Raw genomic sequence first — 72,089 nt, 5'->3', positions numbered from 1 at the left:
GCATTTGATTGTAATTGCTGAAGCTATGACTGTGTGAACCTACGTGTATGATGCATAGACTAGTAAGGGATAGACCATTTATTTACTAAACTGTAGAGAAGGAAAACAATAAAAGTGATATTGTATGTTGTCTACTCAGCACCAGTCTAGCTGTACTGTTTTGAGAAAATTATTTTTATTGTTTGAATTACTTATCTAATTACTTATCAACTGCACTTGTACTCAATCATGACTCAGATACTTTAACTTGACTCAGTAAAATGCAAATGTTTGTGTGGGTCTATTTATTCATTATTTTTTTTCTCCCCAAGGAGAGTGTGGACAAACTTTACATCAACAAGCTCTTGTCCATCTCCATTGATGGGCCAAATGTGAATCAAAAGTTATTTGAACTTCTTCAGCTGGATCATGCTGAACACTGTGGGGGTGCTCAGCTTGTGATACATTACATAATGCCTTCAAGACCAGCTTCTCCATGTGGCAGGTGGACAAGCTGTTAAAAGCAATGCACAAACTCTTCCTGAATGTTCCAGTGAGGAGGGAAGATTACATTACTGTCACAAAATCCACAGTGTCATTCTGTGTGGCCATTGGTGGCTGGAGAACCTGCCCGTCGCAGAGAGGGCTCTGGTGGTCTGGCCATCACTTCTGCTGTACATGGATGCTGTGAAAAGAAAGGAGCTGCCAAATCCTGGAACAGTATCTTTTGATAATAATAAAAAATTTGATAATACAATCGAAGCAACCCTGAAGGATCCGCTCATTTTAGCCAAGCTGCAGTTTTTCATGACTGTTGCCAGGACCTTCACTCCCTTTTTGAAGAAGTACCAGACAGATGAGCCAGTGATGCCTTACCTTGGCAAAGACTTGGCTGAATTGATCAAGGTAATGATTGATATGGGTAGCACACTACATAATGTCAGCAGAAAACTCAAGATAGGTTGGGGGTGCACAGTATTGGATTTTTGTCGTTATTTTTGTCGTTATTAATCCACATGAAAAATGTGGATACAAGGCACTTACATTTACTTTTGCAATTGTCTTCTGACAGAGTCTACTGACTTGCGAAAGAGGTCCCGCAAGGAATCAGTACTCAGCAGCTCACCAAGCTGGACCTAAGTAACACGCAGAACTTGCTCCCACTACAGCAGATTGACATCGGCTTGGGTGCTGAGGCAGCCCTCAAGGTACTGTGGTAATTTTCAAAGATAATTTCAGAGACTGGGGTCAGGATGCAAGCAGCGGGTATTGATTTGTTGTGCATGCTAACATGTCTTTTTATTGTATATCCATCTGTGCAGAATAGCAAAAGTTCAGAGCTCAGGGTCCTTGAATTTATAAGGGACTGCATACAGGGAATCTCAAACATTGTGAAAAAGGTGCAGTAGAAGAGCCCCCCTGAAATATCCTTCTGTTAGAGACGGAGTGTCTGGACCCCTCTGTCATGTTCAGAGAACCAGACAGGTGCAAGAAGCAGATGAAGGGTCTTGTTCAGACATTTTTGCAGGATACGCAGTTGGCAGGAGGTGTTTCTGCTGGTAGGAATAGCTTTGGAAGGAGCTTTGAAGCTTTTGTTAGAATGACACTCTTGAATATATTCTGAATATTTATTAGAGCTGTTAAGTGTAGTGCTGTAAACTTTCGCTCCACCATTTGTATCCCTTTTCTATTTTTCTAGTCAGGATATTTTTGAGCCTGATATCTTGCTTTTGGCATTCCCTCTTCTAATGGTCCTGCACCTGTTCTGTGTGCAGAGAAAGCGCACATACGATTACTAGGCAGAACGTAAGAAAAAAAGGAACACTGTCCAAGAGGTCTCTGCATGTCTTACTTACTCGAGACGCGGACAAGTTGGTAAAGGAAGTTGAGGGCTATGCTGGCAGTAAGATGGCGCAGCTGATTTCCAAGTCTAATGCTCTGAGGAGGGCTTGCAAGGACAAACAAACATAATTCAAAATGATAGAGGAGATTATTGCTGCCGAGGGAGAAGAGCTGAGACACATTTAAATTTGTGCACATGCACACACACACTTAAGCTGCATTTCATTTACAAAAAACCTGGTGCTGCGGCAAAACGCTGCAGGTTGGTGCAGTAGCGTGGGAGTCACTCTATGGTCTGTGGGTGTGATGTGTTGGGAACCCTCAGATTGACGAAAGACGGAGCTGTTATGTTGTTATGCTACAGGCATGATGGTCCTACTAGTGAATGTTTGTCCTCATCGCGAGATTGTTAGAAGTTACAGTAAACAACCAGGATGAGCAGATGATTACTGTGATTTAAGCTTGTGCGATTGGCCCCCGAATTGTGATGTTAGGCATTTCTAGGATGTCTTTCTCTGTTGATGTTACCATCAGATTTTGATGTAAAAAGTTTTACCCCCTCTCCTCCAGTTTGATCTGAGGGGAGGTATGTGAGGTTCAGTTGCTCTCTTAATGGCAGTAAATGTGGTTATTTTTTAAAGTAAATCTGGGACTGCATTTTTCCTTACTTTTTCGAAGTACTTCATGTAGGTCTTAAATTCAGTTCAAAATGGTCTTTAAAAAGTCTTAAAACGGCATAAATTGGACTTGTTCAAACTAACAGAAACCCTGTCCCAAATTATGAATTTTAGCAGCTCTCACCAGTTCGCTCCCATGCAGTCAGATACATAAAAGTAAAATTCATGAAAATCATACAACAGATTTAAGTGAGTGGGCTACATCAGGAAGAGGGCTAATTTTCTTCGTACCATGGTGGCAGTGGTGCAAGAGCAAGTCCTCATGTGGACGCAGGCTGCAGTTTGTTATGAGCTCCACTAGATGGCGTCCTCAATTCTTACTTATTCTTTACAAACCAGGTGGACAGGTTTAGTTCATATCAGCTGCTCAAACCTTCTCTAACAGGACATCATCTCACACTACAACCTCTCTCACATGTGATCTGATCTGAGAACAGCTGATGCTGTTTTTAATCACATGATTTTGTCGCCGCTAGAAACATCCGATGCATAAAACAATGAAAAACACATTTCTGATTAAGGCAGAATTTTTTTTTAATTTTACTTCTCATCATTTCAAAAACAAAGTGAGAGAATATATTATGTTTGTTTTGTCCATTGAAGGTTATTCAGCAATTTGTGCCAGTATGCAACACTTCTTATATAAAGAATGATCAGACCATAACTATTTAAGGAACAGAAAATGATTGATTGTTTTTTAATACTTGGTTTCTGATGATTTTACAGTTTATAGAAAAATAAAGTAAATCTTATCAGTCAGGGCGATAGAAATGCTTCATCAGAATCTGAAATTACAACAATGTACAATCCAAATATAATCAGTAAATATACAATCAAATGTTTGTTCTACTCTGTGTGATTGACACCAGAGATGACCAGAGGAGCAGAGTTTTCACCACCATCATTATTACATGGATTGAAGAATGGGTAGAGTTTCTGAGTGAAGCAGCAGCCAGTAAAGGAGTAGATAAGAGCTGCAGCATCAACGTCATAAAAGGAGACCAGACCCTCCTCATAATCCACAAACACCCCCACCTTCTCAGGCTGACACTCCAGAGTAAATATGACTGGAGGGCCAGCAAGAGCTCTGTACTCATTTTTATTCCTCAGCCATATCGTCCAGTAACCATTCTGAGGAGACAGTTTGATGTTTCCCTTCCTGTTGATCGACTCTCTGGCCACTCCTAAATCCCACTCAGTCTTTTCTTTAACCTGAACCTCATAATAAAATCTTCCTGAAGAAAAACTCTGCTTTGCTAAGACACAGGGACAGGGATCAAACCTCTCTGGGCTGTCTAGGAGTTTCTTCCTTACATCACCATGTTTAACTTGTTTTCCATCATCAGACAGGATGAGGTTGGGATGTGCTGTATCAGGATCGAGTGTCACATCCACTGCATACTGCTGGACCCTCTTCATCTCAGGCAGCTTCTTCATCTGTTTACTGAGCGTCTCCTCCAGCTGATTCACAGCTCTCACCACAGTCCCCTCATATGAAGATGGATGGACGCTGACTCCTGTCCAGTCCTTGGTGGGTGGAGCAGCATTCAGTGATGGGAAGCTTTGAAAGAGGTGGAGGTGGTCTTCAGACTGTGAGAGCTGCTCCACCTCAGAGCTTCTCTTATCCAGCTCAGAGATTTCCTGTTCCAGCTCTTTGATGAAGCCTTGCATCTCCACTTGTATGGAATTCATTTCTGGAAAACAATTAATACAAAGTCAAAGAAAAATTATTTCCAAAATGCTTTATTGTTTTTTATTGTGTCCACACATGTGATTTTTTAAAACAGCATATTACGAGACCACAGTGCTGCGATATCTCACACTGAATGTAAAACATGAATCCACAGAGCAGAAACTCTGGACATCAGATCAATGTAATGGAGTAAAAATGACAATATCTGGATAAATAGTAGGAAACATTGAAGGTTTCTAAAGATAAAGGTTGTGAGTTAAAGGAAGCTGCGAGTATGTGAGTTTTGTACATGAAGACCATATATAGTTTATTTCATCCAGGGTTGTATCGTCAGCTCAAAAACCTGTAAAACCAACAGAAAAGTTCATCCATGACATCAGAACGATATTTGTACCGTTTTAAATTCATTTTTCTCCCGTCTTCATTCAGTCCGCTGCAGCATCACACTGTGTAATTATACATTACCGTTGTTCCCAATTGTTTAAACACCATCCATCCATCTTCTTCCTCTTATCTGGGGCCGGGTCTCGGGGGCAGCTGTCTGAGCAGGGACACCCAGACTTCCCTCTCCCCGGACACTTCCTCCAGCTCTTCCGGGAGGATCCCAAGGCGTTCCTGACATAGTGACATAGTCACTCCAGCATGTCCTGGGTCTTCCTCGGGGTCTCCTCCCGGCGGGGCATGCCAGGAACACCTCCCGAGGGAGGCGTCCAGGGGACATCCGATACAGATGCCCGAGCCACCTCAGCTGGCTCCTCTGGATGTGGAGGAGCAGCGGCTCTACTCCGAGCTCCTCCCGGGTGACAGAGCTCCTCACTCTATCTCTAAGGGAGCGCCCCGCCACCCTGTGTAGGAAACTCATTTCAGCCGCTTGTATCCGGGATCTTATTCTTTCAGTCACGACCCAAAGTTCATGACCATAGGTGAGGGTAGGAATGTAGATTGACTAGTAAATCGGGAATTTCTTCACCACGACAGACCAATACAGGAGTCCCACGAGCCAACCAGGCTCGATAGGACTCCTTCTCAACCTTATGCTTGAACATGGTGTTCGGTATGGACAAATTGTGACGAGCACAGAAGTCCAGCAACAGAACACCGCTCGGGTTCAGATCGGGGAGGCCGTTCCTCCCAAACACACCCCTCCAGGTAACGCTGTCGCTGCCCGCGTGAGTGTTGAAGTCCCCCAGTAGAACGATGGAGTGCCCAGTTGGAGCACCTTCCAGTACCCCTCCCAGGGCCTCCAAGAAGGCCGGGTACTCTACACAGCTGTTCGGCTCATCAGCCGAAACAACAGTGAGAGGCCTATCCCTGACCAGAAGGCGCAGGGAAGCGACCCTCTCGTTCACCGGGGAAAACTCCAACACATGGCGGCTGAGCTGGGGGGCTATAAGCAAGCCCACACCAGCTTGCCGTCTCTCACCGCGGGCAACTCCAGAGTAGAAGAGAGTCAAGCCTCTCTCAAGGAGTTGTGTTCCAGAGCCCAGACTGTGCGTGGAGGCGAGCCCGACTACCTTTAGCCGGTACCGCTCAACCTCCCACACTAGCTCAGGCACTTCCCCCCCCAGGGGGTGACAATCCATGTCCCGGTGATGCCATTCCTGGCGACGTCAACTTCCTCGTTGTATTCTTTTTCATCAGGGGCTTTGGAACCGCTCTTATTCTGACCCGTCACCTAGGACCTGTTTGCCTTGGGAGACCCTACCAGTGGCATTAAGCCCCGGACAACAAAGCTCCTAGGATCATTCAGGTGCTCAAACCCCTCCACCACGTTAAGGTGGCGGTTCAAGGAGGGGCCGTTTAAACACATTTACTGAAACTGTAACTCAAGTGTTTTTTTGAGGGTTTAAACTTGAGTTACAGTTTGGTTTAAACACTTCTACTGAAACTGTAACTCAAGTTTAAACCCTCAAAAAGAAAAACTGAAAATAGTAAATGTTTTTCTTAAAACCCCACACAGATATTTGTATATCTCTTACAAAGCATACATTTAAAGACTGGTGTAATAAATCTAAAACACGACCATAAAAATGCTGTTTGGCTTCATTAGGCTGATTGACATATTCAGACGTATAAAATTGTGTAGAATGTGAAAGCGGACAGACGCTAACCTCCCTCCTGTCCGACAGGAAGTGTTAAAGGGGGTGGAGGTGATCTTCAGAGGCTGAAGGCTGTCCACAAGGGACAAATGAGGACAGGAGGCTTATCTGAGATCAGCTTATGGCTCATTCTGTATACTGTGATAGAGTACTGTTGTGTAAACTCTGCTGTGGTCTGACCATCAAAGATCTTCCGTTCCGTTTAAGCTTCAGGAAAAGCATTGACACAATACTTCTGTTTCATAAAATTATCTCCAGTAATGTGCCAGAACACCTTTTATACATTACAGAAAATAAAGTTTCTAATTTATGACTTAGACTGACTTTGTCAACATTACTACATTAGATAGTGGCAGATTATTTGCAAACACAGCATGAAGGAAATATCAAGTGTTTCTACTTACAGTGATACACAAGAATGAAAAACAGATTGGGTGTGAGCTTCAACACTTTGAACTATCATGTTTACAGTCTGAGGACAAAAAGACACAAAGACGAAATGTAGTTACATTTATTTAGAATATCTAATTGGATGAAATTTGACAATGATTGGTGGAATATTCATCATCATCATGAATGCTGTTGTTATGCTGCCACCACTCCATGTTGACTTTGAGACCATCGATAAATAATTGTTGAAATGACACAATGCTGACATTTTTTCTTTTCCAATACCTTCATGTGGACTTGTGCATATAAGAGAACATTTGGCCTCATGTAGTATTTTAGATAAAGATTATTGTTTCTCGTGGAATTAACTGATTTGGTTTTAACTCAGTCTTGAATAAATCTTCAGTCGGGTCTGTGCAGGTCAGTAAACTCACCAGTGTTTGCAGAGATTGTGCTGTTTAGTTGAGAAAAACCTGATGGATTCACTCGGCTACATCTACAATCCCACCAACACTCCAGTGTTCAGCTCACTGTTCAGTCTGTCGTTTCAGTTTTCTGCTGCTTTCCAAACTGTTCTCCACCAGAGGGCGACATCAGCTGTCATTTAATCTCTACTAACAGTTGTGTTATTTTCAGTTCACCTTCTCAAACAGAACAACAGCTTTACTTTACATTGAATTACCTTCTACACTTTGCATTATCTGACATTGGATGATTTGATGTTACAGCCCCGGTGCTGTGGGCATGTTTGTGCTTTGTTTTTGTGTTTCCACTCAGGTGTAGCCCTTGTTCTCACCTTCCTTCTTGCCTGTGTGTGCAGCTCCAAACCTGATCCTACTTACAACTTAGGCCTGGTGATAAAAAGTTCTGCTGGTGCCAGTGGGTTTGGCAGCCGTGATGTGCAGGAGCCAGACTGCAGTTTTCTTTTGACGAGAGCTATCTTTGTTAATTAGTGTTTTTCGTTTGCGTAAATAAACTATTTTTTTTATTTATTGCTACCTACTGTTTCTTTTCTCTCCTTAACGCGCGGTTTTATTTTTATCCCCTGGCCTTATAGGGATGGAACACTCAGTACATCGTCTATCAGGCTCATTGTCTATCCCTGACTCACACATTATGCAGGTGTTTGGTTTTCTAAAACAGATGAATCAGAGAAGAGTCGACCACCTGCTGCAGGTTTTGTTCTTCTTATAAGAAGCTGTTATGTGTTTGAGTCTCTGACTGGTTGAGGTTAATGCCATCAGGCAGGATGGTATGCAGCAGGAGACAAGTGGATGTCTTGTCTGTGATGTCCACATAAGCAGTATTACCTGAGAGAGTGTGCTTTAACACATCAATAATCAATCAGACACAAAAAAGTGTTCTTTTTTATTTTATTTATAAAGAAAATCAAAATTAAATTACTTTTTGTTCGTTTACAATCGTTATGTCAGGGTATAACTCCTCTTGTGTTTACAACGATCAGACACAAAAAAACGCTTCATATTTCTGAGAACATTGTTTTCTGATGATTCAACAGTGTTGAAGGCAGGTGATGCAGTCATTAGAATACACAAGACTACATTTGATAATATCAATCAATGTGATAAAACTGATGTGTTGTAGTAAAAAGCAATCTGATGCATCAAAGAAACACATTTGTAGAAAAAGAGGAAAAACCACATTGATCAGAATCTGAATCAATCTAAACACCAGTAAATGTACATTTATTACAATTAACGATGTGAACATTTCTGTTGAAAATCAAATGTTTGTTCTACTCAGTGTGACTTACAGCAGAGATGAACAGAGGAGCAGAGTTTTTAACATCATCATTAAGACATGGACTAAAGAATGGGTAGAGTTTCTGAGTGAAGCAGCAGCCAGTAAAGGAGTAGATAAGAGCTGCAGCATCAACGTCATAAAAGGAGACCAGACCCTCCTCATAATCCACAAACACCCCCACCTTCTCAGGCCGACACTTCAGAGAGAGACGGACTGCAGGGTCAGCACCAGCTATGTACTCATTTTTATTCCTCAAACATATCGTCCAGTAACCATTCTGAGGCCTCAGTGTGATGTTTCCCTTCCTGTTGATCGATTCTCTGGCCACTCCTAAATCCCACTTAGTCTTCTCCTTAACTTGAACCTCATAATAAAATCTTCCTGAAGAGAAACTCTGCTTTGATAAGACACAGGGACAGGGATCAAACCTCTCTGGGCTGTCTAGGAGATTTTTCTTTACATCACCATGTTTAACTTGTTTTCCATCATCAGACAGGATGAGGTTGGGATGTGCTGTATCAGGATTGAGTGTCACATCCACTGCATACTGCTGGACCCTCTTTAGCTCGGCCTCAAACAGCTTCTTCATCTGTTTACTGAGCGTCTCCTCCAGCTGATTCATAGCTCTCACCACAGTCCCCTCATATGAAGGTGGACGGACGCTGACTCCTGTCCAGTCCTTGGTGGGTGGAGCAGCGTCCAGTGATGGGGAGCTTTGGAAGACGACGAAGAGGTTGTCTTTAGAACTTGAGAGCTTCTTCACCTCAGAGCTTCTCTTCTCCAGCTCAGAGATTTCCTGTTCCAGCTCTTTGATGAAGCCTTCAGCCTGTTTCTCTGTCTCTCTCTGCTTCTCTTTGATGGTGTCGATGAGCTCGGCCTGGCTTCTCTCAACAGACTCCTTCAGAGCGCTGAAGACCTGAACACCAGCTGCTATCTCTCTGTCTGCATCTTTCTTACTGAGCTTCACTGAGCGCTTCATCTCCTGAATCTTCAGTCGTCTCTTCTGGATCATCTGCTGAATTTCAGCGTCTCTCTGCCCCAGCTCGGCCTTCTCAGTTCCAGTGCAGTCGTCACAGGGAACTTCTCCTGGTTTGGAAACTTGCTGCTCTGAGCTGCTGCTGCTGGCTTTCTGTTGAGCTGACTGTCTGAACCGAGTAGCCATCTCATGAAAGTAGATGAAAGTGTTGACCTGCAGTTCAGGTCTCGTGTAGAAAACCTCTTGACAGTTGGGACACTTGTACGGAACATTAACACTCCAGTGTTGAGTGATGCAGGTTTTACAGAAGTTGTGTCCACATGGTATGGTGACTGGATCAGTGAACACATCCAGACAGATGGAGCACAGAAACTGATCCTCAGTCAGCAGACAGCTGGCAGCAGACATGTCTACAGTCTGAGGATGGAAAGTGAGGAAAAGAAAACTGTAATTAGATATCTATTGACTATTACTAGTGAAATATAAGGAGAGTCATGATGAGCTCTGATAGGTAAAATGTGTCCTGGATACACCTCTGAGTGGAACTTCCTGTCTGAGTGAAGTTCAGGTTTTGTGTTACAGGTGATACCGGTTTCTGAAATGCAGTGAATGTTATCAGATGTACAAAGACACAGACCAGAACCAGTAAAGTTGAAATGACATGATTATACAAGGCTTCTTATTTAAGTGTTTAACAGCTGTATAGGTTGTAAAACAGCCATTTTGTGCCTTTTGGAGGCGATAAAATACACTGTTAGATAAAATGAGACACTGTGCTCTGAGCTAGGCTATTTAGCCTTTAGCAGACTAGTTTATCTGTGTTTGTCTGTGTTACGGTTGGATTGAGCTGCTGTGTTTTATAGTAAAGGTGTGTGGTATAACAACCTCAATTACTATCAGGTATCAAGCTTGATGTTTTAATATCAGGAGACAGATCAGTCCAAGTGGGTAAATTAGCTGAAGCTAAAGCTAGCTGTGACTGTGTCCTATCTAACTTTATCTTATCTTTATTTTAGTTCAGTCACCGTGGTTTGATTTTGACCTGTTTTGTAGTTCAGACAAAATGTTGAAATTGGTTGTGTACTCACCAGTGTTTCTCAGAGGTTCTGCTGTGTTGCTGAGAAAAGCCTTACTGAGTCAACTTAAGTTTTCCTTCCAGAGAAATGGAGAGACGAGTTACGACGGCTATTTTTCTGACGAATGTTTAGTTTCATTTACTGAGCGTGGTTTTGAAGCTTTTGTGTTTTTCCAGTGTTGCTCCGCCTCTTTCTGCTCTGCTGGTGAGGTTTTGTTGCCTTTCAGGTTCGACTTTATTACTGACATATTTTGGTGCAAGATCTAATCTGATACAACACACTGGAGGCTTTAAGGACAGGAGTCTTTTTACTTAATGACATTTTTATTTTATCTTGTATCAGTCAGTACCACTCCAACACACAACAGAACAAAGGAATCAGTCCAATACACAAAATAACATTCTTCATCTGTAAATCAGGTAGCTACAGCTCCCGCTTTATTTTCTTATCAAAGAAGAAAGCAATATGTGTAATTATTAGAATGTAATTAACAGTTTCTTTACAATGGAAGCACCATTTAAAAATAACAAGATAACTTTTTTTCAGAAGTCTTTATATGTGCACATTTTACCAGATATCTTAATATTTACACACTAATTTAAACAACAGTGTCACAGCACTGTCCACCATGCAGTGGTTTTTGAAAAGATTTGGAAGCTGCGCTTTAAACTCTACCAGCCTCCACATGATCTACAGAACACATTTCTCATCTTACAAAGGCAAAGTTACACTGATCAATAAATCATACACATATTTATCTTAATTCTGGAAAGAATCTGTGCCATTTCAACCGTTAGTGGAACATTACATCTTTTAATTCACTGCTTTGCTAAACACACAAACACAATAGCCTGTGTTCTCTCTCATGCTTTTAGGTCAAGATAAGGCCAATTAATACAGTCTTATTAAAGTTACGGTGTTAATTAGGAAGTGTCTCTTCCACAGTGTAATATTATGGATACTAATGTTGTCGCTGGTCCGGGTGGTGCTACGTCTCACTGCTTATACTGCTAACAAGGGCAAACTGATTAGATTGTCTCTGTCAGTTGAAAACCTTGCATCTCCACTTGTATGGAATTCAAAACGATTAATACAAAGTCAAACAAAAATTATTTCCAAAATGCTTCATCCCCCTTACTGTGTCCACACATGTGATTCTTGAAAACAGCATATTACGAGACCACAGTGCTGTGATCGTATCTCACACTGAATGTAAAACATGAATCCACAGAGCAGAAACTCTGGACATCAGATCAATGTAATGGAGTAAAACTGACACTATCTAGATGAATAGTAGGGAACATGGACAGTTTCTAAAGATAAAGGTTGTGGGTTAAAGAAAGCTGCAAGTATCTGAGTTTGTACATGAAGACCAACTATAGTTTATTTCTTCCCGGGTTGTATCGTCAGCTCAAAAACCTTTGAAACCAACTGAAAAGCTCATCCATGACATCAGACAGAGTATTTGTACCGTTTTGATTTAATTTTTCTCCCATCTTCATTCAGTCTGCCGCAGCATCAGACTGTGTACTTATTCATTACAGTTGTTCCCAGTTGTTATATGATTATCTCTTACAGAGCATACACAAGACTGTTGTGATAAATCAGGAAGACGACCATAAAAATGCTGTTATTGGTTTTGGCTTCATGAGGCTGATTGACATATTCAAATGTATAAAATTGTGTAGAATGTGAAAGCGGACAGACGCTGACCTCCCTCCTGTCTGACAGGAAGTGTTAAAGTGGGTGTAGGTGATCTTCAGAGGCTGAAGGCTGTCCACAAGGGACAAATGAGGACAGGAAACTCATCTTAGATCAGCTTATGGCTCATTCTGTATACTGTGATAGAGTACTGTTGTGTAAACTCTGCTGCGGTTCGACCATCAAAGATCTTCCATTCAGTTTGAGGAAAATCATTAACACAATACTTCTGTTTCATAAAATTATCTCCAGTAATGTGCCAGAACACTTTTTAACAAAACAGGAAAATAAAGTTTTGAGTTCATGACTTAGACTGACTTTTTCACAAGCCCCTAATAAAATCAAAAACACCAAGGATGTTCACGTCGCCCGGATTGGCATCACCGGGGCCCCACCCTGGAGCCAGGCCTGGGGTTGGGGCTCGCAGGCGAGCGCCTGGTGGCCGGGTCTTTGCCCACGGGACCCGGCCGGGCACAGCCTGAACGAGCGACGTGGGCCCGCCCTCCCGTGGGCTCACCACTCGCGGGAGGGTTCAGAAGGGGCCGGTGCAGTGGGATATGGGTGGCAGTCGTGGGCAGGGCCCCCGGCGACCCAATCCCCGGATGGTGACTCTAGCCATGGGGACATGGAATGTCACCTCGCTGGGGGGGAAAGAGCCTGAGCTGGTGCGGGAGGTTGAGCAGTACCGGCTAGAAATAGTCGGGCTCACCTCCACGCACAGTCTGGGCTCTGGAACCCAACTCCTTGAGAGAGGTTGGACTCTCTTCTATTCTGGAGTTGCCCGCGGTGAGAGGAATACTTCGAGGATCTCCTCAATCCCACTGACACGCCTTCCATAGAGGAAGCAGAGGCTGGGAACTCAGAGGTTGGCCCATTTATCACCCAAGCCGAAGTCACTGAGGTAGTCCGGAAGCTCCTCAGTGGCAAAGCACCGGGGGTGGATGAGATCCGCCCTGAGTACCTCAAGTCTCTGGTTGTTGTGGGGCTGTCTTGGCTGACACGTCTCTGCAGCATCGCGTGGCAGTCGGGGACAGTCGGGGACAGTGCCTCTGGACTGGCAGACCGGGGTGGTGGTCCCCCTATTCAAAAAGGAGGACCAGAGGGTGTGTTCCAACTATCGGGGGATCACACTCCTCAGCCTCCCTGGGAAAGTCTATTCCAGGGTACTGGAGAGGAGAATTCGGCCGATAGTCGAACCTCGGATCCAGGAGGAACAATGCGGTTTTCGTCCTGGCCGTGGAACACTGGACCAGCTCTATACCCTCCGCAGGGTGCTCGAGGGTTCATGGGAGTTTGCGAGATTTTTTGCAAACACAGCATGAAGGAAATATCAAGTGTTTCTACTTACAGTGATACACAAGAATGAAAAACAGATTGAGCGTGAGCTTAATCACATGTTTTGGTCGTCATTAGAAACATCAGCTGTTGATATCAATAACAAACTAAATAATGAATTAGACGCAATAAAATGTTCTTTTTCTATTTTATTTATACAGAAAATCTAAATCAAATGACCTTTTGTTGATTTACAAAGGTTTTGTCAGGATGCAGCTCTTCTTATATTTAAAACCAATCAGACACACAAAAAAAAACATGCTTCATGTTTCTGACAACATTGTTTTCTGATGATTCAATAGTGTTAAAGGCAGGTGATGCAGTTATTAGAATACATGAGACTACATTAGATAATATCAGTCACTGGTAAAACTGGTGTGTTGTAATAAAAATAATGTGACGCATCAAAGAAACACATTTGTAGAAAAAAAAGGAAAAAGCACATTGGTCAGAATCTGTCCGAATCACCAGTAAATGTTCATTTATAAGGTCGAGGTCAAATTTATTTCTATAGCACATTAAAAAACAACTAAAGTGCTTCCCAGGTTCAAGAATCCACAATACAAATAAATACACCGGACAAACAGGGGACACAAAACAACAGTATGTGGGGGCAAGATGTCCATGTCTAACTTGGATTAAAAACCAGTGAGAAAAGGTAGGTGTTGAACAATGTCTTGAAAGTTTTGGTGTGCAAGCAGTTTTTATTTGCAGTTTTTATTATTTGTTCTATAATTTAGCAGCAGCCACTGAAAATGCTTGGTCACCTCCATCTTCAGTTTGGCTCTTGGAGGGTTGAGAACCATCTGAGAGGAGGACCTCAGAGCTTTAACTGGCTTGAGTGAATGTCGATAAGCTCACATAGATATGAAGGTGCCAAGCCATTTAAAACTTTAAGAACAAACAATAAAATCTTAAAATCAACCTTGAAGGGGAGTGAAGCTAAAACTGGAGTGATGTGCTCATGATTTCTGGTCTTGGTTAAAAGCCAAGCAGCAGCATCTTGCACCAGCTGTAGTCTTTGAAGAGACGACTGATTCAGCCCCACATACAGAGAGTTGCCGTAATCAAGTCGTTACAATTGCATGTATGACAGTTTGAAAATCTTTCAGGGGCAGATGCGGCTTAACAAACTTAATTTGTTTGTCAAGCTTGAAAGCACCGTCAATAATCACGCCCAATGCTTTGGTAAATGGTCAGATGTTTGACCATAGAGGGCCAAACAGGATGTTCAGAACCAGCCAGGTTCTGATCACTCAAACAGTCAAATAAGGGCTGCAGGGAGTCTGAATCGTTTGGTTGTATTAGCAAGTAGATTTGCACATCGTCCACCAAGCAGGAGATGTTGTGTTTCTTAAAGATGGATCCCAAAGGGCAGCATATATAACGAGAACACTAAAGGACCCAAAAGAGACTCTGGGGGACACCCCACAGGAATCGGACCGACTGTGGAAAGAGGACTTAAATACAGATGCTTGTCCCCCACCTGTACCAGCAGTCCGATGGGAGCTGAGACAGTCACACTGAGTAGGAAGAGGCTCAGAGAATTGCGTGAACTCACCAGCATGTCAAGAAGTATTTGGCGATCATAGATGAGTACAACAGAGACATCTTGCCATTGAGAGAAATGGGCCGAAAACAAAGAGCAGATGAGACAGATAATGCGACAATAAATGATGCAAACACTTCTGTAGAAATACAAATGTTTGTTCTACTCTGTGTGATTGACAGGAGAGATGATCAGAGGAGCAGAGTTTTTACCTTTATAATTAACACATGGACAGAAGAATGGGTAGAGTTTCTGAGTGAGGTAGCAGCCAGTAAAGGAGTAGATAAGAGCTGCAGCATCAACGTCATAAAAGGAGACCAGACCCTCCTCATAATCCACAAACACCCCCACCTTCTCAGGCCGACACTCCAGAGAGAGACTGACTGAAGGGTCAGAAGCAGCTTTGTACTCATTTTTATTCCTTAAACATATCGTCCAGTAACCATCCTGAGGCGTCAGTGTGATCTGTCCCTTCCTGTTGATCGACTCTCTGGCCACTCCTAAATCCCAGTCAGTCTTCTCTTTAACCTGAACCTCAAAATAAAAACTTCCTGAAGAGAAACTCTGCTTTGATAAGACACAGACACAGCTATCAAATCTCTCTGGATTGTCTGGGAGTTTCTTCTTTACATCACCATGTTTAACTTGTTTTCCATCATCAGACAGGATGAGTTTGGGATGTGCTGTATCAGGATCGAGTGTCACATCCACTGCATACTGCTGGACCCTCTTCAGCTCGGCCTCAAGCAGCTTCTTCATCTGTATACTGAGCGTCTCCTCCAGCTGATTCACAGCTCTCACCACGGTCGGCACATATGAAGGTGGATGGACGCTGACTCCTGTCCAGTTCTTGGTGGGTGGAGCAGTGTTCAGTGATGGGAAGCTTTGGAGGAGGTGGAGGTGGTCTTCAGACTGTGAGAGCTGCTCCACCTCAGAGCTTCTCTTCTCCAGCTCAGAGATTTCCTGTTCCAGCTCTTTGATGAAGCCTTCAGCCTGTTTCTCTGTCTCTCTCTGCTTCTCTTTGATGGTGTCGATGAGCTCGGCCTGGCTTCTCTCAACAGACTCCTTCAGAGCGCTGAAGACCTGAACACCAGCTGCTATCTCTCTGTCTGCATCTTTCTTACTGAGCTCCACTGAGCGCTTCATCTCCTCAATCTTCAGTCGTCTCTTCTGGATCATCTGCTGAATTTCAGCGTCTGTCTTCCCCAGCTCGGCCTTCTTTCCTTCATATTCTTCTGTCAGAGGAACAACATCATGTGTCTTGTGGTCTAAAACAGTGCAGAGCATGCAGACACACGTCTGGTCGGTCTTACAGAACAGCTCCAGCAGTTTATCGTGCTTCGTACACATCCTGTCTTCCAGGTTCTCCACAGGGTCGATCAGCTGATGTCTTTTCAGGCCTGACTTTGTCAGATGAGGCTCCAGGTGAGTCTCACAGTAGGAGGCCAGACACACCAGGCAGGACTTCAGGGCCTTCAGTTGGGTTCCCATGCAGTCGTCACAGGGAACTTCTCCTGGTTTGGAAACTTGTTGCTCTGAGCTGCTGCTGCTGGCTTTCTGTTGAGCTGACTGTCTGAACTGAGCAGCCATCTCAGACATGAAAGTATTGACCTGCAGCTTTGGTCTGTGTTGAATGATGCAGGTTTTACAGAAGTTGTGTCCACATGGTGTGCTGACTGGCTCAGTGAACACATCCAGACAGATGGAGCACAGAAACTGATCTTCAGTCAGCAGACAGCTGGCAGCAGACATGTTTACAGTCTGAGGACAAGTGAGAAACGCAAAACTATTATTACATTTCTGTTCATTATTCATTTAAAAAATGGTACTATGTTTTGTGCAATGAGGAGATTCAAGCCTGAATTGTGTTCAAGTAGAACTCAGACATGCAGTTCAGATTTAGGTATTTCTATGTAGGTCAGAAACTTAGTGACAACACGGTGGCTCTTAATAAATATTGAATTTGGCTGCCTGCAGAAAATTGAATATTTCTGAGTATCACTCAAAAAGACAGAAACAGACATATCTGTGAGGCAACTGGGACCACTTCCTTTATTCTGCCTTATATCTTTAAAGAATCAGGGGTCTTGTTTTGGCTTGGCCTGCAGATCATTCCAGGAAAGAGACTGACTTGTATCTCACACATATGTCAACAGATTTATTGACCTGATTAATATCTCACGATGTTGCGATTACAGAGATTCCTAAATTCCTGGAATAATTCACACACTCAAACTCAAGCTTTTAATAACTCTTCATCTCAATAATCTTCTGATCTGACTGAACCACTTTGAGATCGACCAAGTACAAACGCTACCAAACTACCAAAAACGAGGACTGAAATTGAAATCGCCGACTTCTCATTGGGTGTTGGTCACGGCACCAAGAGACTTTTTTAGTGGATAGGTGTGAAACAGGTGAGCTGAATTTCATACATGTAGGTGAAACCTTGATGCTCTTTAGAGCCAGTTTGACATGCCAATGACCAACAACCACAACACATGTACATTTTGTGTGATGCTTTTGCAAAGTGTTATGCCTTTTTAAGCCCCCTCTGATTTACTTTGGCATACAAAGACAATTATTTTCAATGGTCAGTCATCAATAAACATAAATCTATGAGTAACTTTGATGGTAAATACAAAAGGAGATGAAGACGTATTAAAATGTGTTATTTTGCTGAGAGGAAGTAAAGCAATACGACTATTGACTCCTATTATGTCTATACTATTTCATAAAGTGTTTAACATTTATATATGATTTACTAACAACATTGATTTATCAAATGATATTTTTCATAAGGCTAGTTTACCTCTTCATGTAACTGTCAGTAATATACGCTGCTGACATGGAATAACAAAGACAGCAGGAAGTGTGGGAGATAAATATGATTCTCACTGGTCATTCTGTCCTCATACGATAGGAGGTAATACGTATCCTGTTTGTGACGCCAATTTGTTGTGGAATATCTGCTCGCTTGACCATTCAGGAGAGATGACAACTCAGAGACACCGATGACTTAAATTGAGGTAGTTTATACAAAGTTGATCAAGGAGGAACATAATAACATCACATCTGTCTGCACGAAATGTTGACATGATAACCATAACAAATCTTCCCAAATGCCTGAATGATATCTTACAGCTTCAGGAGGCAGTTTTTCCATGCATGGTTATCTGTTTAACAACATAGCAAGGGGTGATGCAGTTTCTTTCTCCAATATCCAGAGGACTAAGAGGTTAAATAGGTCAGAGACACTTAGTCTGTAAACAGACAGTGTAAAAACTTGCTTGCTGTTGGTAGCTGGATTATGCATATAGCCTCTACATTGGCATATCAGTCAAAATATGAGGACCAGGGAAGTGACTTTCAGCTTTTATTGCTTTATTCAGTCGATTGTATTACAGACTGATTTGATTTGAATAAATAAAAGAAGACAAGTGATTAATTAGCCAACATACAAAGGTAAATCGTCTCTCAGAAAATAAGTTAGAGAGTAATAGAATAGAATCCTATTTTTCTCCCATAGGAAGTACCGAGACAGTGAGTCTGACAGGAAAGAGTTTGAAGGTCGAGGCCACCTACCAAAGTGTATTTACAGCTATGACAGTTGTAAAACACCAGTTTTATTCCTCTACAGGCAATAAAAGCTGCCATGACTAATTTATCTTCCAACGCTTTTTTTCTTTAATATGTTTTGGCATTTAGCTACTCTCTTATGTATGTACAGTATGTGGTGTAACAACCTGAGTAACTGAGGCGCTGGAGCCTTAAAATTACAGAACACAAACAGGTAAGAACAAGGTGGTAAATTAGCTTAATCTACAGCTGATTGCATTCTTACTAACTGTAATGGGCCAGATCAGTCTCCCTGGTTCAGTTTTTACCTGGTTTGTACCTGTTGTTTTCATCTAAAATGACATAGTTCTATGGTTTAATATTATGGATGGTAAAACAGATGTAAAAAGTCTGTGTAGGTCAGTGAACTCACCAGTGTTTGCAGGGATTTGCTCAGTAGAAACTAGAGAGTCTGGACTGCAGCTCTGCTATCACTCTCGCCAACTGAACCTTTGATTTGAGGAAATGTGATGATGAAACTTTTCTTCTCTCGGTGTTGCTCCTCCTCCCAGTGCAGCTCTTTCACTGAGGATCTATTGGCTCATTGGGAAACAACTTAAAGTAGCTTTGCAGCAGCTCTTCTCTTCTCTGTGGGGGAAGGTTACAGCAGCCTGTTGAACAAATAATTACAAATAGACTAGCTAAGAAAAGAGGTCAGTGGAAGATATTGAAGGACAAACTGCGTCTTGTTCGACCAACATGCTACAATGCTCCCTCCGACGTTCGGCTCACTCTTTAGTCTGTAATTTCACTTTACTGCCATGTTACAAACTGTAACCATCTTTTCTTGATAAAAATACTAAAGAGAAACTGAGATGGAAAACGTTTGTCACTGGGCCACATTAAGAAGGTTCTGAAAAAAGAATCACAATGACTCAAAACTACATTGTTGATATTCCCTTTGAAATATCAACTGGAAACAGAGAGGCAATGCCAGTGCTGCACATTAATCTGGACATTACAAATTGGACATCTGTATGAGGAAGCAGCTAAAAAAGAGTGAATAGTTTTAAAAGTGTAAGAGGATGAAGGATGCTAAATCAGATGGAGGATCGGACACAAGAAAATGTTCTTTTTCTATTTTATCCATAGAGAAATTCAAAATCAAATGACTTTAAGATGAAGTTTAGTCAGGATGCAGCTCTTCTTATATTTACAATGATCAGAACCAAAACATGCTTCATATTTCCGAGAACATTGTTTTCTGATAATTCAACAGTGTTGAAGGCAGGTGATGCATTGATTAGAATACATGAGACTACATTATATAATAACCAATGTGGTAAAACTGGTGTATTGTTCTAGTAAAATGTAATGTGACACATCAAAGAAACACATTTGCAGAAAAAAAGGAAAAAGCACATTGGTCAGAATTGTTACACCAGTAACTGTACATTTATTACAATCAAAGATGTGAACATTTCTCTGGAATTTCAAATGTTTGTTCTACTCAGTGTGATTGACAGGAGAGATGATCAGAGGATCAGAGTTTTCACCACCATCATTAACACATGGACTGAAGAATGGGGAGAGTTTCTGAGTGAAGCAGCAGTCAGTAAAGGAGTAGATAAGAGCTGCAGCATCAACGTCACAAAAGGAGAGCAGACCTTCCTCATAATCCACCAACACCCCCACCTTCTCAGGCCGACACTTCAGAGAGAGACGGACTGAAAGGTCAGCAAGAGCATAGTACTTATTGTTATTCCATAAACCTATCTTCCAGTAACCATTCTGAGGAGTCGGTGTGATCTGTCCCTTCCTGTTGATCGATTCTCTGGCCACTCCTAAATCCCAGTCAGTCTTCTGTTTAACTTGACCCTCATAATAAAATCATCTGCTTTGATAAGACACAAACACAAGTATCAAAAATCTCTGGGTTGTCTGGGAGATTCTTCTTTACATCACCATGTTTAACTTGTTTTCCATCATCAGGCAGGATGAGTTTGGGATGTGCTGTTCCAGGATCGAGTGTCACATCCACTGCATACTGCTGGACCCTCTTCAGCTCAGCCTCAAGTTGCTTCTTCATCTGTTTACTGAGCTTCTCCATCAGCTGATTCACAGCTCTCACCACAATCTCCTCAGACTGTGAGAGCTGCTCCACCTCAGAGCTTCTCTTCTTCAGCTCAGAGATTTTCTCTTCCAGTTCTTTGATGAAGCCTTCAGCCTGTTTCTGTCTCTCTCTGCTTCTCTTTGATACATACACACACACACACACTTTTACATAGTACATGTTAGTTAGATTGTGTGTTTTCATCTTTGTGTTGAATAAAAGACTTTTGAACCTTCTTCCTGTCTATTTAACATTGCACAAGAATGACTGTTGCCAACCTCTACACTTTCAAGAACTCCAAAGTCCTTCAATCATTACTGGCTGTCATGGTAAATTTGGTGATCAATTTTAGATTGGATCATGCTATTTATCATAATTGATAATTATCCATGATAATCATTCATTATTATTGATTTAAACTAAAACTCCCTTTAATGTTGCATAAACATTACTTAGTTGTGCCTTGTGTAATGCGCAGCCCAGCGTCAATGGTGCCCCGTGTGAGGCACTGTACTGTTGGCACTCATTCATTAAAGTGGAATCAGTCACAGGTAGTTTATCTCCCAGAAGTTATTCTACCCAGGGCTCACAGTCTCTGATGCATGACATCTTCATCAGTGCCCCTCCCTGTGTAAGGGAGGGGTGCTCCACCTCGTCTCTGCACATTGATGAGAGTGGTAACAGCTGTACTGCCTCTCAGCTAGATGGATATGCAGCATGTGATGTCAATGTCCATAGAAATGCTAGCTTAGAGTGCCCCCGCCTTGAAGAGCTTAAGTTTATAGCTAGGGACATTGAACATTTTGAGCCAGACAACTGTGATCACCATTTGAGGATTACCTTAGTTTACTTGACCACAGTCTAATTGACTTGTCCCATGCAACCCAGAGGGAGAAAGTTAAACTTGTGTGGAAGACCAGCTCTAAAGCTGTATGCAAGTTCATATAATCACAACCTCCCAGTGTCCGAAATGACTACAGAGAGCTTTGTCAGGCATTGAGAGAATAATTATCTCCTACTGCTGATGAAGTCACAGCATTGGTTGCAGCAATCCAAGTTAAACATTCCCGTCGTAAGCATCCCAGAGATTATTATTTGCGTTTGAGGCATGCTTACTTTCAGGTCAAGAATGCACCAGGCTTAGAAGAGAACCCTACCTTCAAGTCTTTGTTTGTGAATAACCTTCACCCATGTGTAGGCACTCACATTGCAATTAGAATGAGTCAAGAAAACCTCCCACTGATTGAGATTGGGAAGATGACACAGGCGATTTGGGAAACTGTTGTCACTTCCATATCCATTGGTAACCCCCAATTTCCACTGGATACGTGTCCGCTGCGTTGCGGCTCGATCCGGTTTTGACACATAGACTAAAGTGAAACGTATCTGCTCCGCTGACGTGGCGGAGACACAACACAGCGGAGACGTATCCAGTAGAAATTAGGGGTAAGAACGAGGCATACACAACATTACAACATTACCACACTGTCAATAAGAACCATGATACAGTCATTTGGACTTTCACATTTGTGGCACCCTTCCGCAGAAAAACCTGCTTGAAAAACCAAATTGTAAGTTAACCAAAATATGTCTGTCTACCACTTTAAGTAATCAGCATTGAAATCTAATGAGTGAACACAAACACTCTTGCACACTCCAGAAATGACTATAGGTGCCAAGCTCTGCATCTCACCCCAACAAATTGACATCACTAACTTTCCTGTTCTCTTGTGTAACTTCTGTTCTTGCTGTTCTGTTCATGATTCTTGTTTAGCTCAGAAAGACAGTTAATACCCTGCTTGTTACTGAACTGCCCAGATGTTACCAATATTAATTAACTCACAGGTGAACTCCTTCAAACTATGGATTATACATTACCTCCAAACGGGGGATGTTGGGACTCACAGATGAAGTTGTTCACTGTGGATTTTCAAAATGGACTCTGAACTGAACTCAGTGTGCCAGAATTCACTATTCTTCACACATTGGTGTTAAATTCAGCTATGAGCTACTATTGGCCCATAGAACTTATCCTCACTGTCACGTTCTGGCCTAGGACCTGCCCTCCTTAGTCGGTGTCCTGGCTGGCCTGCGTGATCCACGTCAGGGTTTTTCCTCTGCCCTGCCTCCTGGTTGACTGACAAGTGAGGCATCCAATCACCAGTGCCTGCTGCTCTGCACCTGATTCTACTCTGCTCGTCAGCCTTGGCTTTAAAGCCACACCAGGACTGACAGGCTTCACCAGATTATCGCACCTGTTTCCAAAAGTCTTGCGCATGTATTGCTATTTCTTGGATCTTTCTACCTTCTGAACTAAGCCTGCTTTTGACTGTGATTTTTGCCTGACGATCTTGGATACCTTTGCTTTTTGCCAATCCGTTGCCAACCCTGTTTCTGTTCAACCATGTGAGTCTAGCCAAGACCATTGTTTCCTGTGTTCTCCCTATCTGCCCGTGTACCGATCTCCGTCTGTTTTTTGACTCCTGTATTTTTGCCTCAACTCTGGCTGGACCTCCGCTGTGCCCAACACTGCCTGCCCATTCATTGACCACTTTTGTCTGTCTGTTTGACACCGGATTTTTGCCTGAGCCCTGCCAGTACGTTTGCAAGGATTTTTTAGACTGTCTTGTTTGATTTGTTCCTCTGTGGCCTGTGCCTGGCCTGAACTGCCTTTATTATTTTGAATTGTTATAAAATATCCTAACTATCATTCTGCTCCCAAGTCTGCTTCTGGGTCCACAATCTTTTCCAGCCTCACCAGCCCTGACACCCACTGCAGCGCTAGAGATTCTGCCAGTATTTCAGATCAATTAGCAACAGTAGCTGCGATGAAAAGCTTGCCAGCTAACTTCACAATCTGAGGAACACCAAGCAAGTTAACACCAAGCTGCTATCCTTGAAAAGGAAAGGAGCAACCAGTTTCCTCCTCTGCTGACTTTCATCAGTCCTTGCACAGCAAGAACAGCATTGTTCAACATTAGAATCCCAACCTTCTCCTGCAACCACAGGCACCTTTTCTTCAAAGACTGTTCAAAGAACTGGGTTTACTGTAGATAGCATAGCATGACTGTGCACAGGACTTTAAACTCTGAAGTGATGCATATGTGTTCAATTTATGTGTTTGTCAAATGTTTGCTGTTACTGTGATCTCAGGTCAGGTTATTGGTAGTTTGCTTTCCTACTCGATGTTAGTCGAATGATACTTCACACAGACTCAGGGTCTCTGCATGCAACTAACCATCATCTATAACCTGGCATCAACTGAAACACCACAACAACCTGGGGTAATAATATTTTAAAGGTTTCTAATGTCTGTATTTCTTGGTTATGAGGTGATTCAAAACAGTAAAATGATATGAGCCACAAGTTTTATGCATTATAACTGTTTATTTTTGCTAAATCCTTGTTGGAAGGTGTTTCTCGTGCTGATGGTGTTTATACTGAATACGAGTTATAGTTCAGTTCAAGTAAACTGCACGGGAAAATGAATGCTCAATGACACTATAGTTGCTGTTAATAAATGAACGGGACTTCTCTGCAATTTAGTCACTTTCAATACATCCCACAGGGTTTCCGCTGGGTCTTAAAAAGTCTAAAATTTGAAAGTCTCAATTTTAGGCCTTAAAAAGTCTTAAATTACATTTAAATAAGTACGTTGATTTACTGCTTCCATCTTCACCTTTTTTTTCTTCGGGATTCACAGTTAGTTCTGTGTTGTACTTCTTTCTGAAGTATCAAGGAAGGTAAGTGGCATTTTGCCAATAGCCCAGTTGGAAATTATCTCTTCACACTCCACCAGTTCCAGAAAGACTTCGACTCCCCACCTGATAATGAATTTGAAGCACAGTGTACACTCTGTAAGAGAAACCTCAGATTGGGCACACTTGGTGTGAAAGCGCTGGAGTCACACTCAAAATCAGAAAAAGCACAAATTAACATCTTAAAGTTTTCAGCAAGGTCACGCGATCTCTTACTTTTGTTCGCCTTTGTCAGCAGTTCCTGGCCTGAGTTCATCTGGTTCTGCTCGACCCAAACTCTGTGCTGCCTCTGCCGCCTCAGAGTCAGGCGACATCCAAACTATCTTTGGCTCTACTCCAACATTGAAAGCGGAGGTGCTTTGGATTTTAAACACCATTGCTAAACATCAATCCTACCAAAGCAACGACGACATTAGCGAACCTTTCCAAGTTATGTTCACGGACTCAAACATACGCAAAACAATCAGCTGTGGAGAAGACAAGACTGCCTACATCACACGAGTTGGTCTTGCCGCGTTCATCAAGTGAGAGAACCTCTCCAAAGTAACTGGGCCATTCATGCTCATGTTTGACAAAAGCCTGAACAAAACAAATACAAGAAAGCATTTGGATCTGCACTTTCGCTTCTGGGATGGGGAGCAGGTACACTCCCGGTATCTGGGATCCCAGTTCATGGAGCATGCCACAGCACAGGATTTACTGCAACAAGTGAACGCAAATAAATCACTTAGCAAGCATGATGATGCATACTGCCCGAATGTCTACTCAGCACCAGTCTAGCTGTACTGTTTTGAGAAAATACTTTATTATTATTGTTTGAATTACTTATCTAATTACTTATCAACTGCACTTGTACTCAATCATGACTCAGATACTTTAACTTGACTCAGTAAAATGCAAATGTTTGTTTGGGTCTATTTATTCATTAATTCATTATTTTTTTGTCCCCAAGGAGACAAACTTTACATCAACAAGCTCTTGTCCATCTCCATTGATTGACCAAATTTGAATCAAAAGTTATTAGAACCTCTTCAGCTGGATCATGCTGAACACTGTGGGGGTGCTCAGCTTGTGATACATTACATAATGCCTTCAAGACCAGCTTCTCCATGTGGCAGGTGGACAAGCTGTTAAAAGCAATGCACAAACTCTTCCTGAATGTTCCAGTGAGGAGGGAAGATTACATTACTGTCACAAAATCCACAGTGTTCCCTCTGTCATTCTGTGGCCATTGGTGGCTGGAGAACCTGCCCGTCGCAGAGAGGGCTCTGGTGGTCTGGCCATCACTTCTGCTGTACATGGATGCTTTTAAAAGAAAGGAGCTGCCAAATCCTAGAACAGCATCTTTTGATACAATCGAAGCAGCCCTGAAGGATCCGCTCATTTTAGCCAAGCTGCAGCTTTTCATGACTGTTGCCAGGACCTTCACTCCCTTTTTGAAGAAGTACCAGACAGATGAGCCAGTGATGCCTTACCTTGGCAAAGACTTGGCTGAACTGATCAAGGTAATGATTGATATGGGTAGCACACTACATAATGTCAGCAGAAACTCACTATAGGTTAGGGGTGCACAGTATTGGATTTTTGCCGTTATTAATGAAATCCCTCAGCTTTTGTTTATGAATATTGATATCACTGCATGAAAAATGTGGATACAAGGCACTTACATATACTTTTGCAATTGTCTTCTGACAGAGTCTACTGAGACGCTTCATTAAGAAAGAGGTCCCGCAAGGAATCAGCACTCACCAGCACTCACCAGCTCACCAAGCTGGACCTAAGTAACACGCAGAACTTGCTCCCACTACAGCAGATTGACATCGGCTTGGGTGCAGATGCAGCCCTCAAGGTACTGTGGTAATTTTCAAAGATAATTTCAGAGACTGGGGTCAGGATGCAAGCAGCGGATATTGATTTGTTGTGCATGCTAACATCTCATTTTATTGTATATCCATCTGTGCAGAATAGCAAAAGTTCAGAGCTCAGGGTCCTTGAATTTGGAAGGGACTGCATACAGGGAATCTCAAACATTGTGAAAAAGGTGCAGTAGAAGAGCCCCCCTGAAATATCCTTCTGTTGGACACGAGACAGGTGCAAGAAGCAGATGAAGGGTCTTGTTCAGACATTTTTGCAGGATACACAGTTGGCAGGAGGTGTTTCTGCTGGTAGAAATAGCTTTGAACAAAAGTTACAATGCCACTCTTGAATATATTCTGAATATTTATTAGAGCTGTTAAGTGTAGTGCTGTAAACTTTCACTCCACCATTTGTATCCCTTTTCTATTTTTCTAGTCAGGATATTTTTGAGCCTGATATCTTGCTTTTGGCATTCCCTCTTCTAATGGTCCTGCACCTGTTCTGTGTGCAGAGAAAGCGCGCGTACCATTACTAGGCAGAACGTAAGAAAAAAAGGAACACTGTCCAAGAGGTCTCTGCATGTCTTACTTACTGGAGATGTAGACAAGTTGGTAAAGGAAGTTGAGGGCAAGGCTGGCAGTCAGATGGCCCAGCTGATTTCCAAGTCTAATGCTCTGAGGAGGGCTTGCAAGGACAAACAGAATTCAAAATGTTAGAGGAGGAGATTATTGCTGCCGAGGGAGAAGAGCTGAGACACTTTTAGATTTGTGCACATGCACACACACACTTAAGCTGCATTTCATTTCCAAAAAACCTGGTGCTGCGGCAAAACGCTGCAGGTTGGTCCAGTAGTGTGGGAGTCACTCTGTGGTCCGTGGGTGTGATGTGTTGGGAACCCTCAGATTGACGAAAGACGAAGCTGTTATGTTGTTATGCTACAGGCATGATGGTCCTACTAGTGAATGTTTGTCCTCATTGCGAGATTGTTAGAAGTTACAGTAAACAACCAGGATGAGCAGATGATTACTGTGATTTAAGCTTGTGCGATTGGCCCCCGAATTGTGATGTTAGGCATTTCTAGGATGTCTTTCTCTGTTGATGTTACCATCAGATTTTGATGTAAAAAGTTTTACCCCCTCTCCTCCAGTTTGATCTCAGGGGAGGTATGTGAGGTTCAGTTGCTCTCTTAATGGCAGTAAATGTGGTTATTATTTAAAGTAAATCTGGGACTGCATTTTTCCTTACTTACTTTACGTCATAAATTGGACTTGTTCAAACTAACAGAAACCCTGTCCCAAATCATGAATTTTAGCAGCTCTCACCAGTTCGCTCCCATGCAGTCAGATACATAAAAGTAAAATTCATGAAAATCATACAACAGATTTAAGTGAGAGGGCTACATCAGGAAGAGGGCAAATTTTCTGCGTACCACGGTGGCAGTGGTGCAAGAGCAGGTCCTCATGTGGACGCAGGCTGCAGTTTGTTATGAGCTCCACTAGATGGCGTCCTCAATTCCTACTTATTCTCTACAAACCAGGTGGACAGGTTTAGTTCATATCAGCTGCTCAAACCTAACAGGACATCATCTCACACTACAACCTCTCTCACATGTGATCTGATCTGAGAACAGCTGTTTTTAATCACATGATTTGGTCGCTGTTAGAAACATCCGCTGCATAAAACAATGAAAAACACATTTCTGATCAGGGCAGAAAAAATATTGATTTTACTTTTCATCATTTTAAAAACAAAGTGAGAGAAAATATTATGTTTGTTTTGTCCATTGAAGGTTATTCAGCAATTTGTGCCAGTATGCAACACTTCTTATATAAAGAATGATCAGACCATAACTATTTAAGGAACAGAAAATGCTGATTGTTTTTTAATACTTTGTTTCTGATGATTTTACAGTTTATAGAAAAATAAAGTAAATCTTATCAGTCAGAGCGATAGAAATGCTTCATCAGAATCTGAAATTACAACAATGTACAATCTAAATATAATCAGTAAATATACATTTATTACATTAAATGATGTGAATCTTTCTGTAGACAATACAAATGTTTGTTCTACTCAGTGTGATTGACAGGAGAGATGATCAGAGGAGCAGAGTCTTTAACATCATCATTAACACATGGACTAAAGTATGGGTAGAGTTTCTGAGTGAAGCAGCAGCCAGTAAAGGAGTAGATAAGAGCTGCAGCATCAACGTCATAAAAGGAGACCAGACCCTCCTCATAATCCACAAACACCCCCACCTTCTCAGGCCGACACTTCAGAGAGAGACTGACTGCAGGGCCAGCAGGAGCTTTGTACTCATTTTTATTCCTCAAACATATCGTCCAGTAACCATTCTGAGGAGACAGTGTGATGTCTCCCTTCCTGTTGATCGACTCTCTGGCCACTCCTAAATCCCACTTAGTCTTCTCTTTAACCTGAACCTCATAATAAAATCTTCCTGAGGAGAAACTCTGCTTTGCTAAGACACAGGGACAGGGATCAAACCTCTCTGGGTTGTCTGCAAGTTTCTTCCTTACATCACCATGTTTAACTTGTTTTCCATCATCAGACAGGATGAGTTTGGGCTGTGCTGTATCAGGATCGAGTGTCACATCCACTGCATACTGCTGAACCCTCTTCAGCTCGGCCTCAAACAGCTTCTTCATCTGTTTACTGAGCGTCTCCTCCAGCTGATTCACAGCTCTCACCACAGTCCCCTCATATGAAGGTGGACGGACGCTGACTCCTGTCCAGTCCTTGGTGGGTGGAGCAGCGTTCAGTGATGGGAAGCTTTGGAGGAGGTGGAGGTGGTCTTCAGACTGTGAGAGCTGCTCCACCTCAGAGCTTCTCTTCTCCAGCTCAGAGATTTCCTGTTCCAGCTCTTTGATGAAGCCTTCAGCCTGTTTCTCTGTCTCTCTCTGCTTCTCTTTGATGGTGTCGATGAGCTCAGCCTGGCTTCTCTCAACAGACTCCTTCAGAGCGCTGAAGACCTGAACACCAGCTGCTATCTGTCTGTCTGCATCTTTCTTACTGAGCTCCACTGAGCGCTTCATCTCCTCAATCTTCAGTCGTCTCTTCTGGATCATCTGCTGAATTTCAGCGTCTCTCTTCCCCAGCTCGGCCTTCCTTCCTTCATATCCTTCTTTCAGAGGAACAACAGAATGTCCCTGGTGTTCTAAAACAGTGCAGAGCATGCAGACATACATCTGGTCGGTCTTACAGAACAGCTCCAGCAGTTTATCGTGCTTCGTACACATCCTGCCTTCCAGGTTCTCCACAGGGTCGATCAGCTGATGTCTTTTTAGGCCTGACTTTGTCAGATGAGGCTCCAGGTGAGTCTCACAGTAGGAGGCCAGACACACCAGGCAGGACTTCAGGGCCTTCAGTTTGGTTCCAGTGCAGTCGTCACAGGGAACTTCTCCTGGTTTGGAAACTTGTTGCTCTGAGCTGCTGCTGCTGGCTTTCTGTTGAGCTGACTGTCTGAACTGAGCAGCCATCTCAGAGATGAACGTGTTGACCTGCAGCTCAGGTCTTGTGAAGAAAACCTTTTTACAGTTGGGACACTTGTACGGTGTGTTAATTTTCCAGTGTTTAGTGATGCAGGTTTTACAGAAGTTGTGTCCACATGGTGTGCTGACTGGATCAGTGAACACATCCAGACAGATGGAGCACAGAAACTGATCTTCAGTCAGCAGACAGCTGGCAGCAGACATGACTACACGCTGGGGACAACAAGTGAGAAGAAACAAAGCCGAATTACATTTCAATTAATTGTTTGTTTAAAAAAGATGTAACTATGGTTTGTGCAATAAGGAGATTCAACCAACTAATTATATTCATATATTGCTCCTCACTGAGGCCAGATTACAAAGAAAATAGTGCAACTCTCGTACGCGTTCAGACTCTTCATGTATTCAGTATCTGATTAACTAAGATGGCAGATGACACAGTCCGTTCCTGAACTATGCTGCAAGGGAAGTAGAGCTCAGATATGCAGTTCAGATTTAGGTATTCCTATGTAGGTCAGAAACTAAATGAAAACATGATGGCTCTTCACAAATATTGAATTTGGCTGCCTGCAGAAAGTTGAATATTTCTGAGAATATCAATCAAAAAGAGAGAACCAGATGTATCTGTGAGGCAACTGAGACCACTTCCTTTGTTCTGCCTTATATCTTTAAAGAATCAGGGGTCTTGTTTTAGCTTGGCCTGCTGATCAGTCCAGGACAGAGACTGACCTGCATCTCACACGTATCTTAACAGATTTATTGACCTGATGCAAACCTCCATGAATCTAGTGATAAGCCGGGCATAGGCCAGTTATGGAGTAAGTGACAACAGAGAAGTTTATTGTTCAGTTAAAGCTGTTGCTGCGCTCTGTAACTGTTATTAAAAGGTTTTTCCTTTTTGTAACTGAAAATGTCAGAGCAAAACCCTCCTCACAGACTGTCCTCAGTTATACTCCCAACTGACTGTGAGCATAAACGTTTAGATGCGTCACCTTTTAGATGAATATAGACTTATCATCTGTGAGCTTTAATGCAGTGGCTCCTTCTGTTTCAGTCCCAGTGTTGTAACTTGTAGCTTCATGTACCTCACACCAGCAATCTAACCTTTGGGTTGTTTAACATCCGTTCACTGACCAACAAGGGACCTTTGCTCTTTGATCTACTGAATGGTCGTAAGTTTGATTTCTTTTGCCTGACTGAGACATGGCAGCAGCCTAATGATTTTTCACATCTTAATCAAACTATTCCGCCTGGATTTGTCCACTCATCACAAGCCCATACCTCTTGTAGAGGGGGTGGCCTGGCGATACTATACAATCAATTATGGAAAGTTTCCTCCATCACAGTGTCTGTTTATCCCTCATTAGAGTCCATTGCTCTACAAATCAAGGGCCCAACTACTATTCTGGCCACTATCTATCGACCACCCAAGCTGAATAATGCCTTCCCATAGGAATTCTCTGCCTTCCTAACAACCCTATGCTCTGTGTCCCCAAACTTATAATTGCGAGGTGATTTTAATATCCACTGGGAAAGCATCAACAATGTTTTTACAAAGGACTTTACCTCATTCTGTAACCCCCCTAAATTGTTGTGCCTCAGATTTGCCCATCTCAAACCACAAGCTAATATCCTTTGATGTCATGCTAAGATTATCCAGGACTAGCATGCCTCACTCAATCTCTTTTCGAAACGTCAAAGATATTGACTGGTCAGCCCTCTCTAATGGAATTGATGATTTTCCCAGCAGAGACAATTTATCTACCACAGATGAACCAGTTTCCTACTACAATCTCGGACATCATCGACTGCTAAATACTCTAGCACCTCTGAAAACAAGGTCTGTTTCTTTGCACACTCTGCTCCTTGGTTTAAACCAGCGCCACACCAGCTCAAAACTAAAGGCTGTCGCCTGGAACGCCTTTATGTCAAAACCAGCCTAGCAGTGCAGAAAGAAATGCATCATAATCACATAAACCAATACAAGGATGCTATCTTTCTCACCAAAACTACATACTACTCAACCTTAATCAGGACAGCGAATGGGAAGACTAGAGCCCTATTCTCAACCATCAACAATATCCTGAAACCACCTGATGCTCTACCACCACACCCACTCACAGCTGCAAAGTGTGATAACTTCATGACCTTCTTCAATGCCAAAATTGAAAACATCCACCAGACACTGACTGCTTCAAATAACTCTATTTTGTCCTTGTCCTCTCTCATAACTGATATCATTTATTCCTCACTGACTTTTGGTGTTGTTCCATCATCACTAAAGATTGCTGCAATTTCTCCAACTATCAGGAAACCTGGTGCAGACCTGAATGATTTTAAAACTTTCGTCCCATCTCAAACTTGCCATTTATCTCCAAAATATTGCAAATATTGCAAAGTTTCAGGAGTTTTTGAGCCCCCTCTGTGATTTACTTTGGCACACAAAGACAAATATTTGCAACGGTCAGTCATCAAAAAACATAAATCTATGAGTAACTATGAAGACGTATTAAAATATGTGTTATTTTACTGAGCGGAAGTAAAAACAATACACCTGTGAACTCTATACACTATTATGTCTATACTATATATGTTTAATAACAACATTGGTTCATCAAACTTTCTCTTTCATATGGCTGGTTTACCTTTTCAAGTAAATGGCTGTAAATTATACAGTGCTGACATGGAATAACAAAGACAGCAGGTAGTGTGGGAGATAAATATGATTCTCACTGGTCATTCTGTCCTCATACGATAGGAGGTAATACGTATCCTGTTTGTGGATACAATCTGTTGTGCAATTTCGGCTCGCTTGACCATTCAGGAGAGATGGCAACTCAGAGACACCAATGACTTAAATTAAGGTAGTTTATACAAAGTTGATCAAGGAGGAACAAGATAATATCACATCTGTCTGCACGAAATGTTGACATGATAATTCTAACGAGTCTTTCCAAATGCCTGAATTATATCTTACAGCTTCAGGAGGCAGTTTTTCCATACATGGTTATCTGTTTAACAACATAGTAAGGGGGTGATGCAGATTCTCTTCCCTATAGCAAGAGGACTAAGAAGTAAAATAGGTCAGAGACACTAAGTCTGTAAACAGACAGCTAGCCTAACCTTGGCTTAGTTCATCAGACATCTGTTGTACGTACATGTAGCTATTGTAGCTTTGAATAACTAGGTTGTAGAGTATACACTCATGGAGTAATCTTCACTATCCTTATCCAGACTTTAACGTCTCTACAAGATACGCATGACCTCCTATTGTATGAGGATGGAATGAGCAGATAGAATCCTATTTTTCTCCCACAGGAAGAACAGAGACAGTGAGTCTGACAGGAAAGAGTTCGAAGGTCGAGATCACCTACCAAAGTGTATTTACAGCTATGACAGTTGTAAAACACCAGTTTTATTCCTCTACAGGCAATAAAAATTGTCGCCTAGTTTATGACTAGTTTATCTACCGAAGCTTTTTTCTTTAACATGTTTTGGCATTTAGCTACTTTCTTAAGTATGTATGTGGCGTAACAACCTCAGTGACTGAGACGTTGGAGCGTTAAAATTGCAGAAAACAAACAGGCCAGAAAGAGGCGGTGAATTAGCTTAAGCTACAGCTGACTGCATTCTTTCTAACTGTGATAGGCCAGATCAGTAACCGTGGTTCAGTTTTTACCTGGTTTGTACCTGTTTTAATCTAAAATGACGTATTTCTATGGTTTAATATTTTAGGTGGTAAAACAGATGTAAAAAGTCTGTGTAGGTCAGTGAACTCACCAGTGTTTGCAGGGATTAGCTCAATTGAAAACAGATAGACTCGTCTGGTCTGTAGCTCTGCTGTCACTCACACCAACTGAACCTTTGATTTGAGGAAATGTGATGATGAAACTTTTCTTCTCTCGGTGTTGCTCCTCCTCCCAGTGCAGCTCTTTCACTGAGGATCTATTGGCTCATTCGGAAACAACTTAAAGTAGCTTTGCAGCAGCTCTTCTCTTCTCTGTGGGGGAAGGTTACAGCATCCTGTTGAACAAATAATTACAAATAGACTAGATAAGAAAAGAGGTCAGTGGAAGATATCGATATCGAAGGACAAACTGCGTCTTGTTCGATCAACATGCTACAATGCTCCCTCCAACGTTCAGCTCACTCTTCAGTCTGTAATTTCACTTTACTGCCGCATTACAAACTGTAACCATCTTTTTTTGATAAAAATACTAAAGAAAAACTGAGATGGAAAACGTTTGTCACTGGGCCACATTAAGAAGGTTCTGAAACAAGAATCACAATGACTCAAAACTGCATTGTTGATATTCCCTTTGAAATATCAACTGGAAACAGAGAGGCAATGCCAGTGCTGCACCTTAATCTTGACATTACAATTGGACATCTGTATGAAGAAGCAGCTAAAAAAGTATGAATAATTTTAAAAGTGTAGAGGATGAAGGATGCTGAATCGGATGGAGGATCGGACACAAGAAAATGTTTTTTTTCTTTTTCTTCTCAAAATCAAATTACTTTAAGATGAAGTTTAGTCAGGATGCAGCTCTTCTTATATTTACAATGACCAGAACCAAAAAATGCTTCATAATTCTGAGAACATTGTTTTCTGATAATTCAACAGTGTTGAAGGCAGGTGATGCAGTGATTAGAATACACGAGACTGCATTACATAATAACCAATGTGGTAAAACTGGTGTATTGTCCTCGTGAAACGTAATGTGACGCATCAAAGAAACACATTTGTAGAAAACAAGTTAAAAGCATATTGATCAGAATCTGAGTCTATCTAAGCACCAGTAACTGTACATTTATTACAATCAAAGATGTGAACATTTCTCTGGAATTTCAAATGTTTGTTCTACTCAGTATGATTGACAGGACAGATGATCAGAGGAGTGTAAATTAAAAAATGTAAATTGGATCATGTTATTTATCATAATTGATAATTATCCCTCATAATCATTGATTATTATTGATTTAAACTAAAACTCCCTTTAATGTTGCATAAACATTACTTTGTTGTGCCTTGTGTATTGCAGGGCCCAACATCAATGGTGCCCCGTGTGAGGCACTGTATTGTTGGCACTCATTCATAAAAGTGCAATATTAATTTCAGCATAATTTGTACAGTCACAGGTAGTTTGTCCCCCAGAAGTTATTCTACCCACTGCTCCCAGTCTCTGATGCATGACACCTTCATCATTGTCCCTTCCTCTGAAAGGGCCCCCAGATCAGTCCCGGAGTGCTTCACCTCCTCTCTGCACCTTCATGAGAATGATAACAGCTGTACTGCCTCTCAGCTAGATGGATATGCAGCATGTGATGTCAATATCCATAGAAATGCTAGCTTAGAGTGCTCCCCCCTTGAAGAGCTTAAGTTTATAGCTAGGGACATTTAACATCGTGAGCCAGACAACTGTGATCACCATGTTGAGGATTACCTTACTTGACCACAGTATAATTGACTTGTCACATACAGCCCAGAGGGAGAAAGTTAAACTTGTGTGGAAGACCAGCTCTAAAGCTGTATGCAAGTTCATATAATCACAACCTCCCAGTGTCAGAAATGACTACAGAGAGCTTTGTCAGGCATTGAGAGAATAGTTCTCTTCTACTGCTGATAAAGTCACAGCAATGGCTGCAGCCATCCAAGTTAAACATTCCCGTCGTTAGCATCCCAGAGATTATCACTTTCATTTGAGGCATGCTTACTTTCAGGACAAGAATGCACCAGGCTTAGAAGAGAACCCTACCTTCAAGTCTTTGTTTGTGAATAACCTTCACCCATGTGTAGGCACTCACATTGCAATTAGGATGTGTCAAGAAAACCTCCCACTGATTGAGATAAGGAAGATGACAGGTGATTTGGGAAACTGTTGTCAATTCCAAATCCATTGGTAAGACTCCTGGCCCTGCCAGCTGATAGGCAGTGATAGGCCCTGATAGGCATGCAGGTAAAAGGAGTTGTAGAAGGCCATATGCAGAAATCTTGGCCCAGAATTATGACCAGCCAGCATACCACTCAGATGATGACCATAACTTCTCTGACCACGGTTGAATGTCATAATTCCTTCGACAGTGACAGCGCCTCAGAATTCTTTTCTGCATCCTGCCACTCAGAGCGTTACAGTCCTGTTGTAACTAACTCTCTTACAGTTACAACAGGAAACCTTGGATTTGTGTTAGCAAAATAAATTTTTCAGAATTTAGTAATAGCCAAAAACTATGCTATTAAGACTGAATTCCGATTTGACATACTCCACTGTCCAACTCTATAAATTCATTCCAATAGCTCCTCTGTTGTATTTCTTTTATTTTTTTGTGAATCAACTGTTGTAAACCTAAGCCTAGAGCGAGGCATACACATGTCCTCATCCAGCACTGTTTTACAACATTACCACACTGTCAACAAGAACCATGATACAGTCATTTAGACTTTCACATTTGTGGCACCCTTCCGCAGAAAAACCTGCTTGAAGAAATAAAATTGTAAGTTAACCAAAATATGTCTGACTACCACTTCAAGTAATCAGCAGTGAAATCTAATGAGTGAACACAAACACTCTTGCACACTCCAGAAATGACTATAGGTGCCAAGCTCTGCATCTCACCCCAACAAATTGACATCACTAACTTTCCTGTTCTCTTGTGTAACTTCTGTTCTTGCTGTTCTGTTCATGATTCTTGTTTAGCTCAGATAGACAGTTAATACCCTGCTTGTTACTGAACTGCCCAGATGTTACCAATATTAATTAACTCACAGATGAACTCCTTCAAACTATGGATTATACATTACCACCAAATGGGGGATGTTGGGACTCACAGATGAAGTTGTTCACTGTGGATTTCAAAATGGACTCTGAACTGAACTCAGTGTGCCAGAATTCACCATTCTTCACACCTTGGTGTTAAATTCAGCTATGAGCTACTATTGGCCCATAGAACTTATCCTCACTGTCACGTTCTGGCCTAGGACCTGCTCTCCTTAGTCGGTGTCCTGGCTGGCCTGCGTGATCCACGTCAGGGTTTTTCCTCTGCCCTGCCTCCTGGTTGACTGACAAGTGAGGCATCCAATCACCAGTGCCTGCTGCTCTGCACCTGATTCTACTCTGCTCGTCAGCCTTGGCTTTAAAGCCACACCAGGACTGACAGGCTTCACCAGATTATCGCACCTGTTTCCAAGTCTTGCGCATGCATTGCTATTTCTTGGATCTTTCTACCTTCTGAACTAAGCCTGCTTTTGACTGTGATTTTTGCCTGACGATCTTGGATACCTTTGCTCTGTGCCAATCCATTGCCAACCCTGTTACTGTTCAACCATGTGAGTCTAGCCAAGACCATTGTATTGTTTCCTGTGTTCTCCCTATCTGCCCGTGTACATATCTCTGTCTGTTTTTTGACTCCTGTATTTTTGCCTCAACTCTGGCTGGACCTCCGCTGTGCCCAACACTGCCTGCCCATTCATTGACCGCTTTTGTCTGTCTGTTTGACACCGGATTTTTGCCTGAGCCCTGCCAGTATGTTTGCCAGGATTTTTTAGACTGTCTTGTTTGATTTGTTCCTCTGTGGCCTGTGCCTGGCCTGAACTGCCTTTATTATTTTGAATTGTTATGAAATAACTATCATTCTGCTCCCAAGTCTGCTTCTGGGTCCACAATCTTTTCCGGCCTCACCAGCCCTGACACCCACTGCAGTCCTAGAGATCCTGCCAGTATTTCAGATCAGTAAGCAACAGTTGCTGCGATGCAAAGCTTGCCAGCTAACTTCACAATCTGAGGAACACCAAGCAAGTTAACACCAAGCTGCTATCCTTGAAAAGGAAAGGAGCAACCAGTTTCCTCCTCTGCTGACTTTCATCAGTCCTTGCACAGCAAGAACAGCATTGTTCAACATTAGAATCCCAACCTTCTCCTGCAACCACAGGCACCTTTTCTTCAAAGACTGTTCAAAGAACTGGGTTTACTGTAGATAGCATAGCATAGCATGACTGTGCACAGGACTTTAAACTCTGAAGTAATGCATATGTGTTCAATTTATGTGTTTGTCCACTGTTTGCTGTTACTGTGATCTCAGGTCAGGTTATTGGTAGTTTGCTTTCCTACTCAGACTCAGGGTCTCTGCATGCAACTAACCATCATCTATAACCTGGCATCACATTACACACACACACACACACACACACACACACACACACACAAACAAACCAACGAAACAAATCATCCATAACACAACATCATCTCACACCACCAGCTGTCTCAGGTGTGATGGAGGGTTGGAGCTCGTTAGCTCAAGTCAGTCTGAGAACAGCTGATGCTGTTTTTAATCACATGATTTGGTCGTCATAAGAAACATCAGCTGTTAATATCAATAACAAACTACATAATGAATCAGACACAATAAATTGTTATTTTTCTATTTAATTCATAGAGAAAATGACGTTTTGTTCATTTACAAAAGATTTGTCAGGATGCAGCTCTCATATTTACAACGGTCAGACACAAAACACTGCTTCATATTTCTGAAAACATTGTTCTCTGATGATTCAACATTGTTGAAAACAGATGATGCAGTTATTACAGTACATGAGACTACATTAAATAATATAAATCAATGTGTTAGAGCTGGTGTGTTGTAATAAAAAGTAATGTGACAAATGAAATAAACACATTTGTAGAAAGTTAAAGCACATTGATCAGAATCTGAGTCTATCTAAACACCAGTAACTGTACGTTTATTACAATCAAAGATGTGAACATTTCTCTGGAATTTCAAATGTTTGTTCTACTCAGTGTGATTGACAGCAGAGATGATCAGAGGAGCAGAGTTTTCACCACCATCATTAACACCAGGACAGAAGAATGGGTAGAGTTTCTGAGTGAAGCAGCAGCCAGTAAAGGAGTAGATAAGAGCTGCAGCATCAACGTCATAAAAGGAGACCAGACCCTCCTCATAATCCACAAACACCCCCACCTTCTCAGGCTGATGCTTCAGAGAGAAACGGACTGGAGGGTCAGCAAGACCATAGTACTCATTGTTATTCCACAAACCTATCATCCAGTGACCATTCTGAGGAGACAGTGTGATCTGTCCCTTCCTGTTGATCGACTCTCTGGCCACTCCTAAATCCCACTCAGTCTTCTCTTTAACTTGAACCTCATAATAAAATCTTCCTGAAGAGAAACTCTGATTTGCTAAGACATAAACACAACTATTAAACCTCAGTGGGTTGCCTGGGAGTTTCTTCCTTACATCACCATGTTTAACTTGTTTTCCATCATCAGACAGGATGAGGCTGGCATGTGCTGTATCAGGATCGAGTGTCACATCCACTGCATACTGCTGGACCCTCTTCAGCTCAAGCAGCTTCTTCATCTGTTTACTGAGCGTCTCCTCCAGCTGATTCACAGCTCTCACCACAGTCTCCTCATATGAAGGTGGAGGGACGCTGACTCCTGTCCAGTCCTTGGTGGGTGGAGCAGCGTTCAGTGATGGGAAGCTTTGGAGGAGGTGGAGGTGGTCTTCAGACTGTGAGAGCTGCTCCACCTCAGAGCTTCTCTTCTCCAGCTCAGAGATTTCCTGTTCCAGCTCTTTGATGAAGCCTTCAGCCTGTTTCTCTGTCTCTCTCTGCTTCTCTTTGATGGTGTCGATGAGCTCGGCCTGGCTTCTCTCAACAGACTCCTTCAGAGCGCTGAAGACCTGAACACCAGCTGCTATCTCTCTGTCTGCATCTTTCTTACTGAGCTCCACTGAGCGCTTCATCTCCTCAATCTTCAGTCGTCTCTTCTGGATCATCTGCTGAATTTCAGCGTCTCGCTGCCCCAGCTCGGCCTTCCTTCCTTCATATCCGTCTTTCAGAGAAACAACATCATGTGTCTTGTGGTCTGAGATACTGCAGAGCATGCAGACAAACATCTGGTCGGTCTTACAGAACAGCTCCAGCAGTTTATCGTGCTTCGTACACATCCTGTCTTCCAGGTTCTCCACAGGGTCGATCAGCTGATGTCTTTTCAGGCCTGACTTTGTCAGATGAGGCTCCAGGTGAGTCTCACAGTAGGAGACCAGACACACCAGGCAGGACTTCAGGGCCTTCAGTTTGGTTCCAGTGCAGTCGTCACAGGGAACTTCTCCTGGTTTGGAAACTTGTTGCTCTGAGCTGCTGCTGCTGGCTTTCTGTTGAGCTGACTGTCTGAACTGAGCAGCCATCTCAGAGATGAACGTGTTGACCTGCAACTCAGGTCTTGTGAAGAAAACCTTTTTACAGTTGGGACACTGACACGGGACGTTAATATCCCAGTGTTGAGTGATGCAGGTTTTACAGAAGTTGTGTCCACATGGTATGGTGACTGGATCAGTGAACACATCCAGACAGATGGAGCACAGAAACTGATCTTCAGTCAGCAGACAGCTGGCAGCAGACATGACTACACGCTGAGGATGAAAAGTGAAAGTGATGTGTTGTTTAGTCATAAAAACATAAAGCTAGATAATGAAACTTTGAATTATTTAGTCATTTTGTAGTGAAGCAGAAGTTTCATTTGAAGCCAGATAATAAAAACAACAGAACCTCCTGTTGGAGCAGAGTTAAAGTTTTGTGTTAATAGTTGTTGAAATACAGTAAATATTATCTGCTGTACTCACCAGATTGTGTCAGAGATTCTGCTGTGTTGCTGAGAAACACCTGACTGAGTCAACTTAACTTTCCCTTTCAGAGAAACAGAGAGACAGTCTCGACAGCTGTTGCTCTGATAAATGTTTAATTTCATTTAAATATTGTGGTTTTAAAGCTGACGCTCCGCCTCTTTCTACTCTGCAGGTGAGGTTTTGTTACCATTCAGGTTTGACTTGATTACTGACATACTTTTGGTACAAGATCTATTTTGATACAATGCACTGAAGGCTTTAAGCAGTATTGGGAAAGTTCAATTTCTACATGAACTAGTTCAAAGTTCAGTTCACAAACTTTAAAATGAACTAGTTCAGTTTACAGTTCATAATTCAAAATTTTGAACTCAGTTCACTGTTCCGAAAATGAACTAGTTCATAGTTATTTATTTTTTTTGTCAATATGTTGATGCAAGCTATTCTTTTTCAAAATTATTGCCATAGCCCATAAAGAACCACAGACAGCTATTATTCTATCAGTTTTAACACTGAAGCTGCAGCTCTCCCACAATATTCTGCAAAACCAGGTTGTCCAGCTGCGGCTGGGAGATGAAGACAGCGGAGCCGCTACTGTACGCCGGGTTTTTATATGATTTGGGTGGTAGAGGATCTGTTTTGGCTCGCCGTTGCCGTGTCTTTTGATTTTTTATTCACTTACACAGACCTTGAAAGGCTCGCTGGTTGCTTTAGTTCAATGTGCCGTTTCAGGTTTGTGGTACAGGATAGAGTACAAATTTAAAATTTAAAATAAATTAATACACAATACATAAATAAGTAAATAAATAATTTTTAAAAAAGGAGAAGAAAGGGAAAAATAAAATAATAAATAAATAGATAGTTCAGTGGCTTCAGGGAAAAACTTTTCATAATGACTCAGTAAGGTATTACTTTTTTTGTTATTTAAGAAAATCAGAGATTTAAGCAAAGAGCTCAGTTCCAGCAGAAAAGGAGCAAATTCAGGTAGTGATTTTAAAAATGTTTGTTTGTGAATAAAACATTTTGCATAGAATAACAAAGTTCATCATGTGTTCAAGAGCATTATCTTCTGGGTTAACATAGCAAATAACATGTTTAAAGGTAAGAGAATGGACAGAGTTAGCAGCATAAAAAAATGAGATTCAACATCACTCCAAAACGTTTTAGATATATCACAATAAAAAAACAGATGTGAAGCCTTCATTTGTTTTTGTCTCCATGCTCAGCACATTGATGGTGCGACTCTGTGGTGGCTGGTGTTGCCAGTGTTCTGTCCGTTCAGGATCTGTGTGTTGTGTTCGTTTGGTAATGCCTCGCTGCATGTTTGGTATGCAGCTGTTTCTGTCTGAAATAGTTCAGTTTCGTTTTGATCGAAAGTAAAGCGAGTTGCACAAACCTCTCGTCCAGCGTCCTTTTTATACACAACAGCCAGATTGGGTGTTTTTCCGCTACATATTAAGTCAGTTCACGTGTGTTTTAGCCGTTTTCGCCTGGAAGGCTCGATGGAAATCTGGCACTGTGAGAACGAAGCTAAACTGTGAGAACGCGCCGTTCACAAACGCCAGAATCAACGTGTTCACAATAATGTTCATCAGGCAGAAATACAGTACGTTCAGTTCACGTTCGCCCAAAATATGAACGAGTTCATGAACGATCGTTCATTGAACTCGGCCACTGTTTTCATCGGCACCTCCAGCAAAATTCAGAATGACCTGATTCAGTCGGTGGCAGATGTAATGACCGAAGCAATGAGGAAGGAGGTGCGGAACACGCTTTTTGTCTCTGCTCAGATGTCACATGTCCTACGTTACACCACTGACGGTGGTGCGCTTTTTCCAGTTTGGTGATGTCAGTGGTGATAAGCGTGCAGAAGCCATAGCTCATCAAGTTTTGGAGTTTCTGGAGGACTGTGTCTGCACCAATAAGGTAATTGCCCAGTGTTACGACAAAGCTGCAGTCATGGCCTCTGGACTGAATGGGGTCCAAGCTAAAACAAAGGAAAACATGCCACAAGCTCTCTTCGTTCACTGTTATGCGCACTCTCTGAACCTCGTCATGTCTCAAAGTGCTGCCAAAATCAAAGATTGCAACATTTTTTTCTCCCACCTAAGTGGCCTCGCAGCCTTTTCACAAGGTCAGCCAAACGCACGAAACTCCTGGATGAAATATGCCAGCGAAGACTGCCCAGAGTGACTCCAACACGGTGAACCTTCTCATCACGTTTGGTTTGCACTGTTTATGAGCGGAGAGAGGAACTCTTACTCTTCGAATTCGTTGTTGACAGCCACAATGATTTTGATGATGATGCTGTACACAGCGCTGATGGATACACTGCACTGCTGACGGGCTTCGAGTTCTGCTTTCTCTTTGCCACATTCTACTCCGTGTTCGCCTACTCCGACCTGCTCTTTGGGATCTTGCAGAATAAGGAGTATGACATGCAGTGCTGTTTGTCCAGCATCGAGGACTTTTGCAGCACCACACAAAGAGAAAAGGTCAAATTTGACTCCAACTATGAGGACACTGTGCGCGAAGTCGTGGTTCCCAGCGGGCGCAGGGCACGGAGAGTCGGAGATGTGCGCACAGCGTACCAGCGGCTGCACAGTGAAATCCTGAAGCCATCAAGACGCACGCCAGGAGCAGTACTGGACAGGACCGCCTGGGAGCTTTGGCACTGATGTCCATAGAGAAAGAACTTCTTTTGGAGCTCAAATCAAAGGACAAACTTTATGATGCCGCCATCGCCTACTTCACAAAGAAAGGCCGACGAATGGACTTCGTGTTCATGTAAGGTTGGCCTCTGCTGTAAGACACCTTGATTATTATTTCAAGGGATTAAGATTACTGGCCAAGTGGACATTCAGGAATTTGTATTTATTGCGGAGGTTGTCCCAGCGCAAATTGCCTTTAATTCAATATGTAATCAATCAATCAATATATCAAATGTATCAGAAGTGTATTTGGATTTTTGTTTTCAGAGGGTTTGTATTCCCCCCCATGTTCACTTGTCTGTCCCTTTCCCTGTGGAGAATTAAGGAGGTAAAGTAGAACCTATAAATGAAAATTGTGACTTCACTTTATTTGACATCGGTACTCATTGCGCCATGCGTAATTGCGCATGGAGAGGCATTTGCACTTTATTGCACATTTAAAAAAAAATAGTCTTTGTATTACCAGCTTTGTGTAACTTTTGAAATTATATGGTAGATTTATGATGCTCATGAGTTTATTTGTCAATGTGTGAATGATTTGTAATGTGCCGTGATGTCATAGCGCTGTCCATAGTGATGAAATGAGCCTCGGTGTCTGCAGCGTCACGGGGTGACATTCTGGTCGACATTCTGGGTGACCTAATTTTATATTTCCAGATTTTGGCTTTAGAGTATGTTTATTTAATATGTAGCCTAAATGATCTCCAGTTGTCCGAAGTTAATGTTGAGAATGTTTCTTGTTGCGGAGAATGTTATTGACGTTCTGGTCTATTTGTTTACATCCTTGTCATCGTTAATTAAATTTGCACTTGTTAAACCCTTTTAATTAATTGTACTGTTGCTTTTTTCCGCGATGATTTCTTTTCTCGGCGGTGAGGTGAAGGTCCAGCTGTAGTGCTCACGGTGCGCCATCATTTTATTCTCCCTGACGTTCATCCAAAATAAACCTCCATCACTCTGCTCATTAGAAACTGCAGAACCTGCTTGAGAATCTTCATGTTTTCATCTTTTCGTTGTCTGTTTGTCCACGACACATTCTGACCTGAGCCTGTCAGCGTCACTAAGTCACAACATCATACTTGAGTTTACATCCTCCTGAGTGTTTATTATGGGGTGCTTGATTTGTGTCTCCTGCTCTGAATGATCCTCAGATGTAGTGTGATTGTTCATCCACAGGGAGGCGCTGCTGCACTGTTTAATGCCTCAGCTGCAGACTGATTAAAGGGGAAGTTCACCCAAATCACACTCAAAACAAACAGCTGCATCCTTCACTCACCGTGTCGAGCCACGCAGATAGTTTGGGTTTTATGTTTTATATTTCAGTTTGGTTACCTGGAAGTCATCAGGAAGAACAGACAGTAACTCCACCCGCCTCAGAGCTTCTGCTGTTCAGGGCTTTGTGGACTGGCAGGATGTTTCAGTACAGATTGAAGTTGAGATAAAGAAATGTGTTTTTCTCCATGTCATGCATCTTTATAAATTTTTTTAAAGACGTTTTTTTATTTGTTTTGAGAAAATAAGACCCAAAAACGTAACGTAAACTGTTTGTACAGTGTAGTGTTCCACCTCAGAACAACTCTATACTGCCAAAATCAAAAAGTAAATTCCATTAAAGGCAATGAATATTATAATTCAAATGAATATATGCACTAATTAGTGTAGTGACATAAAGTAATGTTCTTGTTTTAAGTCTCTATTTATTTACCTTTTCCCTGTTTAATTTCTTTATTTACTAATTTTCATATGTATTCTTTAAATATTTAAGTATGTTTCTAAGTATGCATGTATGTGTGTATTATTTCTGAACAATGCAGAAGGAAAATTATATAGAAATACATATAACATACAATACATATAAATACATATATATGTGTGTGTGTGTGTGTGTGTATATATATATATATATATATATATATATATATATATATATATATAACATTTTCTCTCTATATATATAGAGAGAGAAAATGTTCTAGATACTCAAAGCTTTAGAAAGTAAACACATGAGATACTGAGTCAGTTTGGAAACAGGAAACAAAATGATACGATATTAGTCACAGAAATATGTTTCTGAAAACATTTGAATAATTTTTTTTCAGCCTTCGTTTTCACGATACAGAAACAATATGGCGGCCACTTCCGGTTCAGATACATGACACCGATACAGGCTGTGTAGTATCAGAATCATGATTGATAGATTATTAGCAGTGCCAGGTTTGACAGTTTGATCGGAGTTCTGATGGACTGTCCTCACTCAGGTCCAGCTGCTCCTCCAGCAGGTAAATCCTGCCAGCCGCATTTCACCCCCAGCTTTTTAAGATTTTACTTTGAAGGCCACTTCCTGTCACTTCCGGTATAGTCTGTGTTACACGGTGCGGACTTGACGCAGCGGCTCTCCCAGCAGCAGCGGCAGTTCGGCGGACCAACAGACGGACCGACACCGGACACACGGACGGTCCCTGCCGTCCACCAGCGGACCTGATTGAAGACTGCAGGTGAGACGAAGGTAAGACTGTGTCCGCTGCGTGCACCTGTGAATGTGTGAGAGGACGCGCTGTGATGTCATCACTGATGGTCGTAGTATTTGGACCGCTGGTACCACTAGAGTAATCAGAGTATTTCCAGCAGCTGCGGTATTTGGAACCAGAACCAGAACCAGAACTGAGTCCATCAGCAGTAATAGTATCCGATTACATTTCCTCACGTACTGCCATCTGCAGCTACACCCATCCTCTCCTCCTCCACTCCTCCACAGCACGGAGGAGGAGAGGGTGTTTTTACTCCATTACATTTTAGTTACTTGGATTTTTTACTCAGAGTAAATGTGACATAATGTTTATTATAGCAGAGCGGCTCTGCAGCCTCACAGGTGTTCTCAGGTGTGATTATAGAGTGGAGGGTGGAGCACGTCCTCCATCACCTCCACCCCACTGATATTATATTATATTATTTATCTTCTGGTGATTTCAGTCAGAAGCACAGTTTGTTTCTTTGTCTCTCGTCTGTAAAAAGTGACGCGAGGCTGAAACGATCCTGTGATTCTGTCCTGAGTAAAAATACTCTATTACTAGTAAAAGTCCTGCGTTCAGAATGAAACTGAAACCAGTTTATAGTCTCAAACAGTTAGTGAGTTATATCTGTATCATTATATCACTACACTGATACAACTCGTAATTATTTCTATTGTTCATTATTCTAATGATTATTTTAACAATTCATCTATTGAGCATTTAGTCTATAAAGGAGAGACGTTAACGATTAATTGATTAATCGCTGTTAAGAATTTGACTGATTAAAAAACGACGATAAGAGTCAAAGAGTATTTCACAGTAACAGATTACAGATGCTTTCTTTTCAAATATATCCAAATAAAACACAAAATACTGGTGTGAGAAAGTGTATTTCATTAACAAACGAGTCATTTGTTATGAAAAAGATATTATTACGTTTCATGAGGTCATTATTTTGTGTTATTTGGTTCATAATTCACATAACTTTATGTTTAATATATCAGATCTTTTAACTCCTAATGCAGCCGGTTGGATTTTACAGCAAACATAGATCACAATGATTAATCAATAATCGATTGTTAAGGCAGCTGACTATTAATAAAAGAAATTGCATTCCAACTATAAAGTGTCAATAAAAGGTGGAGAATGCTCATCACAGCGTCGTAGAGTTCAAAGTGACGTCGTAACTCATGAAAAAGATAAGTTATTGATCTTTTTGCACAAGATAATAAAACACTAAATATTATTGTGTGATCATACATTTAAATAATATCTTCCTGGACCTCCTCCACAATTTAACTCTGAAGTGAATCTTTATGTATAATTGGTACTTTTGTTTTGCTGGTGATACAGAATTATATATTTACCGTGCAGTCGTGCTTCTTTTACTTCAAACATACAGCGCTACTGCCGTATGAAAATACTCAGTTACAAGTAAAAGTCATATTTCAAAGTGTTTTAAGTGTTTCAGCTGATCTAACATTGAACCGGTCACCAGACTCCATTAACAAATGTAGTGATTTAAGAGTTGTTTCATGAGAAGAAACTTAACAAACTTGTGAAACGGTTTCGACAAATTCTGAATCATTGTTTCCTTCTCGTACCTTCAGCATTAAATCAGAACCTGAAGTTGTTTGTTTATCATGTTACAAAGACACTAAACAGTAACAATATAGGCTACTTCTTTGTCCCCGTGGAGAAAGTCCCCAGACTCCCTTAACAAATGTGTCAGTTTAGTGAGTTGTTGAGTTGGAGACACTTTATAAACTCTGTGAAACTCTGTCTCTGACTCATTCTGCATTATTTGGACCTTCTTGTTCATTCAGCAAATGTTCTACATGAACTTCTTTCTGTCTTTGAGTAGAAACATGGAGTCTGTTTGTCTCAGTGATGGACGGGTTGATTAGCATATAGCATATTAATACCAGGTGTGAACTGACAGACTAAGAGGATTGTGATGGGCTCAGGATGGACGGACGGTGGTTCCAGGTCTGAACAGGCCTTCTATTTGTGTCAGCAAGTGTCAAACAAGACACACAGCAAACAGGAAGTAAAAAGCAAAGACAGATCAGATGATAAAGATGAGGAAACCGCAGACAGAACCACAGATGAACATCATGATGACACAGTTTCACTGTTTCTGTCTGTCCGTCTCTGAGCTCAGCCTCAGTTAACATTCAGCTCTCAGCCTCGTCCGCTCCAGCAGCTCTGAATACGCAGCATCTCGTCTGTTTTGGCTCGGCCCGCTGTGGTTTCCAGCAGCGGTGTGTTTTGTGTTTCCTCGTGTGTGTTCTGGGGCGGCCCGGTTCCACAAACACAACGCCTCTGTCAGCGAGGAGCTGCAGGACCAGTCGACCTCCCACAGCGACTCACACTCCTCCAGCCTGACACTGGTTCTCTGCTTTTATATGTCCATTTAAATAAACTCTCACCTGATGATTATTCAGTATTATCTCTCATCAGCTCTCCTTGTAACTGTCGCCCTTTAACATCCGTCTGAAAACTTTCACAATGAGAGAGATGAGCTCAGAAATAACTAACTAGAAATATAAAGTACAAGTACATTGAATTTGTACTGAGGTGGTGTGTGTGTGTGTGTGTGGGTGTGTGTGTGTGTGTGTGTGTGTGGGTGTGTGTGTGTGTGTGTGTGTGTGCTGTGAGACGCAGGAGGTGAAAATGAATCGTGGTTGTACATGAATATCATTTTCTTACAGTTTGCATACGTTTCACTGCTGCGGTGGAGACGATGTGACCATCAGGAAAATGACCATCGACTGGTTTCACCCACAGCAGCCGGATCAGAACACGGTGTCACCTGTCAGATGATATTTAGTATATTCATTTGTGTATATTGGAAAATATGTAGTGACTGTAGTGATTTAATTATGAAGCAGTTGTTGCCGGCCGGTTCTGGAGGAGACGGTCAGTGCAGATCCAGACCGTCTGGAGGAATATACAGGAGCCTCATCAGATTCTGCTCTGACCCGTTTACAGACGGGAGGAGAGCTCAGAGACAACTTCCCTCCAGCCTGACTGCTGCAGTGATCCGGAGCGGACCTCCACTGTCAGGTGGTTCTGTTCTACTGACTGCTGACTGGAGCTGGAGGGGAAATGGACTTTACTTCATGAACGTAACGTTACAGAGAGGAGACAGAGAACCAGAACCAGAACCAGAACCAGAGTCTCTGCTGAGTGCTGACTTCACTCAGAGCTTCACCTGATGTTCAGTAAAGTCATCTGACAGTTTGAGGCGATTAAACACGAGTGATTCCGCGGTCCGTCTGCTGAAAACATTATTAAACATCCACCACTGCTCATGGAAGTCTGTCTGATGTGACTCAGACACAAATGTTCACAGACGAAGTGTTTAAAGTTTTATTAACGTTACGTTTTGTCTCGTTCGCTGACTTTCCTGAGCTGGAAGTTACAGCGACAGGCAACCAAATGAAACGTTACCTCGAGGAAACTTGTGAATTTCTCTGGAAACATTTGGGAAAATGTCAGAACACAAAAACGTGTAGAACAAAGGTCGAGTTGTTCTCGGACATTTTAAAGCAGAAATGTTACGTTATATCTTTAAATACATCGAGTCAACATTGAGTGAAACTCGGTACGTCATCTCCAGGATGTTTGTCTTGTTCAGACTTTTGGCTTCACTGCCGTCATGATTTCTGGTGCTTCTGCTTCGTTTTGTCTGCATGTGTAAGTTTTCAGAAGACGAGCACAAATGAAAGCTCGTTAGGCGTAAATGAGCCTTTACACCTGCTACGCATCAGCATGTTAGCATGCTAGTGTTAGCATCTGCTGTGTCACCATCAGGTTTCATGTCTCTGGGTATCTTCAGTGACTCGTCCCTGTACGACTTATAAACTATTGACTGATAACTGATCAAACTGACAGCACAGCTTGAAGCTTCCTGCTGTTTTAAAACAAAGTCTGAGCAGTTTTGTCCGTCAGAGTCTCAGTCGACCCGATCCGTCCTTTCAGTCGAATGCTTGTTGTGCGACTCGATGTGTGACGGCGGGAAGTCGAGCTGCAGGTGAAGATCTAAAGTGCTCCCATTACAGCAAACAGCCTGCGTCTCCCTGAGGTGCTGCCTGATTTAATCAGCGGGCTGAAACTCCTTCGAGAGGAAACCAACAGAGGTCTCCATGGCGGCCAGGAGGAGGAGGAACAGAAGGAGGGAGGGCGAGAAGGCTCCTTGTGTAGAAACATGTCGTAGAAATATCAGTCACATCGTTATTTTGCTCCTGAGGAAGGTTTCTTTTTCACATTTGGCTTCCAGATCTGTTGGTGTTGATCTCTGCTGGAGCTCCATCCTCCAGTGTGATGACTCCAGCCATGAGATTTGAATGAGCTCACTGACTCTGAGTCTGTGGTGTCGGTGGTCAAACTGTTCGGAGGACAAATGGAGTGCACTGACGAGGTTCAGTTCAGGTGACGAAGTGTGAAATGAGTTCGGAGCTCGTCTCATAAACGATGATGAGGAAAAGCGGCGAGCGTGATGTCAGCAAACCACAGATACATTCACATGTCATCGCCTACATACAGCACGTTCACATTACATGTTTATGACCTGGTTTTCTTCCTCTGCGACTTATCGAAGGAGAACATGGTCATTTGATTTAACTGAAATCGTTTTGTCGATCATTCCTAGAGAGCACGAAGATCCCAAAGCTGCTTTCTGTGGACAACTTGAAGATATTGTGACTGTAACACTCTGAACGCTCTGAAAGGCCTTTTGTTGTTTTACCCTCGTTACATTCGAGGAGAACCATCGCTGCATTTTAACAACAAGCAGTTTGAATTGTGTCACATTATTCAAATACATGTTAAAACACAACTTGCTGTGGTTTGACCTGTTCTCAGCCGGAGGTTGCAGAGGGAACGAAATGCAAAGCAGTTTTCTGACACACAAACAGCAGCGTGATCGCTGGAAAAGACTGAGTGAAAAATATCTTCAACACTTAAAGAAACAGAACGGTCTGCGCTCTTTCTGCAGGCTCAGACGGTCTCAACACATTCCTCAACAGTGATCCAATAACACGACCTGAGCCGGAGCCACTGAAGGAATCAGGTTGTTAAACACCTGAGTTTGACCTCTGATGTGTTTCCTGCACAGAAATCTCGTACGTGTGATCATTTGACTTAACGTTTCTGTTCTGAGTCCGGCCGAGACGAGGAGACAAACACCTGATCCGAGCAGGCTCTCTCAGTGCCGTTGCCATGGCAACAGAGGAGAGAATATCCTCGCTGCTGTGTGTGGTGTCGGTCACGTGTTCAGGCGTCTCACAGCTTCAGATCAAAGGTTTTCTCTCTCCAATCACAGCTCTCCATCATCCACGCCCTCCTCATCTCTCTGAAGGAACGTACATGAAGTACCAGAACAAATACTCAGCATTGTAACACACGTACTGCAGTACTGATCCAGAACCCAGTCTGGTGTCAGGCCCAGATCTACTGTGATGTGAACAGATGGTCTGTTTCAGCTGATCCAACCACTGAACCAGTCACCACAACATCACCAGACTCCATTCACAATTGTAGTGATTTTAAGAGTTTCCTTCTTTAAATTCAGCAGATGTTCTACATGAGCTTCTTTCTGTCTGTGTGTAAAAACATGGAGTCTGTCTGTCTCAGTGATGGATGGGTTGATTTCTTAAAGAGCAGGAAGTGACATCACATCACAGGTGGTCATTCAGACGCAGGTTGATGTCAGGTGTGAACTGACAGACTGAGACTGTTTTGGTCGTTCTGCTGCTGAACCAGAGGAACAGAAGTGTTTCTGTGTGCTGATGTGAATCTGAGAACTGAATGTTTCTGCTCATCAGAGGAAAGCTGCTGCTGCTTCTTCTTCTCTTGCTCACTGAATGTTGGTCACGCCTCTATTTTTAGAACTTGTTATCTGATGCTGCGGCGCTCAGCCTCCTCCCACCTCCTGATCATTATTTCACAATCTTTGACGAGGAAAGTGTTAACGTTACAGTGCACTGCATTATTTTATAACACCACGTTGTGACGGCTCCATCTGAGCATCCATGAGTGAAACAAACCTGTTCCTGTGATTCTAACAGAAAGAGGATGATAAGACACATTCACAGACACACTGACGATTTCAAATAAGAATACAAAATGTGCAAAATCCTTGTTTATTCTTCCCTGCAGACGTTCCTGCCAGGAATGATGATGTCGGAGACTTTGGAGCAGAGTGATGATGTCGGCCTCCTGCCTCCACATGAGGTGGAGCCCCACAGGGAGGAGGACGGACACTGCCCCCTGCCCTTCAGGTGAGTCACTGCAGGTTAAGCCCCGCCCCCATCACAAAAATCACATGATTATTTTTCAGAGTTTCCAGTTGTCTTTGTCTGACTAATGTTTGGGGGATAATCATGCTCTCTGTTTTTGCACTACATGATACCGTGGAGTGAATTTTGGTAATTCAGCCTGAGAGCACGTTGTTCTTTCTATAATTTGTATTTGAGCTCACAGCTACGAGCATGACGAGCATGACGAGCGACTGTCTGCCTTGTGAAAACGTTTGGATTATAATATTAGATGTTTTCTGCCAGAACAGTCGACCTGTAGGTGATAAAGTGTGAAGATGCTCGAAGATCTTGTTCACGTCTCTCGTGCTGGTGGTCTTCATGTCGCGTCCCAATCATTTGTGGATGTTTACTTTAAGACTTAGTGAATTTATAATTTTCTGCTTTTCGTCGCAAGTTGGTTACATTTAGGAAGAGATCACAGTTTGGATTAAAATAATAAATCAACGTTTCAAGTGATGAGACTGATGTGTGAACGCCTCGGACCATGGAGGACGTCAGTTAGCTGTTAGCTACAACCTGAGCCTGTATTTGTCAAATTAGCAGAATTATAAATATGCTAAGTTAGCTGTTAGCAGCTCCTGTTTCCACTATCTATATGGATATACAAAAAACTGTCACTGGATTACTGTGATGCTGATGAAAAACTTAAAAACATGATGATTCCTCAGGAAAGTTATGCAGTTAAAAGTCTGATTTTCTGTGATTTGTAAGCAGAAATAATGTACAAAGTCAATCTGAAAACAGTTTTTTATGAATGTTTAAAGCACCTTTGAAGTCGGTAGAAAACTGAAGAAAGACTTCTGGCTCTGGACTCAAACAGTTGCGGTTTTAATGTGAATACAAATACGTGTTTGCAGCATAACTAAATACAGGTCGTAGCTCTGTGTTACTTTATGTGTTTAAATACTTCCTCACACGTGTCACGGCTCAGCGTTCAGCTGTGTTTTGATTCGAGGAAACAGCTGTGGTCAGGCTGCAGGTGGAGTCCTCCTGGATGTGGATGAGCCGCACAGCTGGAGCTCAGATGGATCCAGATGTTGTGGACGGACGGTGACGTCCACGCGATGAGTCGACCTGCACGTTGGTACAGGAGGGCAGCTGATGATTCAGATCTGTCCACCTCGTAATCAACCAACTCCCTCATTAGTCCTGACACAGTGTGTGTGTGTGTGTGTGTGTGTGTGTGTGTGTGTGTGTGTGTGTGTGTGTTTGTGTTTGGCAGCTGATGAAAGCTGAGGAGACGTGCAGGACAGACAATACACAGAGAGGGAAAGCCTCAGTGTGTCCCTCACTGCTCTGTTATTCCTGTCACGTAGAAAACAAGCTGCAAGAGAGGCTGCAGTGTGTGTGTGTGTGTGTGTGTGTGAGTGTGAGTGTGTGTGTGTGTGTGTGTGTGTGTGAGTGTGTGTGTGTGTGTGTGTGCGTGTGTGTGTTTGCCTGAAGCACGTGCAGTCAGCTCACGTTTCCAGGCAGCAGAGCTCAGAGAGACGGAGAGGCTGCTGGGAAGGAGGTGTGTGTGTGTGTGTGTGTGTGTGTGTGTGTGTGCCTGTGTGTGTGTGTGTAAAGCTTTAAATCACTTCTGCTGACAGCTTTCCCTAAAAGCTCCCAAACAGCCTCACACTGGGCCACACATGAGGACACGTCAGGATTTAAAGTGTTGAAATGTAACACTAGTGAACACTGATGTCAGAGAATAAATGTTTAAAAACATAAATATGTAATTATAAATGTTCAGACAGGAGACGCTGGTGCTCACACAGCTTCTCACCACAGGAGGCGCCAGAACCAACACAAAGTGAAAGATCCTTGTAGCTTTAAGTCAGACTGCATTTCTATTTTTGGGGAATCATGTGACAAATAAGCAAAGAAATTAAATATCTAGCGGTTATAAAAGATAATAAATGATGCTGGAAACAAATAAACATAAAACATGTCATTGTACTTCTCTCCACTGATGCTTCATTCATCTATCTGACAGCTTCAGTTACTGAATCTGATGTTAAACAGCTGAAACGATGGACAGAAGATAAATTACTTGATAATCATTTCGGCCCTTTTCGCTGTGAAATCATTGTCTGGTTGCAGCTGATGATCTGAATCATTTAGATATATTTGTAATGATGTTGAGGTCCGGACTGAACAAACAGCGTGATGGTGTCAAGTTATATGTTATATATACTTTACATATTTTTATTAAACATTGTGACTTTTTACAGTGTTGGTGTTTGTGATGAAAACGTCCAGTGTCACGTCAGCGGCAGCTCTGTGAACACGGCCTGTTTCTCTGCTCCAGTTTCTCCATTCAGGCTGAAACTGTTTGCATAATTAGTTCTTTTATCTGAGTGTGTGTGTGTGTGTGTGTGTGTGTGTGTGTGTGTGTGTGTGTGTGAGAAAGCCACCCAGTAGCTCTTGTGGACAATCGTTCCTTTCACACACACACAGACCTGCAGTGTACCAAACTCAGACCAGTGGCTGGTGTTAGTTTTCACTTCACTTCATCTCAGGTCGTTTGTTTATTCACATGTTCGTCAGTTTTTCTTTTTGCATGAACTTCTCCTGTCCTGCCCGTGTTTACATGACCATTTAAATGACTGTGTGTGTGTGTGTGTGTGTGTGTGTGTGTGTGTGTGTGTGTGAGAGAGAGTTTGTTTAGTTAAACCAACTCATCAGAAGGTGGATTAACACTCCAGCTTCTAATAAGTTCTCTACACCGTGTTTGCACAAAAAAATAACCCACTTTCCACAGTTGTTGTTGTTGTTGTTGTTGTTGTTGTTGTTGTAGCTCAGTGGGTTGAGCTGGTGGACCAGTGATCAGAAGGTCGCTGGTTCGAATCCCCTGCTCCCCTGGGGTTGTTGTTTTGGACATTACAAAATGTCTATTTTGACATCACATCATTGAAGCGCTCATCGTTCTCCTCCGGCAGCAGCTGCTCACTGTGTCGTCAGTCTTCCGTTGCCTCTTTGTCGAGCTAATGTTTTCAACGTTTCTCTGACGACGTGTAGTCCTGTTCAGAACTCCTATCATCACCATGATCTGATGTCACTTCCTGCTCTATATGCAAATAAACATCTCTGGGACAAACAGACTCCATGTTTCTACTCAAAGACAGAAAGAAGTTCATGTAGAACATTTGCTGAATGAACAAGAAGGTCCAAATAATGCAGAATGAGTCAGAGACAGAGTTTCACAGAGTTTATAAAGTGTCTCCAACTCAACGACTCACTAAACTGACACATTTGTTAAGGGAGTCTGGGGACTTTCTCCACGGGGACAAAGAAGTAGCCTATATTGTTCCTGTTTAGTGTCTTTGTAACATGTGACATGTTTAGATCAATAACATGTTTCTTCTTTCATAAATGGAGTGTAAATGGTGAAATCAGTGTAAACAGTGCGTCTGTTTCACAAAGTTTGTTGAGTTTCTCCTCATGAAACAACTCTTAAATCACTACATTTGTTAATGGAGTCTGGTGCTGTTGTGGTGACCGGTTCAGTGGTCGGATCAGTTGAAACAGACGGCGTGTTCACAAACATCTGCTGCTCACATCAGCAGGTTAACAGAGAAATAATGTAATTTACATCTATACTGAATGATACTACCAGGTCTGAACAGGCCCGTGTTTGAAACATGTGGGTAATTACTTTCAACAAATAAATAGTTAATGGTTGCATTTTAAAGGCAGACTTCACTTGTTTGGACCCAGTATCTTTAACTCTGACTGTTACAGGACAACAGGACAGAAAAGGTAAAGGTGGTAGAATAACAGCAGCTGCTGCGTCACTGACTCTGCTCTCATGTGACATCTTAATCTGGAAAGTTACTGATGACTGAAGTTGTTCATTCCAAGTTCACTTTATTTTAATAAAGTAAGAATGCTGCGTTCTCTTGTCACATCACAGGAAACGCTTCAGGCCGTCTTCCTCTCTGCGTTTAATGACTCTGATGCAGTGGCGACATTTTGCTGCATCACTTCTGTTGAAGCTCAGCAACACTTTCCAAACTTCTCTTTGAGGAGGTGATGTGCGGAAACATGTTGCTCAACAGATCCCTGGTTCTTGTTTGTGTTTTTCTACTTCTTGCACAGAGAAATAAACTCTTATATCTCTGATCCAATATGTTTATAAGGTACAAATATGTACGGATCATTCTGCAACCTTAAACCAGGTCAGAGCCGGTCGTGGTCGCACAGCACTGATCTCCTCTGCTCTCTGCTGGTGCTGCTCCAGTCTCGGCGGCTGCAGCGACCCGCTTCTCTGCAGAAACTGTGTGTTTGTCTCTTCGGACTGATTCTGATCTCATCAGATGTGATGTGATGTTTCCTGCAGGCTGCAGCTGATCGACGACCTGTCCTACGAAGACGTGAAGAAGTGTTACAGAGGATCAGTGAGTCCTTCACTCAACCGCACAATCACCACGTGTCAACATCCCCACCACACCCACAGACACACACACACACGCACACACACACACGCACACACACACACACACACACACACACACACACACACACACACACACACACACACACAGCTCTGAAGTTGTTTTCAGACGTCCACAGATGACGACAGGCCAGCAGGAGTCCTTTCAATTCTTTTTTTAAGTCTCTCCAGAGGTTTCCATCGTCTGTCTCGTCTCCATGGGAACATGGTCAGGAGTGTGTGTGTGTGTGTGTGTGCGTGTGTGTGTGTGTGTGTGTGTGTGTGTGTGTGGTGTGTGCGTGTGTGCGTGTGTGCGTGTGTGTGTGTGTGTGTGTGTGTGTGTGTCAGACAGCTCAAACCCTTCAGACACATTCGGCCCTGAACACATGTCGTGTGTTAGCATCCATCAAACATCTTCACCAGGATGGAGATCTGAGGGAATATCGTTCAGATAACAGTAGGATAGAACTTATGTTGATGACTCAACTTATTCTACAAAACTTCTCGCCTTCTTCCGTCAAAGCTCGGAACTTTGACCCAAATGTTCTCAGACGCTCGAGGAGGAGCCGGCGTCGAGCGTCTGCTGCTGCTGCTCTCTGTTGTTTCAGTCTTTGTTGTTTCAGACAGGAACAGGAAGGCAGGAAGTCACCGACTCACAGACAATAAAGACACACAGGTGTACGAGGGGGGCGGGGGTTCAGATGATGTAACTGCTGACCCACATATCAGGAACCAAAACAAAACTTCAGCACAATATTCCAGAAAGTCAGCTGTGGGCGACGTGGAGCTTTTATCTGCTTATGAAACAGACTCAGTTTAATACTGACGACCTACATAAACAAACGGCACCAGCAGCAAGACGATTGGCTGCTTCTGTAGCGTTATTGTTATTCTTAAAGGAACAGTTCACACAGAAATGTGTCTCTGATGTAAAGTCAGGTGAAGTGTAGCAGTCCAGAACAGTTCTGGAGCTTCACAGTAAAACCGAGTCGCAGCATTCTGCTGAGCAACTGAAGCAGCTGAGACTTGATTTAAAACATCGGGATGCACAATATGACCTTTAATCACCTGCTCCTCATCGCAGACACGGTTTTTATTCTTTATTTTAACAATGAGTTCCTCAGCTGTAGTCGATGAACACCTGAGGGAGAGAAAGGTGGACGACTTCATGTTTCATAGCTCTAATATGAATAATGATTTGTCTTCTTTGTGTTTACTTGTTCACAACTTTATTCACCAACAGAATAAAACATATTTAAAAGTTACATCAGGTCACAGACGGGAGCGGGAAGGAGGGCCGTCAGTTTGAAACCTCTGGTGTGAATGACGTCCGGTCCAATCAGTTTTGGATCAGAACTTGTGTTACGGTTCATTATAGTGATGACAGAATTGTCTTTATATTGTTATTGACACACAGCCTCATTATATTTATCCTCTAATATAAAATATGTTATTCCCTCGATGTTCCTCCGTGGTATCAAACATCGATACAGCACCAGTACGTTATCATCATTACATCACAATGTTACTGTTGTTATTATTATTAGTTGTTGTTAATATATAACGTAAATAGTAATTATGATATTCATGACTACACTAAGTGACACCAGTTAACATTATTGATTCCAGAAACATGAAGCAGATTGATGAGCTGTGATTGGTTCTGTTCCTCCACAGACCGTCAGCAAGTACAACTCTCAGTACCACAAACTGTTCCAGACGGTTCCGAAGGAGGAGATCCTGATGAAAGGTACCAACTGTCAGAGGAGGGGTCAGGGGGAGGAGTTAGGGGAGGAGCCAGGGGAGGAGCCGGGGGAGGAGTCAGGGACAGGACAGATGTTTCAGCACATCTGCGCTGTGTGACACCTGTCCTGGTCCATAAACACAGTTTGACCCAGTTAGCTCAGAACTGAACTGATGAGATTATTTGACATGCAGTTAACTTTAGTTTTCCCAGGACGTTTTCAGATCTTTAACTGAAATAAAAGTAATAACACTGTAAAAATACTCTTTAGTCTTATGTTGCAATGTTACTGAAAGGTTCACTCTGTAGTTTAGGAGAAGAAATGTTAATGAGCAGAGAAAGATCCTCATTGGCTGATTAACAAACTAAATAATCAAACTGTCTTTGTTTTCATCACTGAATAAACTGAATTAAATAATAAAACTACAGAGTGCACCTTTAAGTAAAAGTGTGTAATGAGTGAACGTGCACTGTGTGGTTAAATGTTGTATCATATCTGATATTTGTGGATTTATAATAATATAACTGCTGCATCAATGTAAACGCAGGATTTCACTGTTTAAAAGTTAAAAAATATTAAAATGAACCAGAATTGTTAAAATAAGTAAAAGTCAAAGCAGCAAATCTTCAATATTGAGAAGCTGAAATCATGAAATGGACTTAACTCATTTAGATTATCAAAATAAAATATTTTCTGTCAATCAGATAAAAGTTTCAGCTGAGCTGTTTGAATAATTAGATTTATATCAAAGTATCATAAATAAAGTACCTCAAATGTACAATATTTACACTCCATCACTGACTGTCTCCCTCCTTCTCCTTCTTCTCCTTCTTCTTCTTCTTCTTCTTCTTCTTCTTCTGTAGTGTATTCGTGTGCGTTGCTGAGAGACATCCTGCTGCAGGGTCGACTCTACATCTCCAGGAACTGGTTGTGTTTCTACGCAAACCTGTTTGGTAAAGACATCAAGGTGAGTGAAGAAGCTGTCGTGTGTTTATGGCAGCGTCCACATGAGCGAACATTTAAAAAGACGTTGTTGGATTGTTCTGCAGCTCTGTTCTGTTTTCACTAAGTTAGTTATTTTAGTTCAGTTAGAGGTCAGCTGTTTTAACCAGCAGCAGGAAACTTCACATACGAACATCTAACTTTCTATCAGCCGCCGTCCAAGTTTGGTGAAACTGAAATAAACTTTAAATTATAGTAATACATGTATTTTTAGTAATATGTTGGTGCATTTAATAGCTTATTTATTTATCTATTCATTGCTTTATTGACTTCAGTCGAGCAGCGTTCACACCAGATTGTTTGGGTTGTTAATTATCCTTGTCTCGTGGATCTGCAGGTCTGTATTCCGGTGGTGTCAGTTCGGCTGGTGAAGAAACACAAGACGGCCGGCCTGGTGCCAAACGGCCTGGCCATCACCATGGATACTGGACAGAAGGTGCCACACAGGACGAGTACACACCAGAGATGATGACACATTATCACACAGCAGCTCGGATGTTCACTGACAGCTTAATGATCCGACTGACACCATCAGTCCTGCAGCTCTGTGCCTCCTTATTAGAGAATAGTTCAGTATTTCCTGTGTATAACCTGGTTCCTGTCTGTCTGTCTGTCTGTTCCTGTCTGTCTGTCTGTCTGTCTATCTGTCTGTCTGTCTGTCTGCAGTATGTGTTTGTCTCCCTGCTGTCCAGAGACAGTGTCTACGACGTCCTCAGGAGGATCTGCACTCACCTGCAGGTTTGTGGATCATATGAGACTCTTTATTCTCCTGACAAACAGACGACAGGAAGTGACTGAAGTCATTGATCCCTGCTTATTGATCAGGATGTCTTCATTAGTCCGTTCTGCTGCTGACCTGCTGTGTGACTGTTTCTAGGTGAACGGGAAGAGTCTGAGTCTGAAGCAGTACCTGGAGGAGCCCAGCTCGCTGTCCATGGTAACGTCACCTTCAGTTTCCTTCAAACATGACGATGAATCAAACTATTGTTTATTATTTTAGGACTAATGAAACCTGGATAAGGCATTAACTGACGGTCTTATTTGCTGATGTGGGTCATACACAGCAGGGGGTTCCACCCACCGGGCCATAGACTCCTACCTGGTCCGTGTTGTCCAGGCGGTCCAGAACCCTGATGTGTCATCATCATTATTAAACTGAGACGGTTTCATCACCAGTTAAAACTCCTCGTAGTAACAAACTAGATTAACTTTATTAAACCTATAAGAGCAACAGGTTCAAAGAAAGTGACTGAAAATCTGAAATAATGTTTCTGCAAAGATGAATCATGTAAATGTGTAAACAAAGAAAGGGGTTGTGGGTAATCAGAGGTCTCAGACGCTCCTGTTGATGCTGTTAATGAGCTTCAGTCGCTTCTCTTTATAATCATACGATGAAGCAAAAAGAGTCGTACGACAGCCGCTGAGACCACGTCTGACTCTAAAGTGGAGCTGGATCAATCAGTCCATTCATCCATTAGCTGATGGACCAAAAAATATCAACCCTATCAAAACCTTTTCTTTTCATAATCATTTAATTGTTTTTAATCAAGCAAAGCTTCCAAACATTTGATGGTTTCAGCTCTGATGTGACGTTTGCTCGTCTTTATCGAACGTCCTCGACATCTTTGGGTTTTTAAATGTTTGTCAAACAAAACAGTCAGAATGAAGATGTTATCTCAGACTCTCTGGAACCATAACGGACACTTTAGTTGATTCTTACTTGTTGAAGTATTAAAGATGTAAAACAGAGAGAAGAGAAACGCGTCCTGGTCAGAGGATCAGTTTGATGATGTCACTGCTGTTGTTTTTGATGTGAGTCACCAGTGAGTGAAACAGGATTTATGAAATACCAGAAGTTGTTGTTTTGGTCAGGTGGTGACCCTCGTGACCCTCGTGACCCCTTCATGCTCTCCAGATAAGAGGCTTTCCCTGTGTTGCCTTCAGGTTCTGTGTGAAACTCTGTAACTCTGAGCTGACGTCACATCATCCTCACAGAAATGTTGTAAATATGACGTGACGACCTCGTTATGTCACAGTTTCACCCCGAACTCTCCAAGTGTTGGACGTGTCTGAATTCTAGATTTGGATCTAAATCTCAGATCCAAACCAACAAGTCCGTCTCTCATTACTGTCCCACTTCCTGTCAGCTCTCCGTTGGTTCCTGCTGGAGATGTGAATCTTTAAAAACACAAAGTAAAGTTTCATTTTTTAAAAGTCAGCTGCTCACTTTTATCAAACAAACCGGAGGAAACGTTTTATTTGTTGGGGACTATTTTTAGCGGCGGATGAATCCACATTTGGTTTTCTAGAGAGAATCTGTGTTACGGAGCAAAAAAAGAATATAAATAAATGTCTCAGTAAATAAAATAAATGTTGTTTAAAGAAATAATAATTTAAAGTAAATGTGAAATAACTGAAATATTAAAACCATTTTTATTTTTATTTGCTTCTGTATTTATTGACCGTTGTTATAATCCCCTTTTTATTTACTTTATGAGATAATAAATAAAAACATAAATGTACTTTTTTTGTTTCACTCATGGAGAAGAAAATATTGTTTTCTCATTAATATTGTAAATGTAATTGTATTAAAATTCTTAGAGCCCCTTTAATTGAATAAATGGTTTAATATCTCAATATGATTTAATAACTGTGGATCAATAAAAGGTAAATAAATACTTAATTTAACTTAATAATTAATAAATAAATAAAACTTTGTCGTCTCTCTTGGTCTCTGCATCAGGACGAGTTCCCGGAGGTGCTGAAGTGGAGGAGGAAGCCGTCGCTCCCCGCCGTCTCCTCGTCCCTCCCAGACCTGCTGGGAAGCTCCGCCCCCAGCCTCGCCGCTGACACGCCCTTCAGCACGCACACGCTCACCGGTAGGCCCGCCCACCTGTCCATCAGCGGTCACAGGAACAATCCCCTCTGAGTTTCAGACGTGGAGATGATTAACATGTTTGATGTGTGTTTCTGTGTGTGCAGACAGCAGTTTGGAACCAGAGAAGATCCTGCTGACAGAACCGGTCCCTGAACTGGGTCAGATGGAGTACCAGCTGCTGAAACTCTTCATCCTGCTGTGAGTCGCACAGGAAACACTCAGAACGTTTAATAAAGTGTCGAGGTGCCAAACTGTTGGACTCCAGACAACTGAAAGATCAAGTTTGTTTTATAAGGACCTCAAACGCATCAACAGAAATGATCCAGAACATCCAGAACATCCAGAACATCAGCTCTGGTGTCAGTTATATTCATTCTTCAGGTCCCAGTTTTGTGTCAGAGCTGAAATATATCTTATATTGTTCTGTTGGGCTGCGCTGCCACCTGCTGGCTGATTCTGTACAAAGAATTAATTCACCCCGATTAAAATAGAAGGAGGAAAAAGTTGTTTATCGACCAGGTCACAGCTTTTACACCCTCATCATCATCATCATCACCTTCAACATCATCATCTTCATCACCTTCATCATCTCTGGACAGTTTGTATACATGACGTTTGGCTGATGGACGTGTGTTGGTGTCCCGTCTGTCTCTCAGCGTCTTCCTGTTGGTGCTGTCGTCCTGCTATCTGGCCTTCAGAGTCTGTCGCCTGGAGCAGCAGCTGAGCTTCCTGAGCAGCCAGCCGACACTGAGAGAGAGGTACACACACACACACACACACACGCACACGCACACACAAACACACACACACACACGCACACGCACACACACATGCACACACACGCACACACACGCACACGCACACACACACACACACACGCACACACACACACACACACACACACACACACAACAAGTATGCAGAACCAGCACTTCTCACAAGCTGTACACAAGAATATCTCTCATCTCAGCACTGACAGCTTCTTAAAGTCTTTATTATAGATTTTAAACGGAACTAGATCCAACAGAACTGAACACAGCTCCTCTTCAGTCCAGTGAGAATCACTCGCCTGGTGCACACGTCAGAAACATTTTCCAGCTTCCAGATTTACTTTATACGTCTGTATTATAATATATGTTTTACAGACGTGTCTTTTATAACGCTGCTCTGTGGGAACATGATTTTAATATCCAGTGGTGAAGAACATTTACTCGTGTACGATACGAGCTTATATTTCTACATTTCAGAGGGAGCTGCTGTACACTTTGTACTATTGTCTCTGTTCTACGGAGATGAATCTATGTTTAATTGATCCATTAAAACCCACAGAATCATCCACTTACTGATCAGACATGCTGCTTTTGGTTCCTGTCTGCAGGTGTGGAGAGGTGCCCTGCTGGCTGGCCAATCAGAGGACAGGATCCTGATGCTGAAGCCAATCAGGGAGCGAGGAAGAAACCTGCACTTATATAGACTTCCCAATAGGGGGCGGCGGTGAGAGGAGACGGCTCTCAGGAGCAGACGGACGACCTCAGCAGCCGCTGAACTCTGACCCCGCTGCGACCAGGTTACCATAGAGACGTCACGCTAGCCAACAGAACCAGTAGAACCGGCGACCTTTGACCTCTGAGGACGGTTTATTAGAGCGGACACACAGAGGTCACGTAGAGGTCAGGAGGCGGGAGAGGTGTGTGTGTGTGTGTGTGTGTGTGTGTGTGTGTGTGTGTGCATGTGTGTGTGTGTGCATGTGTGTGTGTGTGTGTGTGTGTGTACATACTCGTACTAACACAAACTGACTGTTAACGTTCAGGTTCAACATGTTTTTCATTCAGACTGTCGGACGTGATCACGAGCTGCTGGTTCCTGACCAGTTTCTCATTATTCTGAGTCGAAGTGACTGAAAAAGAAACTGAAACCCTCCGAACACACACACACACACACACACACACACACACACACACATTCTATTTTGATTTGTTTGGAATGTAATATATGTTTTTCCATCAGTTCAACAGTTTGAGTGAAAAGTTGAATCTCTGAATAAATGTTTTAATGACATCATGCACTCGAGCTGCATGGACTCCACAAGTGAGAGTAAAGTCAGCTGACCCGTGATGTCACCGTGTCCACAGAGGTCAGGTGACGTGGAGGACGGTCCTGGTCCAGTCTTCAGGTCGTTGTGTCGAAGCTTTCAGGTGGAAAGTGAAATCTGTGTTCATGCTCCACTGATGGAGCAGCGACGGCATCATTTACTGATTCGTGACAGAAAGCATTTAATGATCATTGTATATCAGAAATGTAAATAAATCATCATTGAGAAACATTTAAGTTATTTTAAAAACTCTGAAATGTAACTTCTGTTGGAAACGAGCTGTAAATGTTCTCAGGACCTGCAGCTGTGTCGACTTCACTGTTTCATCTCAACTGAGCGATTAAAAAGAAGTCTCAGATTGTTTTAAGAGAAACAAAGTGCCAGAATTCAGAATATCGTCTGTGAAGGCTGGAAATGATCAATAAGTTGGATTCAGTCTGACTGCTGCCTTAAACTCTCACTGTAGCGTCTGATTCCATGTTTAACAACAGTCCATGTGGAGAACTGAAGCCTGAATGTTACAGCATGAATCTGTCAAACGTCCCTTAATGTGAAACCTTCTGCACCTTCCACATCATTTTGTCTCTGAAAATATTTGATTGTTTTTGTGCCAAATCTGTGACTTGATGCGTCTGTAGGAGGAGAATGTGAATAAAGAGCAGCAGGTCGTTACCAGAGCCGGACTCTAGTTCAGATCTGCCACAGGAGGAGAACAGGAAACACCAGTGTGACGTCACAGTTTAACTCATGTTGGAGTCAATTCACTAATAAACACTTTTCCATGTCCTGGTTTGTCTTTAATTACAGGAAACAGACATTTTGAAAAGACTGGATGTCAGTCTGACTCTCAGCTCACTGAACAAATATATAGTTTATTATTCTAATGCTTCACAGTAATCTCCTGAAGCAGCTGCTCACTTGTTTTTAATCCAACAGGAGGAAACAGGTCGTTTGTTGGAGTAAAGCAGTGAACTGTACAGAGGTGGCAGGTCACCTGGAACCGGATCATGTTTTTCAAAATAAAAGCTCTGGACAGAGAATGAATTGACGCATTTCAATGATAAATTGATTAAAGGAAAAATAACTAATACAATGTGCTGGTGTCGCCTCCTCAGGTCAGAATTTACATTATATTACATTATAGTAACATCTCTGACTTCTGAACAGTAACAATTACTGTTATAATTAATTATTTGAAGAACATTAACAAGTTGTGGTGGATGACGTGTCATAAGGGAAGTCAAACAATGATGAATAACAGTTGTTTAATATCACACAACACGTTCCAATCACAGCAGAGATGATTTATCCATAAAGATGTTCAATATTTGTCAGTTTATAATTTAATCATGTTTATTTTGAAAGTATTACGGAAGCCCTAAACGGCCATGCATTCATACATTTTATTTCCTCCGTTTTCCCGAGATAACGAGATAATTTTCTCGAGATCTCGAGATAACGAAACTTTGTTTTCCCGGGATAACGATATAATAAGGTGTGTGTGTGTGTGTGTGTGAATGAGTCAGTCACTTAGTGTAACGACTGTAAATGACCTTTAATGTGAATTGTTAATAAGAACATCTTGTTTTCATTTAGTTAACTGATATTCTTTGAAACCAGGTTATTATTTCATAAATTATATTAGACACTAAATGCGGGACTTTTATTTTGAAAGCGTCTCGCTGTGAACCGGGAACATCTGTGTTCCTGTGAATCGAGTTTGTGCGTGTTTGAAGTGTGCCTGCATGATTTTTGCTGAACGTGATGAAATGATTTACTGAGCACCTGGCTGATAAAGGGTACAAGCTCTTACTGTGTGTCCGAATGTGTGTTATCTCGGAGAAACAAAGTTTTGTTATCACGAGATCTCGAGAAAATTATCCCGTTATCTCGGGAAAACGGAGGAAATAAAATGTATGAATGCATGGCCGTTTAGGGCTTCCGTATTGAAAGTAACTACCGGAAGTACTGTTATGTTATCAGGTGTGACTTGATGTTTTGTGTTGATGTGGTTTCTGACTGTGACCACTGGAGGGCAGCAAACACAACAGCTCCTACATGGGATTGTTTTTGATTGGACGGCTTTTATTATTACATAATTTTTACTACTGATATTACTGTTATCAATTTTATTCTTTTCGTTTTCTCAACCAATTGTGATCTGATGTTGTCAGATTTATGTAGTGGAGTAAGATGTACAATATTTCCATCTGAAATGTGTGAAACAACATTCTGACCCAAACTCACTTTGATTCAGTCTGAGACATTAATAGATGATTTATCTGTGTGAGCAACACACACACACACACATACACACACACACGCACACACATACACACACACACACATACACACACACACGCACACACACACACACACACACACACATACACACACACACACACACACACACGCACACACACACGCACACACACACGCACACACACACACACACGCACACACACAAACTGATTTACTGTAAATAGAGGGAGGCGCATCACTGACTGTCTTATCGGTGTTCACTGAGGTCAGACTCCATGTTGAGATGACGGAGCAGAAAGAAGTCTGAGGAGAGAAACTAAAGTGTTCAGTCCGTCAGACTCCATGTTGAGAGCAGAACAGACAGAAGAAGACGGAGCAGGAAGACTAAAGTGTGAGGCAGGTGAGTGTTAAAACAAGGTGTGTGTGATGTTACTGTGAGAGTGTGAGTCAGTTTAGTCTCTGTGGACTGTAGAGGAAACACATGTTAGAATAAAGTCAACACTTTGATTCTTCTGTGGACACAAAGTCCTGATAGGCTGAATAATACACATTCAAACTATTGGAACTAAAGACCAGGAGCCCAGAGGGGTGTGTGTGTGTCTGTGTGTGTGTCTGGGTGTGTATGTGTGTGTGTGTCAGACAGATTGTGTGTTACTTCCTGTTCTCTCTTCCTGCGTCACTCTTGAGCAAACCTGTTTCTCCGGTCCTCTCTGTTTTCCTGATTGTTGTGTTTTGAGCTCACAGTTCATGTTTCACCTCTCAGACCTGAAGATGAGTGTTTGTGTGGAGGAAGAGGAGGACCGAGCAGAACCTCCAGGATCCATCTGTCTGTCTATGAACAGTGACTGGTCCAAACAAGATCCTCCAGTCTTCAGTAGTGAACCTGGACCATCAGACACAAAGTAAGAGCACTGAGACGACTCATTCAGTGTTGGCTGGTAATGTGTTGCTGTAGAGTAACATCAGGCTCCAGGACTGAAGAAACACTAACATAAAGTCTTTGAAAGTCTCCTGAACACTAACATGTCTGAACTCAGTCAGATCCTGGAGGACACTAACAAACCTCAGCAGGATGAAATAGATGGTGGAACCATGACGTATGTTTGTAGGCTAACCCTGAAGTTAGCATCGCTCTGGCTCCCTCCACAAACAGCCTGTCAGATTTTTGAGTTGGATTTTGGACTATTGCAGAAAATAATTTCTGTGACAAACACGAGTTTCTGATACTGACACGTTTTGTTCTGAGAGAAAATCTTCATACATCATTTTCATGACACACTAAATGCTGAATTCAAGATGAAAAGTATCGACACTTTGACTTTTCTCTGTGAGCGTCTGAGCTTCTCAACAGTGTCGACCAAATCTGGATGTTTTTAACAACAATCATCAAATCATTGTAGTTCTAAAGAAATGTGTTCACAGAGAGAGGAAGAGGAGTCATGTCTCTGTGAAGAAGCAGCCCACCTGCTGTGTTTGGTGTCAGGACGTCCTGAAGGATCCGGTCTCTACCAGCTGTGGACACTGGTTCTGCAGACGCTGCATCACCTCATACTGGGACCAGTCTGCTTCACCAGGAGACTCCTCCTGTCCCCAGTGTGGAGGTAAGACCCAGAACAACAGCTGGACTGTGGACAGACAGTCAGAGACAAACTGTACCAAGTCACACTGAACATCTCAAAATGTTAAAGACACATTATGGAGAAATTCTCATGTTGTGTGATTTGGCGCCCCCCACAGTTTCTGAGTGCAACACCACTGTAGTAAAACAAATCCCAGGTGTGTAACAGTTTGTCAGACGTAATATAGGTGCTGACTACAAACACAACTCATGACATCATCACAATGTTACGTGTTGAAGTGAACACGTATGTGAGGCTGTGATCCTACAAGTGACAGAGACACCGTTCACCTGTTACAACACACCTGACCATCAACACGACTCTGAAGCTGCTGCTTTAACCTCCAAAAGTTACATCATGTTGCTTTAAACATCTCAGCTTCTACATGTCATTACATTTATTTAGAGACTTCAGAGGCATTCAGACCAAACGCCAGGACAAATTACTAGATTGTCTAGATTACACACAAAGTCAATGAAAAGACCCGAAGAGACTCAAACTTTATATGTTCTGATACTGATGGATTGTTATTGATCATGAAAATAATCCCAGATTGTCAAATTCTCTCAAACATTTTTCTCTTTTCAGTGAATGTTGGTCTGCAGGAGGTTTTAGATGAACATAAGATCAGTCTGAGGAGGAGATGTGAACATGTGACTGAAGGAAGTGATGGAACAGGAAGTGGTGGAACAGGAAGTGATGGAACAGGAAGTGATGGAACAGGAAGTGGAACCCTCCTCAACAGGATCTACACTGAGCTCTACATCACAGAGGGACAGAGTGAAGAGGTTAATACCCAACATGAGGTGAGGCAGCTTGAGACAGCTTACAAGAAGAAGACCTTCAGTGAAACTCCAATCAGGTGCTGCGACATCTTTAAAGCCTCACCTGACCAACAGAGACGCATCAGAGTGGTTCTGACCAACGGCGTCGCTGGAGTTGGAAAAACCTTCTCGGTGCAGAAGTTCACTCTGGACTGGGCAGAGGGCTCCGAAAACCAAGATGTCAGTCTGCTGGTTCTGCTGTCGTTCAGGGAGCTGAACCTGATCAGAGATGAGCAGTACAGTCTTCTCAGGCTGCTCCATGTTTTCCATCCAACATTACAGAAGGTGACAGCAGAGAAGCTCGCTGTCTGTAAACTTCTCTTCATCTTTGACGGCCTGGATGAAAGCAGACTTTCACTGGATTTCAACAACCATGAGGTCGTGTCTGATGTCACACAGAAGTCATCAGTCAGCGTGCTGCTGACAAACCTCATCCAGGGGAAGCTGCTTCCCTCGGCTCTCGTCTGGATCACTTCCCGACCTGCAGCGGCCAATCAGATCCCTCCTTCATGTGTGGACAGGGTAACAGAAGTACGAGGCTTCACTGATGTCCAGAAGGAGGAGTACTTCAGGAGGAGGTTCAGTGATGAAGATCTGTACAGCAGAATCATCTCACACATCAAGACCTCCAGGAGCCTCCACATCATGTGTCTGATCCCAGTCTTCTGCTGGATCACTGCTACAGTTCTGGACCACATGTTGACTACAGACCAGAGAGGAGAGCTGCCCAAGACCCTGACTGACATGTACTCACACTTCCTGCTGGTTCAGACAAAGAGGAAGAAGCAGAAGTACCATGAGGGACGTGAGACGAGTCCACAGGAGCTGACGGAGGCTGACAGGGAAGTTCTTCTGAAGCTGGGGAGGCTGGCGTTTGAACATCTGGAGACAGGAAACATCATGTTCTACCAAGAAGACCTGGAGCGCTGTGGTCTTAATGTCACAGAGGCCTCGGTGTACTCAGGAGTTTGTACAGAGATCTTCAGAAGAGAGAGTGTGATCTTCCAGAAAACAGTCTACTGCTTTGTTCATCTGAGCGTTCAGGAGTTTCTGGCTGCAGTCTACATGTTCCACTGTTACACCAACTGGAACACAAAGGTGGTGAAGGACTTCCTGAGAGATCTGAGGTATAACAGTGACACATCCCTGGATGACTTCTTGAGGAGAGCAATGGTGAAATCCCTGGACAGTAAAAAATGGCCACCTGGACCTGTTTGTTCGCTTCCTTCATGGCCTCTCTCTGAAGTCCAACCAGAGACTCTTAGCAGGCCTGCTGGGTCAGACAGACAACAGGCCAGAAATCATCCAGAGAGCCATCAACAACCTGAAGGAGATGAACAGTGTTAAGATCTCTCCTGACAGAAGCATCAACATCTTCCACTGTCTGACTGAGATGAACGACCACTCAGTCCATCAGGAGATCCAAGAGTTCCTGAAGTCAGAGAACAGATCAGAGAAGGAACTCTCTGAGATCCACTGCTCAGCTCTGGCCTACATGCTGCAGATGTCAGAGGAGGCTCTGGATGAGTTGGACCTGGAGAAGTACAACACATCAGTACAGGGACGACTGAGACTGATTCCAGCTGTGAGGAACTGTAGAAAGGCTGTGTAAGTCCAGATGTGTTTAACATTATGAAGTGAGGTAAAGCTGAAGCCTTCAGTATTAAAGATCAACACTTTACACACATGAATTATATAAAATCTCAACACCATACACGTTTACCAAAACAAGTATTAAACCTGCTGATTGAATAAATGATCATCACCAAGCTCAGAGTAGAAATGACGTGAAGTCGTCTTGTTTCCAAAACATTCAACTAAATTATGACCCATAAAATGATAATAAGACAATGTTTAGTTGTAATTCTTGTGTTTGTGCAGTAGGAAGCATTAAATAAATGAAATGGGAGATGAAAAGCAGATGGAGCGACAGAATAAAATGCATCAAAGATTGAGAACATACACACAAACACATAAGTGAGGTAAATACATACGAGTGCAGTTCCAACTTACAGTGACTTCACAGTTCACTGATCATCATGTGAACATGAAGCTAAACCAATATAAATCACAGCAGCCTGTAAACTAACATCTGACACGTTTATGTCTCACTTATTTCATCACTTTTGTGCTAAACTGTCATTTCTGCTTAATTATTTCCCTCAAGGACACTTCAACATGTATTTCTGTTTATTAATATGGCACTTAAAAAGCACTCACATCAGTTTGTTGGACACAAATAAAACAGCACAACAATGAAAGAGTCACAAGAAAAGTATTACAGAGACAATTACAAATATAAATATAAAGACAGCAGAATGAAGAAAACGGACAAACACAAAGATGTCAAATCAAAATAAAACAAAGATGAAATCATCAGAATCATCCTTTAAAAGCCGTTTTATACAGGTGTGTTTTGAGGGGGATTTAAAATGGGCCACTGATTCAGCCCAGCTGATCTCCTCAGGCAGGTCAAAGTCTGGAGGCTCATGTGGAGCCGAGGAGCTCAAGTTTCAAACTACAAACCTGGTGATTGGTGACTGAGCAGCTCAGGCCGAACAGCTGACCAGCTGAGCTACAGCTGCTCATGTTCATGTGCTTTGTGATGCAAAATGTATAGAGTCTGTTTTCATATTAAAGAGTCAGATTTTATCTGATTTAAATGTTTTATTATCTGTATTCACAGACTGGTGAACTGTCAACTCTCAGAGACTCACTGTGAAGTCATCGCCTCAGCTCTGAAGTCCAACCCCTCACATCTGACACATCTGGACCTGAGTTACAACTACCTGAATGATTCAGGAGTGAAGCTGCTGTGTTCTGGACTGGAGAGTCCAAACTGTCGACTGGAGACTCTGAAGTCAGTTCATGTGTTTATTAAATTCAAATCCAGAACGAAAGATTTCACTTCACACACACACACACACACACACACACACACACACACACACACACACAGCTCAGTGCACGTCTGATCAGTGATGAAGATGATTGAGGATGAAGCTCACAGTCAGTCAGCTGTGTGTTGATGGAGATGACAGTGGTGATGAAGATCTTTGCATTGATTACAGCTTTCTATGTGTGTGAGACAGAGCTGCTTGTTTGTGCTGAAGGTGAATCGATGGTGTAAAACTGTTTGGTGGTTGAAGTCTGTCGTGTGATTAAAATGATGTCCCAGGCTGCTTA

General features: G+C 42.4%; 5 protein-coding genes and 1 pseudogene across 6 annotated transcripts; 2 read left to right on the top strand and 4 right to left on the bottom strand.

Moving 5' to 3' along the window:
* Positions 1–3,087: 3,087 nt before the first annotated feature.
* LOC115587276 (E3 ubiquitin-protein ligase TRIM21-like) lies at positions 3,088–3,878 on the bottom strand (the record flags this gene model as incomplete). The annotated part of the gene is made up of 1 exon (XM_030427019.1): positions 3,088–3,878. A coding segment is annotated over one exon (534 nt), but the record flags the coding sequence as incomplete, so codon positions are not given.
* An 11,198-nt stretch (positions 3,879–15,076) lies between these two features.
* LOC115586248 (E3 ubiquitin-protein ligase TRIM21-like) lies at positions 15,077–16,833 on the bottom strand. The gene has a single exon (XM_030425104.1). The coding sequence runs from the start codon at positions 16,831–16,833 to the stop codon at positions 15,244–15,246; it is 1,590 nt and encodes a 529-aa protein (XP_030280964.1). The 3' UTR covers positions 15,077–15,243.
* An 11,387-nt stretch (positions 16,834–28,220) lies between these two features.
* LOC115586621 (zinc finger protein RFP-like) lies at positions 28,221–30,080 on the bottom strand. The gene has a single exon (XM_030425779.1). The coding sequence runs from the start codon at positions 30,078–30,080 to the stop codon at positions 28,437–28,439; it is 1,644 nt and encodes a 547-aa protein (XP_030281639.1). The 3' UTR covers positions 28,221–28,436.
* Positions 30,081–38,322: 8,242 nt separating this feature from the next.
* Positions 38,323–40,298, bottom strand: LOC115586622 (E3 ubiquitin-protein ligase TRIM39-like). The gene has a single exon (XM_030425780.1). It carries the CDS (start codon positions 40,296–40,298, stop codon positions 38,661–38,663), a length of 1,638 nt encoding a protein of 545 aa, XP_030281640.1. The 3' UTR covers positions 38,323–38,660.
* Positions 40,299–45,581: 5,283 nt separating this feature from the next.
* Positions 45,582–64,984, top strand: gramd2ab (GRAM domain containing 2Ab). 2 transcript variants are annotated; one of them, XM_030425789.1, is made up of 12 exons: positions 45,582–45,734; positions 51,904–52,025; positions 56,389–56,446; positions 58,159–58,231; positions 59,090–59,193; positions 59,566–59,664; positions 59,895–59,966; positions 60,106–60,165; positions 61,972–62,107; positions 62,211–62,304; positions 62,763–62,864; positions 63,485–64,984. In XM_030425789.1, the coding sequence occupies exons 2-12, from the start codon at positions 51,919–51,921 to the stop codon at positions 63,531–63,533; spliced, it is 954 nt and encodes a 317-aa protein (XP_030281649.1). In that variant the 5' UTR covers positions 45,582–45,734; positions 51,904–51,918; the 3' UTR covers positions 63,534–64,984. The 2 variants fall into 2 exon arrangements, with proteins under 2 accessions (XP_030281649.1, XP_030281650.1); XM_030425790.1 differs by having other exon boundaries at positions 45,583–45,723.
* A 1,737-nt stretch (positions 64,985–66,721) lies between these two features.
* Positions 66,722–72,089, top strand: part of LOC115586618 (NACHT, LRR and PYD domains-containing protein 12-like) — a 34,612-nt pseudogene continuing 29,244 nt past the window's right edge.

Source organism: Sparus aurata, chromosome 8, assembly GCF_900880675.1.
Source record: "Sparus aurata chromosome 8, fSpaAur1.1, whole genome shotgun sequence".
In the NCBI taxonomy this organism is placed as follows: Eukaryota; Metazoa; Chordata; class Actinopteri; order Spariformes; family Sparidae; genus Sparus; species Sparus aurata.
Note: the sequence above shows the minus strand (reverse complement) of the source record. Positions and strands in the feature narration are given on the sequence as shown.

Bases quoted from the DNA above. Each gene is read 5' to 3' on its own strand.
- LOC115586248 (XM_030425104.1), bottom strand. From the start codon at position 16,833: ATGTCTGCTGCCAGCTGTCTGCTGACTGAAGATCAGTTTCTGTGCTCC.
- LOC115586621 (XM_030425779.1), bottom strand. From the start codon at position 30,080: ATGTCTGCTGCCAGCTGTCTGCTGACTGAAGATCAGTTTCTGTGCTCC.
- LOC115586622 (XM_030425780.1), bottom strand. From the start codon at position 40,298: ATGTCTGCTGCCAGCTGTCTGCTGACTGAAGATCAGTTTCTGTGCTCC.
- gramd2ab (XM_030425789.1), top strand. From the start codon at position 51,919: ATGATGATGTCGGAGACTTTGGAGCAGAGTGATGATGTCGGCCTCCTG. The intron at 52,026-56,388 runs GTGAGTCACTGC...TGTTTCCTGCAG, and splicing joins CACTGCCCCCTGCCCTTCAG to GCTGCAGCTGATCGACGACC. The intron at 62,305-62,762 runs GTGAGTCGCACA...TCTGTCTCTCAG, and splicing joins CTGAAACTCTTCATCCTGCT to CGTCTTCCTGTTGGTGCTGT.